General features: G+C 32.6%; 1 protein-coding gene and 1 pseudogene across 3 annotated transcripts; one reads left to right on the top strand and one right to left on the bottom strand.

Moving 5' to 3' along the window:
- The first annotated feature begins 22,112 nt into the window (after positions 1-22,112).
- On the top strand, positions 22,113-25,552 carry LOC120144529 (zinc finger BED domain-containing protein RICESLEEPER 1-like). Of its 3 annotated transcripts, none has more exons than XM_039158567.1 (3): positions 22,113-22,333; positions 23,125-25,254; positions 25,345-25,552. In XM_039158567.1, the coding sequence occupies exons 2-3, from the start codon at positions 24,602-24,604 to the stop codon at positions 25,370-25,372; spliced, it is 681 nt and encodes a 226-aa protein (XP_039014498.1). In that variant the 5' UTR covers positions 22,113-22,333; positions 23,125-24,601; the 3' UTR covers positions 25,373-25,552. The 3 variants fall into 3 exon arrangements, with proteins under 3 accessions (XP_039014498.1, XP_039014499.1, XP_039014497.1); XM_039158568.1 differs by having other exon boundaries at positions 22,114-22,333; positions 23,125-25,097; positions 25,189-25,373; XM_039158566.1 differs by lacking the exon at positions 22,113-22,333 and having other exon boundaries at positions 22,980-25,254; positions 25,356-25,552.
- Positions 25,553-25,928: 376 nt separating this feature from the next.
- Positions 25,929-28,056, bottom strand: LOC120144834 (annotated as a pseudogene).
- Between the last annotated feature and the right edge of the window lie 44,033 nt (positions 28,057-72,089).

The raw sequence follows: 72,089 nt of genomic DNA, 5'->3' as shown, positions 1-72,089 counted from the left end.
TCGGATGACTGCGTCTCTGGCTTTCACCCTTTGTTTTGCTTGCTCCCAACGGAATCGCCACTGCAAACCCCCGTCGAAGGGAACTATCTGAAGCTCACTCGCTTGCTTTTTGAAGCTATTGTTTTAGCATATTTCTCATGTTGTTTCTCCAGATCAGCCATTTGGATTCTCAGGAGTTATCCTTGACTTTATCTTGGTACCCATTTCTCAAGTCTTCAAGCTCAAAATAGATACTTTTCTGCTCCCTTTCCAGTTTGTCTGCTCTATCTTTCTGAGAATCAGCATCTAGTTTCCATTGATAACGTTCAGCTTCAAGTTCCTTAACTCTTTGTTTCAGCTCATTATTCACAGCTTCAAACTCTGCCTTGACTATCTCAAGTTCATAAGGGACAGGCCTGAGATGTTTCTCCATGGTCCGGGTATCTTCACAGTCTGGCATCGGGATGCTATCATTCTTTCTCAATCTTCGCCACTCTATATAATCCGGAGTAAGCATATCTCTGGCAGCCACGACATCCATCTGGGATACTTTATTCCATGACTCGGATGCCTCTTTGATCCTCTTCTTATAACTATCACCGTGATACACAAACTCTGATGTAGATAATTCGTATGTTGCTGGGATAAACTGACGTGCCCCATACTGTCTAAGTGCCAATAACGGAGCATACCCAATTACACCCCAAAGTCCAAGTAAGGTCATAGTGTCAGAATCCCCAAATCGGAAAAGAACGTCATTGAGGAACAACTAGGGGCTCTCCAAGTAATATCCAGGTCCTGAAGATGAGTGAAGACCTTCATCCATTCTTTCTTCGAAGTGCCTTCATGCCATTTCATAGTGATGAACTCTCCCGATGGTGAATAGGTAGTGCTGAATCGGCGGTAGGCAACCCTGTTAGTCTTCCAGAAGTGGCTGTGAATCCAGACTTGAAGGAGCTGAACACATCCAATGAACCTTCCTCCACCAGTTCTTCTGCAATGATTAAGAGACCGAAAGGTCTCGGCTAAGATGGTCGGCGCTGGGTTGACTCGCCTTGGAAGTTGTTCAAATAGTTTTACTACGGCTGCGTCGATACACCCCAAGGTCTTCGGAAAGATAATCAAACCATACAAACCCATTGCAAAAAGATCTATAGTCTTCCATTCATCGGGGTGGTTCTTCATTAGTTGCTTTATATGGATCCACTCGATTCCTTCCCCGTTACCTTTGTGTCGAAGTCAATCAGTCACCCATTTTTCATCAACCCCTGCAATCTTAGCTAGTCCGTTCTTGAAAGGTTGACTCTTGATGTGTTTGATATATGCCCTCTCTAGTCTGATGTTTTCGCAGTTCTTGGACATCATTTTGTTTCAGGCTGATAGATGCGTAACTAACAAGCTTTGACACATAATTTCCTTGAAGACTGTCTCCCTTCTCTTTCTGAGTCTTCTCGGACCATAGTCATGCCTCAGCGTTTTTAATCTCTTGTATTACAACACCTTTGTCCATTAATTCGAATTTATTTTGTGTTTAACAAACGTTTTTTAAGGATCAATAACCTCTTGTTATGATGCAAATGCTAGAAAACAAACACAAAGGCAAAAGGATTAGTAAAATAAAATGATGAAAGAAAAAAAACACAAAAAAGAAAATGGTTAGGGTAAATATATCTTAGGTTTTGGAATATGGTTTCGGGGTAGGCTCTAATTCTCCATGGTTTCCCAGTTTAGGTTCTAAAAACGGTACCCGAGTTCTCCTTGCTGCCCCCTTGGGCTTGCCAGACCCTTAGTCCTAAACCCATCACAGGCTTGTGTGGACTAAGTTAAACTCGAGAGGACACATTACCTTATGCCCGCACGGTGAATAAATTCACACGAAGGCGTCGCTTTCACCCCCACTTAAGATAGGGTTTAGAGCTCGAGTATAGATCCTTAAATGAAAAAGATTTGAAGGCTGAAATCACGAGAAAACGATTAGTACAACTATTTACCCGAAAATATAATCAAAAGTAAATAAAAAAGGATCGAAATGTTACCTTAAAATTTAAACTTACCCTTTTCGTTTAAAAGACAACTGAAATTACCTTAGCCTGACTCACTTACCTGTCCCCAGTGGAGTCGCCAAGCTGTCGCAACCGTCTTTCGATTGGGCCCCGAAATTGGGCTTTGACTTGAAAAATGTGGATTGGAGTCGCCACCGATCATTTATTTAAAACAAATAGGTTGATCGAATACCCTATTTCTTACCTGATCTGTGTCTTTCCAAAGATGTGTCGGGTTCGGGAGTCGGTTACGGTCAAGGAAGGATTAGCACCCTTGAACCGTCCTTTCGGTACTACGTAATTTCCAGTTGTCTTTGATTAAGAAAATTGCAAGTTAAATTAAAAGGTAAAATTTGATCCAAATTACTTACCCTTAATGAGTTTACGGAAATACCCTTAAAAATAAGATTTTAAAAGAAAATAATAATAATAAAGAAAGTAACAAAACTAAAGAGTAAACCAAGGAAATAATGAAACCAATAATAATAAACTAAAATAATTGGATGAAAAAAATAAAATTGAATAAAATAAATAAATGAAGATAAAATATATATACAAAAAGAATAAAAAAGGTAAAGTGTTTTTTTTAAAAAAAGAAAAATAATAATAAGAGCAAAGAAACTAAAAATATAATGAAAATAAATAAAGTATAAATAAAATAATAAAAATATATATATAAAAAATAAAAATGTATGTATAATATAATAAATACTAAATAGTAATAATAAAATAATAAATGAAAAATAATACATATAATATTAACTAAAAAGTAATCATAGAAATATAAAATAAAATAAATAAGAATATATATATACGTTAGAAAAAAATAGTAAAAAAACATAGTAAATAAGTAAACATAGATAAAAATAAATATATATATATAATAATAATAATAATAGGAAAATAATATAATATAACGCAAAAAATGAAAAACAAAATAATAAAAATAATAAATAAATAAAATATAATAATAATATATACATATAAATAATAAGGATTAAATTAAAATAAAAAAGAATTAGGGGTCAAAAAGCCAATCGAAGAAAAAAATGATAAAACACGCGGATCCACATGACCCGTTTATAAAAATCCGAATAGTTTTTCAAAAACACAAGCCTCGGGGACTAGATCTACAAAAATAGATCTCGAAAACGCCCCCGTTCATCGGCCAAAAACACTTCTCTCAGTTTTCTTTCGAAATCAAAACACAACAAGGGTAAGGAAAAATAACATGTGAATGTATGAACTTTACCTTTCAAAATATAAATGCTTCGAAAAATGGCTACGAGTTGCTTGTAATTTTTTGCTTGGTATTTCGTATATCCTCCTCCGAATGTGTTACAATAGTGAGTTACAATGACTATTTATAATGCTTGTGGATCCTATCTTTAGGAGTTTAAATAATAGTAGAACTCTATCCTATTTTTAGGAGTTTGAATCCTAGCAAAATTCTATCTTATTTTTAGGAGTTTGAATCCTAGTAGGACGAAAAGGTGTGTTGACACATCCACTATTAAAGATGGTAAAAATCATCTTCAACGCCTCTAAAGCTTGAAGAAGAACTTATAATCTTCTCCAAAATGGTATTGTAAAACTATCTTGAAGGTTTAAAAAGGGGTTTAAGCTTCCAAAGCTTTTCCAATTAGTTCTATTTAGCTTTTATGTTGTAAATTTATAACTCTGACTTCGATTCTTAGTTTGTTGCATGAATCTATTCTAAACTTTTTGGTTTAGTTAAAGTGGCCAGTGAGCCCTCTAGAGCTAAAAAATAAGAACGTGATGAACTAAACAAATGAGTTTCCTTTGTGAGTTTTCAGCAAGATAATATACCTTTATTTTAGAAACACTTCTTCAAATTCATAAACACAATGTTTTGCATGTAAAATATATGCATTTTGAGTGTTTTATTTGAGAAGTATAATATGAAGATTTGAGTGATTTTTTACGTTAGAAATATGTAAAAATGATTAAAGCCAATTTAAAGTTTCTCAGGACTAAAAATGTAATTTTTAAGTTCAGATATTGATATTGTACATACATTATCAGTACGGTAAGAACACCCCTTCATAATCTAGACAACTTCTGAAGAGAGTATTGATACTCTCATGATAATATTGTGATTTTTAATAGAATTCTAATATGTTCATTTGGTTTTGATACTCTCCAAGACTATTAATGTAACATTCCTAATTTTGATAATTGAAAATGATTTATAATTGGTTATCAACTTTTTTTTCAAATAGTATAGTAATTGAGTATCCATTATCCAATAGTTACACCTTATTAGTTCTGATTCGATCAATGTCGCCCTAGTGTCTCAAATGATGAAAATCAAATAACAACAGGTAGTCAAAAAGTAATGTTTTAAAACTATGAGGACCAAATTAATATTTAACCAAAGTTAAAATTGAGAAAATATATATGTACATTATTTTGCATACCCAAATATACAAGTTTATGTCGTAAGTTAATGCAACGTGTTTAAATGAAGAATAAGAAAATGGCTTGGTTCCTTAAGGTGGCGTTTGGTTCGCTAGAATGTTTATGAGGAAATTAGAATCTATGAAGGAATTGGAATATGTAGGAATTGAAATTCAATTCTATATTATGTTTGGTTGGCAAGAAATGGAATTGGAATCCAATTCCATATTCTATTTGGTTCGCAGACATGTCAGATGAATTTGATTTCAGTAATGTAAAATGACAGAATTGCCCTTCTTGTTTTTTTTGCTTTATTTTAGTTTATTTTACAACTTACATGTAGTAATATATTATAAAAAATTAAAAAAAATATTAAATTTTCATTTTATTGATTGATTATTCATTTCAATAAATTATAAAAAGCATGCTAATAAACATTATAAGTTAAAATCATCGCAATCAAAATATGTTAATAAGTTACCAAAATATAGAGCAATATTTCGATACATTTCAATCAGAGTAAATTAATTAGTTACCAAAAACTATTTTTATTCAATATATGAATTAGAAACTCGACCCGACATTACTCAAAATAATAAAAAAATTATTTTTATTCAATAAAAACATTGACTTAATTGAAAAAAATTATATATAGAGGGGTATTATTGTAATTATTCCTAAATATATAAGGTAAAATTATATTTTTATTCGGGTCGGTCCGGTTTTTCCATCCTAAACCCGAACCTGACCTGACCCGAATATCACACTTAAAAAAATCCGACCCAACTCGACCCGAATATTACACTTAAAAAACTCGACCCGACCCGAACAAAATAAAGTTTCATCCGACCCGACCCGAATATATGAATTAGAAATCCGACCCGAAATACTAAAAAATTATTTTTATTTAATAAAAACAGTGACTGAATCCGACCCGAATTATATATATTTTCGGGTCGGTAAGGTTTTGTTCACCCTAAACCCGAACCCGACCCGACCCAAATATCTCACTTAAAAAAACCCGACCCGACTCGACCCGAATATCACACTTAAAAAACCCTAAACCCGAAACCCGACCCAATATATGAATTAGAAACCCGACCCGAAATAATAAAAAAATATTTTTATTCAATATATGAATAAGTTACCAAATGATTGATGAGGGTAGTATGGTTAAATTTCAATTCCCTCCAACAAGGGAATTGAATTCCATCCACTTTTGGATGGAATTCACTTTCTCTCATTTGATGGAATTGGATTCCATCAGTAATTCCAATTCCCTTGAAAAACTTGAACCAAACATGGAAAAGTGGTGGAATTGGATTCCAATTCCCACGAATTCTAAGAGATTCCATCGAACCAAACGTCCTTAGAGAAAAGACTCCACCAAAATGGAAAGCTTCTAAAAGAAGCCAAATTTTTAATGTAAATAATAATTAGGGTAAAGTACAAAAATATTTCTCAATAATAAAATATTGTTTTGTTGGATATCCTAATAATTAAAAGTTAAAAATAATATTATGATTATATAGTGTTGTTTTATTAAGTCTTCCGATAATTAAAAGTTATAAAATGATTATTTGACTATTTATATATTCTAAGCTCGTCTTTTTTCATTAAAAAGTACGACCTTCTAAATTGAACGTTAATCTGTTGATTGATATATGATAAAATATGATCATAAAATAATTTGAGTTGTATTTTGTGCATCGACTCTTTGTTTATATTATGTCATCGAGCCAGTGTTTAAAAAATTATTTCGTTGAGCCAGTGTTTGAAAGTTATAATAGTTCTAGTAGATATCATTAAAATATGATTTTATTATATCTCAATTAATATGTTAATGTTCAGCTCAGACGACCGTCAACTTTTTAATAAAAAATGATGAGTTTGAAATATATGAATTGCGAGTGGTTGTTTTATAACTTTTAACGGTTAGAGGATTCAACAAAACATCACCTTGTAAACGAAAGATCGTTCTATAACTTTTAATTATCGAAAAATTCAACAAAACAACATCTTGTGGTTAAGGAAGAAAAAAAGATTTTTTCTAAAATTTACATGTTTTTTCTTTTAAAGGGGTTGAAGGGTGTCATATCAACTCCTAACTGTCACATCAAATTTCTATCACATATTTAACAAATGTTAACGGTAGAGTGATCATTTTATTATAAAATAGAAATGTTAGTTATTGTTTTGTACCTTTCATAATTTTAGGGTTGAAAATGAAAATCTACACAAACTTTAGTTACTGTTGATGTAGTTTACCCTTTTCTAAATATGATTGAACCATAACTTTTTTGAATAATCTAAACTGATTACACGAGGTAGCATTGTTTTAAAGATGACTGAAAAAGAAGAAAGAATATTATTATCATCCATTAAAATTGCAGCGGTTTACATTAAGAATTGCAAAGAAAGCAAATTGAGCTTAGATTTCCATTCATTCCAGACATCCATCCAAATGGCATAGGAAGCAATTGTAGATGTAGAATTAGATTTAGTTTGTGAGGTATTTTGGATCAGTTTTTTGTTTGAGTATCAACTTCAACTCCTGTTAGCAAATATCTGTGATGACCGGACACGAGTGAATTTACCGTATGTATAGCCACATCACATTTTCTGCAGAGTAAAGCTCGATCTTCCTAACAAAAGAAAAACCCTGATGTTTCCTGTCACAAAAACCCTTTATCTTGTTTTTATCAAAATAAGAACACAAAGTGTCCACTTTTTTTATAAAAAAAATCTTTTCTTTATTTGGAAGTACCTGACATATATCACATTGAGGTATCTGATCAGTAAAAGGGGAGACGCTGGTGCTCGCTGACCAACTTGTTGGCGTCGTGGACTTTTTGGTCGCACGCCAAACACAGCGCCGCCTCGTCGGCGCAGCAAAGTACCTTCGCCACCGCCACCTCGCACAGGTTGCACTGTGTCATCATCTCTTTCTCAGACACACAAAATCCAAAGTTCAGATTATAGTTTTCTTGTTTATGGAAAGAGGGGAGTTTTATTCGTAATAGTAGAGACGAACGTTTCTTTTTTTGAATTTGAATTTCTTTTTATTTATTTATATTAAATTTTGGGATTTGGTTGGGTTTTTATACGCAGTGGAGAGGAGACTGGTGATGATATTTTTACGGTACACGTGGATTATTCCTAATTGTGTCTTTGATGGGGGGACAAGACCAGACGGCTTATCTGGCAACTAAGTTAACTTTTTATTGCCCTTGGAAGATCGCCATGCACGCTGTCTAATTCAAACTATCAAAGGTTTGAAAACTCATCTCAGCAATTTAGCCGAGAAAGGATAAAGAAGTTTCACCCAACAAATAATGGAAAAGGTACAGAGGAAAGGTGTGTAGAAATTATGAATTTACCATGAGAGTGAATTACTAACTCAACACTCCATGTGCTCGCATAAATGGGGGCAGACTGCCTTATATTCAATCATCTCCTTCCTTTCTTTTTTTCTTCTTACAACAGCTTTCAATCCCCAAAAGTTTGAATTAGACAGCGTGCATGGCGACCTTCCATTGTGGGACGCGGGGACGGTATGGCGACCTCCTTGATCGCCCTGACGACCTACATTCGAACTGTAGTAAACACCCAATCTCAACAATTAATTGTTGAAACCTCGTGAATTTATTTTTTCCACAATATTATCTCATCAGTTTAGCCCTTTTATTGAAAAGTAAAAAAATACCAATAACTATCGATGCCAAATATCTCAATTAAAGAGGTCCCTTTTGCATGAACCATTTTCTCAGGTTTTCAGTGGAACCAAATTACCATGTCAAACTATTTTTTCCTAATTAAATCACAAAAACCACGCACTCTAAACCTTAAATCACATATTATAAACCTTGAATCACAAAACCACATAACCCTAAACCCTAAAAATCTAAAATTCTAAAATTCTAGATCTTAAAACCCTAAACCCATAAAATCCTAAAACCCTAGACCCTAAATAATGTTAAACCCTAGACCCTAATCCAAAAAGACAAAAACTCTAAACCCTATATAATACCAACCTAAAACTCCAGATCATAAACCTTAAACTATAAATTGTAAAGCTTAAACCCTACATCATACTAATTCTAAATCTAAATCCTTAAAATCGTACCTTGAATCCCTAAACACCATTAAATCATAAACCCTAAACACTATATATCTACTTATTTCAAATTTATTTCAATTGAGTTCTCAAGCTTTCGGATTATGATAATACCATTCAACTTTTTTCCATATTGGTAAACATGTAACATTTTAAAAAAAAATCCAAAAAAATTAAATATATATACTTCTTTAATATTTTAAACTTCGTACTTCTAACATAGTTAATTTTCAGTAATAAATTTTTAAGAGCATTAATAATGATAGATTCTAATTTGAAGTGTCGCATGGTGTGTCCCAATAAACAGTACTTGCTAATAATATTTTAGTAGTGTTGGTAATGGTAGAGACTGATATGGAAAAATTAGTAAAATTAAATTTTAATTTGGACAAATAAAAATTATCAAAGTAAGAAAACAGTATAGTTTAAGGACCACTTCAGATATAAAACTATAAATAAATTATATTGGCATATCCAAGTCAGATTAGACACATGTATGTAACAGATTTGTCCGGTTTAGGGATATTGTCCCGACAACAAAAACCGCTATATTTTATTGTGTGGATGATCACAAGTTTTTTTTTATCCAATGAGATATAATGCGACATATATTCCATAAATTATAAGTCGGATCGCCTACACTAAAATATCTTACCACATTCAAATTCAGTAATCCATCTCAATAACTAAAGAGAATTATTTTCTTTTGAAAATCTGAAATTGAGTAGTTATGTCGATAGAATGTATGTACGTTGATAATAACTAAAAGAATTCAAATATATACTACATTACAATCATCTTACACTATATAAAAAATTTCAAAACTTTGTTATTTTAACTTTTAAGTATAAATATTTAAATGACAAGATGAATTTTAATTAAATATATAATATTACATATAACTTTTAGTTTTATACAACGGTGATAATTTTAATTTTATTTACAAAAATTATTAATAACAACTTAATATTATTCCAAGTTAAAATATCGTACAAAATAATTATATTTACTTATCATAAAATGAAATCAATATAATTATATTTTAAAAATTCATATGATTAAATAAAAACTAAAGTTTCACATATATAATTGTACAAAAATTAAAGTTTAATATATAAAGTTACACCAACATAAATGATTTTGATATTTATCTTATTTTCTAAAATATAAATTTAATGATTATCTAGCCTTCAAAATTGTATAAAAAAAATTAAATATGATAATACTAAAACATGACTAAACACAATCCTGAAAAACATTATATGACATAAAATAAAAAACAATATACTATATAGATTTTTAAAAAATATAGGAGGTTTGTTTACTTTAACCTTCTCAAGATACAGATGATATATTATTTATTAATATAATTTCAGTGTATATATATATATATATATATATATATATATATATGTATATGTATATGTATATGTATAATACTTAAATATTATAAATGTTGTATATATATAATTTTAGCTTACATGGTAATATATAGTATTTTAAATTGTATGAGGTTAGGCATGGGTCGGGTTTCGGCCAACCTGACCCGACCCAAATATTTTACACCATTCACCTGACCCGACCCAACTCGAAAAATATATACCCCCACCCGACCCAATTTTTTGAGATAAAATTTGAACCCGACCCGACCTAAAATAGTAAAAATATTATTTTTATTCAATAAAAACAGTGATTTAATTAAAAAATAATAATATATAGAGGAATATTATTGTAATTATTCCTAAATATATAAGGTAAAATTATATTTTTTTTCGGATCGGATCGGGTCAGATATTTTTACCCTAAACCTGAATCAGACCCGACCTGAACTGAATCGAATTTCTTTTAGAAAACACAACCAGATCATATCGAATTGGATCAGGACCCGTCAGCTTCGGGTCACATGCCAATCCCTAGTTACCGCTTCTTGTATCCACTTTTTTTATTTAAAAAAAAACAATCTTTATATTTTGAGCAGATGAATTGAGAGAAAAATTGTGTGGGTTGGAACTCATGGCCAGGTGTTGTAAAATTCACGTAAAGAGGGTGTTCATTAGGGTTACATATAAGAAGACATTATCCCGTTGGGCAGGCATTTGGTTCAGTTTCTTTTTCTTCGTTTCATTTAAAGCTTTGCCAAATGTTTAATATCCACAAGGCAGAAAAGAATGTGAAAATTAATTCTAACTTCGTCTTTACATTTGCACAGAAACAATTGCAACAACAACAAGAATCATAAGATTGGTGTCCCCGTGAGATATTTAATCTGTGTGATTGTAACATCAAGTGAACGCTATTTTTCGATTTTTTTTTTCTTTTACCACTTATATTTTATCTATTGTTCAACTAATCCAGATCTAATTTTATAAATTTCTATTATGAGAGTAACTTTTTTTAATCCAATTTGCTCCGTTCAAAAATATCAAACTTTAACCGTTCTATTATTAGGGATGAGCAAAACTCGACTCGACTAAAAAAACTAATTTTTTCGACTCGATTCAACTAGAAAAAACTCGAATTAAATTGACTTTGAGTTACAATTTCATAAACTCGACTTAACTCGAAAATATTTCAAGTTCAAATCGAGTTATAAAATAAAACTCGAATAACTCAAATTTTTAGTAATTAGTGAATTGATTTTTAAGTTTAAGTCGACTCCTTCGACTTTGTATAATATATGTATGTCACATATGAAAAAATATGAAGAAATATATTTGTATATGGTTATAGAAAATAATTTAAATTGGAATCAAATAATATTATAAATTTTTACAATTAAATTTAGATAGAAACTCAAAAAATCGACTCGACTCAAAAAAATTTCAACTTAACTCGGAGTTGTAAAATAAGACTATTTAATTCGAATAACTCAAAATTTTTTGACTCAAATAGATTGAACGTTCACCCCTATCCATTGGCGAATGCAAAAAAACTTTTGGGAGGACCGATATAAATATAATAAAAAATTATATAATATTAAAATTAACCTCTAGAATTTTTAATTTTGAGTTAAAAAAATCCGTCTGTTGATGAAAACCGTTAGCTAACAAAACGTTTTAAATTAAGGTTCCTTTTTACCCTAAAATGAAACATTAAAAGCCTAAATACTTAAAAAAAAAGGGTCAAAATGACTATTCAGTCAAACATTAGAAGCCTTTTTGCCCTAAATGAAAGGTTGAGAGCTAATATATTTACAAAAAAAGAATAGATATTAAAATGATCATTTTGATAAATATTAGGGACTAATTTTGATATTATACCTAAAAATTTATCTAACATAATTTGTATATATTTTTTAATTTAAAAATATAATAACTATGTATTTATAGTGAATCTAGATAAATATACCAACTAAACCAATATATATTTTTTTAAAATAATTTATACATGATTTTATTTAAATTATAAATGTTTCATAAAAAAATTATTTTGGGGCACGAGGTGGGCGATGGCCTAGATAAGCCCACCCCTATATACGCCTCTGCCCCTATGTATCACTATTCCATTCTGGTCACAACTAAAAAAATCAATAGGCATGACCCGATAAAATGATATCACATGTAAAATTAATTTAAAAAATAAAAGTTATAAAAAATAAAAAAAACTATAAAATGCCAAAAATATTATAAAAATCACAAAATTATTTTTAAAAAATTCAAATTTTCAATATTATTATTTCCAAATTAATAATTAAAAAATCATAAATTATAAAATATCCATAAAAATATATTTCAAAACATGAAAATATCTTGCCTTTTCATATATTTTTGGTTGGTTGGTACATGAGAGCAGAGGCTGTTAAACTTTTGAAAAAAATTGTGATATATGAATTTATTTTGCACTTAATATGACTATTAAGTATAGGTGTCCAAAAAATTCGAATATTCAATTTTACGCAAAAAATATTATAAATCAAATTTGGGAAAAATTAGTTTTTTTAAACCGGATTGGATATTTTAAAACCGGATAATATAACCGGTTTAGGAAAAAAATGGAAGACCGGTTTTTTTACCGGATTAAAAACCGGTTTTAAAAAAACTAGTTAAAACGGGTTTTTATTCGAAAAAAACCAGTTTGGGTTTAAAAAACTAGCCGTTAGGGGTTTTGTGACTTTTTTTCTAAAAAATTATCATTTTACCACCCTAAATATGTATAAATAGGTTGGGTATGTATTTGGTTGATTACAACTTTCTCAAATCTTATTACACAACACCTAAACATCTCTCAAATCTTAATTTTGTAATTTTTTGTTCATCATGGCTACAAGTAACACGGCTGAATCTTCTGTCGGGTGAAACCTTGAAGTCGTGAGAGTGATCAAACACACTCGAAACAAATATATTTGGGATCACTACGATTTATGTGAGATGTCAAATGGCTCGAGGATGGCGCGTTGTAAACTTTGTCTAAAGTTACTTGCACCGGAAGGAAACACAACGTTGAAGAACCATTTGACAAAATAATGCAAGGCACTTCGCTCAAGATCGGATCCAAGTCAATCGAATCTTACACCGTAAGGTGGTGATTTTGTTTACGACAACAAAAAATTACGAGAAGCGTTTACAAAGTTCGTGATTACATAAGCATTGCCGTTCGACCACTTTGATGATGAAGATTTCACGACAACAATTCAACAACTAATGTAACCACGTTATATTCAAGTAAGTCGTATTACCCTTAGAAGAGATGATATAAAAATGTGGCGTACGGCGAGGGAAAAATGATTTTAGGATTCCAAGAACACCGTTATAGTGTGTCGCTTACATGTGACGTTTGGAGTTCCCCTCATAATACCGAAAATTCTTTTTTAGCCGTTACGGCACATTGGTTAGATCAAGATAATTGACAAATGATGAAAAGAACAATCGCGTTTCAATTATTTGGTGAGCCGCATATCGGTGTTAATTTATTTACACTTTTAAAAAGGGTAATTTGTCTTTATAAATTAGAAAATAAAGTTTTTTCTATATCATTTGATAATGCATGGAATAATACAAACGCGATTCCAAGATTGAAAATATTACTTTCACTGATTTTAGACGGTGCGTTTTTTCATACCCGTTGCGTTGCACACATAATTAATTTATTCGTGCAAGCCGGTTTGGAGGTTATTGAGCCGATTAGATTAGAATTTAAAGCAATGATAAAATCGGTTATTTGTAACAACAACAAAAGACTAAATGATTATAAACTATTTTGTAAGTCGGTTAATAAAAAAGCTTTGGGTCCTAATTTGGATTGTCCAACTCGTTGGAACTCAACTTGGATGATGATGCATACCGCCTTAAGGCAAAGGGAAACATTGCAAACATTTCACGATCGGCTTTTTGAGAGGGGTCATGTCCCAAACATTTATCCAGATTCGAGTTGGGAAACTATAGCCAAAATAACCGATTTACTTGGAGTTTTTAAAAATATAACAACTTTTTTATCCAGTGTTTATTACCCTACTAGCCCGTTGGTTCTTAATCAAATATTTTTGTAGGCTACCCGACTAAATGAATTTGAATTTGAATTTTCACGAAATTAACTTTGCAATGAAGGAAAAACTTTTAAAATATTTTAAGGAGATTCCCCCCATTTTTACTTGTTCCGCTGCTTTAAACCCAACGTTAAATGTTGGCGAGGTTGAAATACTAATTGAACAAATTGAGTTTGCTTTTAATCTAACCGATGATGAACCCAACTTTGTCCAAAACCAACTAAATTATTTTAACAAATGTTTTCGAGACATGTTTGCAATTTATTTAACTAAATACGAATCAAGTAGTGTAATACATGATCAAATGAGAACAAATGCAGAATCATCTAGTAGACGTCCAAGTAACATAAATTTGTTACTTTTTAACACTCTTGTAAATTCCAATCCAAACGATCACGTACTACCACCCCAAGTAGCGAGTTGGGAAATTACATGTCATGCGATTTTTTATCAAAAATGACATTTGAAGAGTTTGAAAGTTTGGATATTTTGGCTTTGTGGAAAGAAAAAGAAGCACAACTTCCGATTCTAGCCGCCATGGCCCGTGATTTACTAACCGTCCAAGCTTCTACGGTAGCTTCGGAATCCGCTTTTTCTGTTAGTGGCAGGGTTATATCGCAACGGAGATCAAGACTAAGTCCCGCGTAGGTGGAAGCATGCATTTGTTTGAAGGATTATTTGGATGGAACGGCTCGAAAGCAACATATCACCACCCTAGAAGATGCAATTGATATCGATTTGGAAGCAAACTTACACATTGAAGAAGTCGAACTTGGAATATCCCCTCCAAACGAAGAAGGCGAAGATGATGAAGAAGAGATGCTCTTACTCTTAAGCCGAGAAAAAAATTATCTTTTACCATTATGGTATTGAAATTGTAATTCTCAATGTTGGTATGGAGTCTACAATGGTTATGCTGTAGTAAAGAATTTAATTTGATTCTTAAAGATTAAGAGCAAAATTGATCGTTTAAAAAGTTTGAGAGTTTATTTAATTTTTGATAAAAATAAAAATTAGTTAAAATTTAAAATATTTAAAACCATTAAAATGATTTAAAAATTTTATTTTTTAGAAAAATTAAAAAAACCATTAAGAATTTTAAAAAAATATTTTTATAAAATTACCGAAATGCTATAAATTATAAATTATTTAAAAGTAAATATTTTAGAATATTATAGTTTTTAAACACTTGCATAAAAAAGTCCTCAATTATCTCTTGTTAAAATTTATTATTATTTATTGAATCTATCTTTAATTGAACATAAAATAATATATTTTATATTTTAATTTTTTAATATTCATTTAACATAATTAGATAATATCATAAAAATACAAGTTTAGAAATTTAGAATCAAGGTTAGTGCGTTTTATAAGCATTTTTATACGATGTGATGTACTGGTGTTCATGGTCGGTTAACTGTACCGTTTAGTTTAAACGGTTGGTTAATCGTTATAATGATTATTTTCTTAGCCATTAACAACACACTGCAGATGTAACTACTCGAACCCAAGATCTTAAGGGAGAACAACACTCCCTTTAATCACTAAAACCACTCAATGAGTTCAACATATTCATATTGCTAAATTAGCAAAGTTAACATGCTTTTAGTTTCATTGGTATCAATCATCATTAAACACATTGTAGACACTCATTTTCGTCCGGAGTTCTTTTAATATATATATATATTAATATAGTATAATTTTTGAAAATATTTTTAAAAAAATATATAATATATAGTTTTTAGAAAATGGTTTTAAATATGTAATATATATATTTTTTAAAATCGATTTTTGAAAAAATATATATATAATTTTGAAAACGATTTTTGAAAATATATATTATATATTTTGGAAAATTTTTGAAAATATATATTTTTGAAAAAACAATTTGAAAACGTTTTGGATAATATATATATTATATAGTTTTGAAAACGTTTTTGAAAATATATATAATATATAATTTTGAAAACATTTTTGAAAATAAATATATAATATATAGTTTTGAAAACATTTTGAAAATTTATATAGTATATAGTTTAAAAAAATATATTTTTTGAAAACATATAATATATATTTTTTGTTAATGGTTTTGAAACATAATATATATATATATACATATATTTATTTATGACGATTTTCAATAGCATTTCATTTCATTTTTCGAAATCATGTTTTAAGTCATGGCCGGGGAGATGGTAGAAATGACCATAAAGACAGACAAGATCGAGGAAGAGGAGGTCAGTAAGAAACCTCCTATGAAGAAGAGGGATGGAGGGATTAACAACGTCAACACCTACAACGCCAACAAATGCGTTACAATCTCCAACCCAAAATCAAATGCAGCTGTACCGTCAGATACTTCTAGACAAGATTCAAGAGAACCTAGGAAGGAAAGAGACAAGTAACGTTTCAACCCTATTCCCATGACCTACAAAGAACTTTATCAACAACGTTTTGATACTCACGTACTGTCGCCATACCCGGTGGAACCCATGAAGCCCCCCATACCCAAGTGGTATGATGATAACGCTCATTGCGAATATCATGGCGGTGTCCCAGGTCACACTATCGAGAACTGCTTCGCATTCAAGAGAATCGTGCAGAAAATGCATAACAAGAATTATATCTACTTCAACAACTCAGGGGCATTCTAATAAGAAAGAAGATCATTTCATTCTATTTGCAGCATTTTGTTTGAATTTGTTTTTCATCTTTTCTCAGTTTTTTTTGTAAGGATATTTTTTTACGTTACTTTAAAGATGGTGAGCATTGAATCAAATTTACAACTTGAAATTCATTGAATATCAACTGAATTAAAAAACTCTGTAAATGATTAAGAGTTACAGATCTTTGACAAAGTGACATGATTAAAAATTGGTAAAATATCGACTCTTGACCTTACCCCAGATGACATACTCGAACATCATATCCTTCTCTTATAGGAACCAATATAGCATTATCCTTTCATAAGGAAATGAACAAGAGGCTTGGTATTAGGTGCATAGGAGCGGACAACATGGGGCATCTCTTGTGAATGACATTATTATACTTTTATTGATGACGTTCAATGATGATTATGATCTTTACAGATGGAATAGTCGAGTAGGTAAATCTAGTTTAGGTCAGTTGTTTGGAGATTGAAATCTAAAGATGAGATTTTCTGACTTTCAACAACACATAGACTATAACATGTTCTTCTTAACAAACTTAAGAAATTGAATCCATATACCCAAATTATAATATTATATGTGTACAATAAAGCTTGAGCTTTCCCTCTAGAGAACTTAGTTAAATGCCCCGACTTTTTGGATAAGATTCAGCTAGCCTGATAAAGGTGATTATAATATCTATACAATAAAGTTTGGATAAGATTCAGCTAGCCTGATAAAGGTGATTATAATATCTATACAATAAAGTTTGAGTTGTCTCTCTAGAGCAATTGGTTAAACGCCCCGGCTTTATGGATAAGATTCAGCTAGCCTGATAAAGACAAATTACAATAAAGCTGAATTCAACTAGCCAGACAATGACAAATTAAATCAAATTTATCTAAATAAGGAGTTTCGGTAAAGATGGACTTAGGGAGTTAAGGAACACCTGTTATAGTCAATTTCACACGAGCACTCAGGAATTTCATTTTTAGACCGATATTTTTGCACTGCCTTTGCTAGAGGAGTCTACGAAGCTTGAACAAATGAAAGATTTCAGAGAATCTAAATAGAAGGTCTAGTAATTGATTATGCTAAGTTGCGTCATTTTGTCTGCATCCGATTAAAATACCAAGCCAAGAAAGAGGGGCATGTTGTAATATTCAACAGGACCGAGAAAAATGACATTTTGGGGGCCAAAACCTTAGAAATAGGAAGCCAACTTGAAGCCAACTCATCAATTTGGATATTTTTCAAAGAGCTACAGCTCTGAAAGCATCAAAGAGCTATTGATTCTTTTGATTTTCTGTGAACTCATGTTTATGACTTGATTCGATTGTGAGCCTGAATTAAGGGGAAATGTTTTACAAAATTCATATATTCTTTTTTTCCTAAAATAAAAGAAAGAAGAAAAACATTTTTAAACATGACATTCTCAAACGTTCAATAAGTTTTTTCAATCTCAATTCTACCTTTATAATTGAGGCCCATAAGTTTTTTTTCAATCTGCATTATACCTTTATAATTGAGGCCCCTAATTTTTTCAAACTCGATTTCTACCTTTATAATTGAGACCTTAATTTTTTTTTCAATTTTATAAAATTCTCAATTTCTCATCCCTTTCTCAATCTCTCTTATTAATTCATTTTGAATTAAATCTAATTATATTTGTCTCTTTTTTTAAATCTTATTTTTTAATTTACCAAATATTCTTCAACTCTTTGTCTTCTCCAATCTCAATCTAACGATAATATAATATATTATTTTTTATTTTTTAATTTATCATTCAAAATCAAGATTCATATCATTTCGTACCCACGTTCGATTTTTTATTATCTTAGTCGTATTTAAGGTGTTTTCAATGAAACTAATGTTTGAAAAAATTTAATCTTTTTTCTATGATATTAAATTAATTTTTAAAGTAATAGAATATACTTTGGTTCTATAAGAGTCTATTTTGAGTTTTCGCTACTCAGGGTCCCAAAAGTATTCGAGACGACTCTGTGAATAATCAAAGTATATGTTAAATTTAGAATATTTCATTTTAAATTCAACATATCAAATTTACTTTGTAAATCATCCATGTTAAATAAAATATAATCATCATAATATAAAAATATTTATACAAAATTAAAACTCCAAATTATAGTACTGTGTAAATCAAAATAATAATATAATTTCATAGATTAAAACGCGAGTAAAACCGTAATATGTGTTGATTCGCCGGTGTAATATAACTTACTATTGACGTAAGAATATATAAAAAGGACAAATTATGTGTTTAGTACTTAAACTATTAATTTTGATTTGTTTTAGTACAGAAACTTTTAATTTTTTTCAAAATATATAATATTTAGTTTTTGTTTCGTTTTAGTACCTTGCCGTTAAGAACTTAATGGGTGATTTGCACGTGACACCTTTTTTATGGGTAAATTGAATCATTCGTCACTCAAGTATCTTCTCACTCCTATTTTGGTCACTAAAATTTATTTATTTTTAATTTAAATACTTAACTTTCAAATTATTCATAATTTAAACACTCTAACTTTCAAATTTATTTTTATTTTTAATTATATACTAATAAAATAATAATGAAAATATCATGTCACAAAATTATTAATAAAATAAATTAGAGTTATTAAAATATGAGCAATTTGAAAGTTGAGTAGTTAAATTGAAAATTTTAAACTTTAGTACCAAAACAGGAGTGAGAAGATAGTTTAGAGATGAATGATGTAATTTACCCATAAAAAATATTACGCCATTAAGTGTTTTACGACGATGCATTAAAACGATACAAAAACTAAACTTTAGGTATGATTTTGAAAAAAAATAAAAAATTAACTACTAAAATAGACCAAAACTGATAATTTAAATATCAAACACATAATTTACCCTGGATAAAAACGAGGTGTAATTATATCCCCTATTCTTTACAAATAAAATAGGCAATATTTGGTTGAGAATTTTATTTAGGGCATGTTTGTTTCCTGTAATTTGTTTTTCAAAAAATATTTTCCTCATTTTCTAGTGCTTGGCTGGTGGAAAACAGATGATCATTGTAATTCATTTTCATGATCAACTAATTTTCCTTTGCATTTTTTTAAAAAATAACTTATGGTCTGATTTTCTGTAAGTCATTTTACGAATTTTTCAATTTAAAACATAAAAACTTAAAACATTATTATTTTATATTTTTAATTTTATTATATTATTTTAATATCATTTTAATAAAAATATTAATTATAAAATTATATTTATTGATAATTTAAATAATATAATATAATATTTTTATTGTTATAATTATATTATTATAATATATAATATTATACTTTTATTTTAATAATATATAATAAATTATTAATAAAATTAATATTATTTATGAATTTCATAAAATTAATATTATTGATTTATTGAATATTTCAAATATACTCCTTAAAATATAATATAATAATTTTATTTTAAATAATTTTATTTTAAGATTTTAACAATATTATTATTTTCATAAGTAATTAATTAATATAATTATTAATATATTATTCTTATTTTAATAAATAATTAATATAATTTATAATAATTTTATTTTAAAAAATATAATAAACTTAATATATTTATTTATAAAATTATAGATATAATATTTTTAATAATAATATTAACATAAATAATATTAAATAAAATGTTCTAATATTTTAAAAAATATTATTATTGTTTTATTGATAAATAATATTATTTATTGTTTTTGATGTTTATACTAAAGATTTTTTTAAAAATTTAGGAATTAGTAGAAAATGAATTAGACAACATCATCCAAACACTATAAAATGATTTCTAGATATTTTTCAGGAAATGTAATTCATTTTCTGAAATCTATTTTCCGTGAAACAAAAATAATTTTAATGTAATCGACAAGGATAATTTGTGGATAAATGTATAGTTTTGTATTTTTAAAAAAAATATTTTAGACATGTGTAGATTTCTATTTATTTAAATATTTAAACCATAAATTATTTAAAAAGTTTACAATCTAGAAAAATAATCAAGATTTATCATAAAAATTACTTAAATTATTCTAAAATAAATTTTATAGAATTGAAAATAGGATGAGTAACAAATGGTCTCCGATTATAAGGTACTACTTTATTAAGTGTCTCGACTATTAAAAGTTATAAAATAGTCATCAAATAATAGAATGTTGCTTTATTAAGTTATTAAAAGCTACAAAATGATCACCTGACTTTTTATTACTGAGATATGATAGTCGATCAGTTTTTTATCATATCACAGTCAATAGGTTAATGTTCAACTCAGAATACCGTCAAATTTTTAACAGAAAAGGACGAGTTTGAAATAATGAATAGTTAGGTGACCATTTTTGTAACTTTTAATAGTTGAGAGACTCAACAAAGTAACAATTGATAGTTGAAGGATCATTTTGTAACTTTTAATAGTTGGGGGCTTAATAACGTAGTAACTTATAATCGATGGTCCATTTGTGTACTTAACCCATAAAAACAACATATTGATAATGTTTGGTTTTAAAATTTAGGGTAAATTACGCATTTAGTATCTAAACTATCAGTTTTGGTCTGTTCGAGTACCAAAAGTTTCGATTTTTTTCAAAATCATATCTAAAGTTTAGTTTTTATTTCGTTTTAGTACATCGCCATTAAAAACTTAAAAGGTATTTTGCACGAGACACCTTTTTTATGGGTAAATTGTATCATTCATCACTCAACTATCTTCTCACTCTTATTTTGGTCACTAAAATTTAATTTTTTTTAATTTAATACTTAACTTTAAAATTACTACTAATTTAGTCACTCTAACTTTCAAGTTTATTTTTTAATTATATATTAATTAAATAATAAAAAAATGTAATGTCAGACAAATTATTAATAAAATCAATTAGAGTGATTAAAATATGAGTAATTTAAAAGTTGAGTAGTTAAATTGAATTTTTTTAACTTTAGTACCAAAATATGATTGAGAAGATAGTTGAGTGATGAATGATGTAATTTACCCATAAAAAATAGTGAGGTACTAAAATGAAATAAAAATTGAACATTAGATATAATTTTAAAATAAATTAAAATTTTAGATATTAAAGCAAACTAAAACTGATAGTTTAGATTCTAAACAAATAATTTACCTTAAATGGGTAATAGAAATCGAGCTAAATGAGGCATAAAAATGTTTAAAATATAAAATCTTTAATTAGTATTTAAAAGCTTGCCTAAATCCTTTGATTTCACCGAATTAAATTCAATACCAGAATAGAACATTGGAAGAGAATTAATTTGCATAACTGAAAGAGAAAAACTCAAAAGGGTCGAACCAAACCCATTTTTTTTCTCTTTACATCAACAACGGATTGGAATCCAAGCCGGTCCATTTCATCCTTTTCCCTCCTCTCGGATTGGTTAATGGTTACCATGAAAATTTGGCTCTTTAGCGATTTTGACCACCCATACTTTTATTTGGATCTTGACCCAAATTTCTTCCATAATCCAAGCTCGGATCCAGTCTCTATTTCTCCCTTCCCCCCTTCTGCTATCAACGAAATCCAAACCCTAATAACTTCTCGGATCCTCCGATCGGACCCGCCTGTGAAGCCAAGCTTTTTTTTCTCTGCTACTAAATCTGGGTATTTTTTCCTGGGTTTAGTATTATTTGTGTGATTTTGGTGCCTTCTTAGCGTTCAGCTTTGTTGGGATTTTTATAGAAATCGTTATCTTGAACTGAGTGTAAATATGGTGACTTATGTACGTTTGTTGTTGTTGTATTATTACTAGTACTTATTTGCTTTATTTTGATAAGACAACTTATTTGGTTTCATAATTCAGTTAATTTAGTTCGCCTTTTTCTTACTACTGTTTTTTTTTCATAGCTGGTAATTTTTTTTAATATTGTTTGATTTTGATTAATAGGCCATATATTTATGTGTGTGTCTATATTATCATGGCTTTAGGTAAATATCATTTTGTTGGGGGGGGGGGAGGGGGGGAAGAGAATTGCCTTTTGGCTTTATCAGAACAAATTTTCTGCCTCACTGTTTTTTTCTCACTGAAAATATTTCAGTATAAAGATTTTGTAAAGTTTTTTTTAATCATTTGATAGCAATTTTAGTATAGAAATGGAGAGGGGAAATGAAATTATAACTCGAAATTTCTCTTTGCTTTCATCAGGCAACTAGAATGCAATTAAATCAACACAAATTAGCATGTTGCAGTGCTTATTCACCAGCTTATTGTTCATATTCTCCTACTGTTTAATAAGAGCCTAATGCATAGTTATGATTACATTCCAGGATCGATGGATAACATTCAACTATCCCGTTGGTGTGTTTTTGATGTTTCACATCCTGAATTTGTAGATGTTTTCTTTATTTCTTAGAAGGCATCCGTTTTAGACATGTGATTTTGGTTCAATGTGCAGAGTTGGACTCATCTTAAACCTTTTTCGATGGAGTTGGCTAATGAAACAGTTACCAAGAGACCGAAGAGGTTGACTTCTGTAGTATGGAATCACTTTGAAAGGGTTCGGAAAGCTGACATATGTTATGCACTGTGTCCATTGTAACAAGAAATTAAGTGGATCGAGCAACAGCGGAACCACCTATCTGAGAAATCACCTAATGCAGTGCTTGAAAAGGTTTAACTATGATGTTTCCCAACAGCTTTCTGCAAAGAAAAGGAAGAAAGATAACACCCTTACCAATGCAAATACCAGTTATGATAAAGGGAAAAGAAAAGAGGATTTTATTAAGCCCGCTATTGTCAAGTATGAACCGGATCAGAGAAAGGAAGAAGTTTTCAATCTTCAAAGCAGTTGGTTCGACCAAGAGAGGAGTCGCCTAGATCTTGCTCGCATGATTATATTACATGGCTACCCCTTAGCCATGGTTGAGCATGTTGGATTCAAGGTATTTGTCAAGAATCTACAGCCAATGTTTGATGTTGCACCAAATAATACCATTGAGGTTTATTGTATGGAAATTTACGGGAAGGAGAGGCAGAAAGTTCATGATATGTTAAGCAAATTGCAAGGCAGAATTAACCTTGCAGTTGAGATGTGATCTTCACCAGAGAACTCTAACCATGCATGCATGATGGCGCATTATGTTGGTGATGATTTGAAACTACAAAAGAAGATTCTTAATTTTGTCACACTCGATTCTTCCCATATTAATGACAAGCTTTCCGAAGTAATTGTCAAGTGTGTGATGGATTGGGACATAGAGTCTAAGTTGTTTGCAATGACATTTGATGATTTTTCTACTACTGATGATACTGTTCTGAGAATAAAAGAGCAAATCTCTGAGAGCAACTTTTTTCTAAGCAATGGTCAATTATTAGATGTGCGGTCAGCTGCACATGTTCTTGATTCACTTGTTCAAGATGCCATGGAAGCTCTCCGAGTGATGATCCAAAATATTCGAGTAAGTGTTCGATATGTTAAAAGTTCACAATAAATTCAAGGGAAGTTCCAGGAGATAGCTCAGGAAACTGGAATTAAATGCCAGAAAAGCTTGGTTCTTGATTTTCCATCCAATGGAATTCAACATATCTAATGCTTGAGACTGCTATAGAGTACAGGAATGCTTTCTGTCAGTTCCCGGATCTGGATCATGACCATGCGTTAAGTGATGACGAGTGGGAACGGGCAAGTTCCATCACTGGCTACTTAAAACTATTTATTGAAATCATTAGCGTCTTCTCCAGCAACAAATGTCCCACTGCAAATATATATTTTCCGGAAATGTCATGTTCACATCCAATTGATTGACTGGTGCAAGAGCCCCGACAATTTTCTTAGTTCATTAGCAGTAAAGATGAAAGCTAAGTTCGATAAATATTGGAACAAGTGCAGTTTGTCTTTGGCAGTAGCAGCTATCTTAGATCCCTGATTCAAGATGAAATTGGAGTATTATTATTCCCAGATTTGTGGCAGCACTACATTGGAACGTATCAAAGAAGTATCTGACGGTCTCAAGGAGCTCTTCAATACATACTTTATCTGCTCAACTTTGATTGATCAAGATTCAGCTTTGCCGCCCAGTAGCTTACCTGGCGGTAGCAATGATGGAAGAGATAGACTAAAGGGCTTTGACAAATTCCTTCACGAGACATCTCAAAGTCTGTCAGATTTGGAAAAATATTTAGATGAGCTAGTCTTTCCTTGTAACTGTGATTTCAATATACTGAATTGGTGGAGAGTTCACACAATGAGGTATCCTATCTTGTCAATGATGGCACGAGATGTTCTTGGAACTCCTATGTCAACCGTCTCACAGGAGTCAGCATTCAATGCTGGAGGTAGGATGCTCGATAGCTCTCGAAGTTCACTGACTCCCGATAAACGACAGGCTTTGATACACACACAAGATTGGTTGCTGATACAATCAGACGGTGCGTACATTATCGTTCTTCTCTTTACACAATCATTTCTAATTCCTTACATATATCTCTTAACAATATGGTATTTTCATAAATGCAATAGGCCCGAGTCCATCTTCAAGCCATTATGCTCTACCCGTTTTTGTCGAAACAAGTTGATTTGTCCCCGGTGAGTCTCGGATAAACTTTCGTTCTTTCCCCCCTTGAATACTATTTCTACGTTTCTAATTTCGGGAGTGCCCTTTTCTTTTCAAGCAAGGTACAACATAGACCTTGGTCTCAAATAAAAAATCCTGGATAAGGTGTTATCTACATGGAATGCGAATTTGCTGAAGGTATTTCAGTGTGGGTTTGCAATTATATGTCTTCATCTCGAAGGTTTTAAATGACATGTAACAACTGAACGCTTAAAGCAATGACTTGATTGATTGTTGATATGGTTATTTGATTTCGGGTTAGAGTTGAAGTAAGAGTAGTAGTAGTAGTTTTTCCAAATGTTGGATTGTGGTTTAGTTTCCTGGCTCTTCATCTTAACAATGAGGGCGCAATTGGCGATAAAGGATAGCGAGGGGCTTATTCTAAGATATTTCAAAGTTGAAATGTTCAGACAAAAATATTGTGATGCTTGTCATTATATTATTATATAATAGATATTTTTGGGACTAAAACAGAAAATGGTACTCCTAAAGAACGTTTCTTTATATAGAGGAATGCCCAAGCAAACTACAACACAACCTAATAATTTTATAGTTTTGTGTAAAATTAAAGACATGCAAGCCTACAGTAACAAAGGATGGAACTGAAAGGATATTCCTGACCATTATATACAGCAAATGCAGAAAGTAGAGGGCAAAACTCGGGATCTCTAGCTGAGAAACTAGGTTAACAGGATCAAGTTCTATTGTTAGGTTCGAAGACATACTTAATCAGAGATTCTTTGATCGGTAACAACCCAGGGAACTCTTTCTTCAACTTGGATGCATCCATTTCATTATTGCTTCGAGGGGCTACTATCACCTTTGCTTGTTCTTCCAATGTGAAATTCACCCACTCAAAGTTGGGGTTTATGTATGTCTTGTACATCTCCAGGATCTCGTTGTGGCTCACGACTCCGGGGTTCGTAAAGTTCCATATGCCTCTCAAGTTCCTCTTTGCCATCTCGATCGAAATCGGTAGAAGTTCGTCTAAGATTGTCATGCTGTTGGGGATGTTGACGACCTTGCTGTAGAGCGATATCTTGGTGATGAAGTTGCGCGGGTTGTTTAGATCGGATGAGATCGGCATTCGAACTCTAAGGGTGCACACATTGTTGTATTCTTTCAACAACTCTTCAACCTAAACAAGATGGGAGGATATTATGAGAATTCAAGACATAAACTAACAGACGAGCTGTATATCAGATGAAGTATATCCGGTGTAGTTACCATAGCCTTTGTTTTGGAATAGAAGGAACCGATAAAATTTGGTTTGTCTTCCTCTTTGAAGCCAATCCCTGAGCCTTGAGGATGTGCAGCATCGTACTGGAATACACATCCGGTAGCGAAATTCATCATTAAAAGTCTGTGTTGTCTGCAGACATCTGCCAAGTTCAAGGTCCCAACCACATTGGTGCGAATTGTCTCGGTTTTGTGAGATTCACACCAATCAACATTGGGTCTACCAGTCACACCAGCAGCATTGAAAACATGGGTTGGCCTTATATTTTGAATATCTGCCACAAGTGATGATCGATCTTCCAGGCGTCCTCGTCCATACTGAAAGGGAATACCTTGTTTCTCACATAACTGACCTAGTAAACCTCCAATCCAGCCGGTCCTGCCGTAGATCAAGAACTTCAAGGCCGGTTTAGGGGAACTTTTGGAGGTGGGAACTATCAATCGGGGAGTCATAGGATCACTCGTAAGTTTTCCGTCTTCGGAATCATAGTGCCTACCACCAGGCATCATCAGCATTCTTGGGTGTGGAAGCAGAGCACCAGACACATCTCCCCACCAATTGGGATTTTTGGTGTACCACTCTATAGTCTTTTTCAAGCCCTCTTCCCATACTGTTCGCTCAGACCATCCCAAGACCTTCAGTTTCTGATCATCAAGAAAATACCTCTGATCATTGAATGGTCTGTTATCAACCAACTTGATGCTCGTCTGGGGATCCATGGAGAAAAGTTTGCATATATCTATGGCTACATCAATCACTCTCCTTTCCTTCTTGGTTCCAATATTATAAACATGGCCAACTTCACCCTTGTGAAGAATGACTTCAAATGCCTCTGCCACATCCTCACAGTACAAGTAACTCCTCACATTTGAACCATCCCCATGAATTGGAAGAGTCTCCCCCCTCATTGCTAAGAGAATGAACTTTGGAATTAATTTTTCAGGGAACTGGTTGGGACCATAAACATTGTTTCCACGGGTTGTAATCACAGGTAATCCATATGATCTACCGTATGCCATTACAAGCATTTCGGCACCGGCTTTTGTAGCAGAGTATGGGTTTGTCGGGAGAAGTTGGGAAGCCTCATGGTTACCTACAACAGCATCCTCATCTGTCTCCCCATAAACCTCATCTGTACTCACATGGATGAACATCCTGATCTGGCCAGTCACTTTGCAGGCTTCAAGTAACACGTGTGCCATAGATATTGTTTTTGGTAAACTCGAAACTGTTTCCAAATGAGTTATCGACATGAGTCTGGGCAGCGAAATGCATTATTGTGTCGATAGACTCGGTGACCAGGAGGTAGTTAACAAGGTCAGCACTGCCGATGTCCCCCTTCACAAACTTAAAGTTTGGAGAGGACTGGGAGGGAAGCAGGTTTTTCAGGTTGGAGCAGTAATCAAGCTTGTCAAGCACAACGATCTTGTAACCGGGGTAGTTCCGAATGAGCCGATTAGCCACATGGGATGCAATAAAACCAGCAGCCCCAGTTATGAGGATGTTCTCGGGTGTATAATTAGTCATTCTCAAAACAATTCTATAAAAAAAATAACAATTAAAAAACAACCTTAAAAACACATCTGCCGACAACATAGTTGATCATGCCATCAAATGCAATAAAATCATATCGATTTGAATTTTAATTTCATTGAATAAATTCGATTAAAAGATTGTTCTATAATTGATCTCTGCATTATTTGTCCCAATTACTTGATCAATGAATCTGATACCAGTAATTAAACAAAGAAACAAATGTCATGTTTCTTTTTATTTCCGTCATCATGTAATAACAGAAAATTAAGAAGCTAACAGGCAACCGAAGCTATGAAATTTGTTCACATTTAACAGCATGTCTAAGAAAATTAAGAAATACCCAGATCATGAAACGGCCTCAATTAAACCAAACTTACAAAGAAACACAATCATTGATCAAATTTGACATAGAAAAAGGGAAGAAACTTGACTTACAAGATGAAGGGAAGAAATCAATCAAAATCCAGATAGAGAAAAGACGCACAAATTCTAGATAGTGAGGGGAAAAAAAGAGTATTGAGGGAGAGGGAAATTGTGGAAACTTCATGTATAAATAGGGGGTGTAAATTATAGAAGGAAGAGACAGTTAAGGGGAGCCATGAAAAATAACATAAATGGATGAAATAATTGACTGGTGTATTGTTTGTTTTGTTGAGTCGTGAGATCAATAGGGTTCGTTGGGAACTAAAATGAATGTCAGGAAGTACGATGTCAGTGAAGGAAATGCATGTCCTACGTTTAGGATTTCTTTTCATCTTTTTATGGTTTGATGTTACGTATTATTATGACCTAAAACTACATGGAATATCACTTAATTATGGATTTAGAAATAAAAAGATTATTTTAAAGAAACCTATAAACACATTGTTTAATTAAAATATTATAATAAATTATTTTATCCTTAAATAATATAAGGAATAATAATGTGGCCGAATATAGTAATAATTTTAATCTTTAAAGTTTATACAATAAGACATAATGTCAAACATTGGCTTTTGTAACACCTTAATCCGATTCGACCTGAAGATTGACCGCCTGAAGTATTACACATGACCACTAAAATGGTTAACTCAAAATTTTTCTTTTAGAAAGACGTCATAATATTCTTAAACTGTACTTATTTAAAATCATCAATTAAAATCATCCATAAAAATGTAAATGTTTAAGTTGTTAATGAGAGCTCCAAACACATATCAAAATAATACACAATAAGGGTTTACAAAATAAAGTTAGAACTAGAATGCATGAAAGTCTATAAATAGTATATATCCTCTAAAATAAACTCAACACATACTCTACTACTGATTGGTCAAGAATGCAGGCTATGCGATAAGCTCCTCGAGATCCTCCTAAGAACCTCTGCACGAAAACAAATTTTGAACGCTGAGCTCACAAACTCATGCCACACTAATAACTAATCTACACTACATGCGTTCATTATATGGTAATGGCTAGCAAGTAAAGGCATGAGCATACATGTCAACACACATGCTGAGGTAGGCATCATGGTATGGTCGAAGGGTTCGTTGTATTTCGGGACATACATCACTCTATTCTACCTAAGGTGAGATCTGAAATTTCTACATTGGAAACGTACACCCGGCCAACCTACTTTTCAAGAGTATAAGGGGTGTCGTAACCGGTTTTCGTCCGGGCACGAATTTTTACTTGAAGGAGAAAATTAATGTGGATAAAATTGATTTTGATTTAAAATAAATATTTTGGGAGTCGCCATTGACCTTTTTGGGTTAGGTAGATCAAATACCTAAAAACAATCTTTTAAAATAGTTTTTAAGAAAACAATATTTAAAAGATAAAACTGATCTGCATATAACCAAAAATTTTAATAAAAATGGGTTCGTGGTCGGTTACATCCAGGGAATGATTAGCACCCCTATAATGCCCAAAATTGGTACTTTATTAATTATAAATTGTCTCTATCATTAGAAATTTAAAAATTCAAAGATATATTTAACTTATAATATTATTTTATTTCAAATTTATGATTTTATGAAAATATATTAATATAAATAAGATATTTATTTATTTAGAAATATCAGAAAAGGGCTTCTAGGTGCTTTAAGACATCTCTTTTCTTTGATATAAAAAAAATAAATAAAACATTTCTTAAAAGTTAATATATGATTTATAAAAATAGGATATTTAGTAAAAATATCAGAAAACAGACTTCTAGGTGTTTTAAGACAGTCCTTTTCTTAATATTGAAAAATAAATATATATTAAAATATGATTATTAAAAGTAATTTATGAAATATAAGATTTTAGATAAATAAACAAATATTATTTATTATATATATATATATTTATTTATATAAATAATAATAATAATAATGAAATAATAATTAAAGCAATAAATAATAATAATAATAATAAAATAATATTGCAAATAATGATTAAAATAAAAGGAATTAAAAATATAGTATTAAAATGTAAAATATTAAAAATTCATAGTCAAAAATGAAAATTTAATGATTAAAATGTAAAATTATAAAACTAGAGTACTAATTCGAAATATATAAAAGATGGGCATTAAAAGTGTAATTTAACCATAATTTATAATACGTGACTAAAACAAAAATATTAAAATTATTGAGGACTAAATATATTATTTATCCTAATTATATATGCAGTTAAGGACTAAAATAAAATTAAATAAATTTAGAAGACTAAATTAAAATAATCAAAAATTGCTTTCAGTGACTAAATTGCAAGGATTACAAACTAGGAGTACTGTGGACGTGGTTTACCCTCTTCCCAAAACACACTGTTTCATCATGAAACGACGTCGTTTTATATCGGGTATAAATACCTTATAACCGGCCCTTAAGGGCCAAAGTTTTTCATTTGTTTCTTTTCTTTCTCTCTCTAACTGAGAGAGAAATTTTTTTTCTCTGTTTTCTCTCTTAAAGCCTCCGGTCGGCCGCCTTATTCCGACACTGACACCCTGCCGGCCACCGTGAACGGTGGCCAGCCGGAAAATTTAAAATACCCTAAAATTTCCCTCTTTTCCATCAGAACCTAGACCTAAACTCCTTTGGTCCTAAAACCCTCTTAAAATCAGTAGATCTACGCGATAACCGAAGGTTTTACCTCAGTTTATACGAGGTTTTCCGGCGGCGTTTGGGTTCTCCGAGGGTAAGCAGCTCATTTTCCTCTTCTTTTTTTTGTTTTTGATTCACTGTTGTGGGGTTTATTTTGCTGTGGTTGGTTTTGTTTTGCTCGCTGAGTTGTTGTCGTTTGTGTTTCTTGTTGTCGTCTCTTGGATTCTTGCTCTCTCTTCTGTTTCTTTTTCTGTCTTTTGGGTTCTCTCTGTCTGTTTCTTTGTGTCTTCCTCTTTGCAGGTTCGGTGGTGGCTTTTATAGCCACCGCATTATCTTCTTCGGATCGGATAATAGGGCAAAGTTCGGTGAGTCACCAAACTATAGTGGTGACTCACTCTAGACTTCAACGTGTGCGGCTGCTCTGAGTCTTCTGGAGTCTTCGTCGGAGGCATGGCACTGGTAGAGCATCGACAGTGGCGTTGGCAGCTGCTGGTTGGGTCACTTGGCAGTGGAGGCGTGGCAGCAGCTTCTGGCTGAGGCGGCGGCGCGAGATGATAACCTAGGGTTATGAAACCCTAGGGTTTCAAGCTGGACCTTCTGGGGACCGTTGGATCAAAGTCAGATCCAACGGTGATGAGGAGTTGGCGGCTGCTGGTGATGATACAAACCCTAGATGGGTTTAGGGTTATTATTGGGCTATCTGGGTTGGGTTTTTCCTGATCGGGCCTCCATGTTTGGGCTCCGGGATTTGTAAAACGGGCCTCAGGTTTGGGCCTGAAATGTAAATAAAATTATTTATTATTTAATAATAATAATATAACATAATAATATAATAATAATAATAATAATAATAATAATAATAATAATAATAATAATAATAATAATAATAATAATAATAATAATAATAATAATAAATAATATAAGCAAATGAGAGAAAAAAACTAGTGTCTTCAGCTGCCCCTCTTTGCTCATTCTAGTGTTAACGAGAATAGAGAAAAGTCAAAAAGACAATAAGTTTTTTCTTATTTGACTTCACTCGGAAATGTTGAACAAGTTTTTCTTTGGGATTAGTTCTTCTTATTATGAACTTTTCCACTGGGATGATAATTTATCTTCTTCTGTGATGTAATCTAGCAAAAAGTTGAACAAATTCTTCTCCTTCTTCAAATGAGTTCTTCTCATTATGAACTTCTTCTGGAAATACTGATATTGATCGATCTCCTTCTATGATAGAATCAAACAAAGGCTGAATAAGTTCTTCTCATTATGAACTTCTTCTTCCTCTTCAAATGAGTTCTTCTCATTATGAACACTTCTGGAAATGTTGATCCATCAAGTGATGGATTTGAGAAAAAGGTTGAACAAGTTCTTCTCATTATGAGCTTCCTCTTCCTTCTTCAGATGAGTTCTTCTCATTATAAACACTTCTGGAAATGTTGATCCATCAAGTGATGGATTTGAGCAAAAGGTTGAACAAGTTCTTCTCATTATGAACTTCCTCTTCATTCTTCAGATGAGTTCTTCTCATTATAAACACTTCTGGAAATGTTGATCCATCAAGTGATGGATTTGAGCAAAAGGTTGAACAAGTTCTTCTCATTATGAGCTTCCTCTTCCTTCTTCAGATGAGTTCTTCTCATTATAAACACTTCTGGAAATGTTGATCCATCAAGTGATGGATTTGAGCAAAAGGTTGAACAAGTTCTTTTCATTATGAACTTCTCCTTCCTTCTTCAGATGAGTTCTTCTCATTATGAACTCGACCTGGCAATGCTGATCCATCGAATGATGAATTCAAGCAAAAAGTTGAACAAGTTCTTCTCATTATGAACTTCTTCTTCCTTCTTCAGATGAGTTCTTCTGGAAATGTTGATCCATTGAATGATGGATTTGAATCTTTGCTAAAATCTTTGAAATTTCTGTCAAAATTCAACATGGATAAAATGACTGAAAATGCACCTATTTTTGCAAATGCCTAAATATGATGCATGAATGTTAAGTTTATTTTTATTTGATTTCAAAGTAGTGAACTCGGTCTTCATTCACTTCATCATTTATTGCCAGGGTTACCTTTGGATATCAGTGTAGCAACCTATGCTATCAAGCTTGTATTTGTGATGAACCATTTGATCAACTTATATCATCGTGTTTTCTTTGCTTCATGAAAGTCTCAGGAGAAATGTTTCATTTATGAAACTCTTGCCGTAGTCAGAACTATGACTTTGATGCCTCATTTTATCTTGGATAAAACAAACTTTCTTTGCTTGGATTTGTGTAAAAATCCAATAAAGCTTTCATCTTTGAAAAGAGAATCTATCATCTTTGAAGAGGGTAGATGTAGATATGCCTGACTCAGCAAGGATTAATTGGGAGAGTAGAGTATGTTATGTTTTAACTCTTGAAACACATCACAATGAGGATTTATCCTAATTCCTTTCACGTCTCCACATCTAATTAGATCTCGAACGAGGCAACTTGAACCATATCATGTCAAGTTGTTCAACAATAACCTGTCATTCAACTTTAGTTGGCTCTACTAGTTTCTTGTTGTTAAAACTTTCAGCTTCCCTTCTGTGGAAATAAATCTTCATCATATCTCACTTCTAACCTTGAGGTTGAAGAAGACAAACTTCATCTTGGACCAATAAATGAAAACCATCTGATCACAATATTGGTTCAACATCAGAATGACTGGTTCGTAAAACATTTGTCAATACATTCACCATCTCATGTGGTTTATGCTCAGATGCTAGTAAAACATTTGACAACACATTCATCCTTCCTGTGGCTTCTGCACAGATGCTATTTGACAACACTTTCATCATTTCATGTGACTTATGCATAGATTTCTGGTCAGGGAGGCTCTTTCGTAGCGCTCATAACTTTCGTATAACGACACAAGACCACTTGAGAACAAAACTCAATAGGAATACAAATAAGATGCTGGTGTGACCAAAAAATTGATCTTGATATTGTCTCAGGCAAGGGTAAGTGTGATATCGATCACGTTTTCTTCCGAAATGAGCATTGTAGAAAGTAGAAACACTTCAACTATAGGATCCATGTACATAAGAAGGTTTATGGAATTCTTGCTGTTGGGGATGAAACACACATGATAAATCAAATAGATGAAAATTCAGTTCACCCTGGCTGGTAATGATAACCCCAGTAACAACGGGAATAAGAATAACATAGGCTGAGCCTCTTTATTTGTTCAATATCATCAAGTAAATAAACACTGATGTGAAAAACAACTTCGTGATCTCAACATAATGATTGAAACTAACTGTCAGGAATCTTAAAGAAATATTTCCAATCATTACCGACACACAAAATACAAAATTCAAAGCCGAGATTTTGAGAAACTGAACCCTGGATCAAATGGCTTGCCTAGGGACCATCCTTATTCATGAAACCGTGATGTAGCTTAACAAAGAACATGTTGTCGTGTGAAACATGATTTAAGAAGATTGAGTATTTGAAACCATTCTTGCTGAGTAGATATTTGTTCAACAATATGATCCTGATGTAACTGTCTGATGAACGAAACAATAATGTATACTGTCACTGTTTTACCATTTTCATTCTTCATTCCTTTCTGTCTTATTGGAAATATTTGCTCATGTCAAATGATCTTTAACATATGACGATGTGGGCCATCAGCGTGGCCCAACATTGGCTAATACAAACGTTCAAAATGTGTCAACATCCAATTGATTGAAATGGGCTTGCAGTAAGCCCCAACATTTATTGACGTAAACATTCAAAATGCGTCAATGTTCCTGATTATGATTGAAATAGGTTTTCAGCATACCCCAACATTTGCTTCTTGTTGATGTGAGCTTTCAAAATGCCCAAATATTCATACTGACGTGGGCCCTCAGAATACCCCACATGAATCATTTCTGTCTGAAATGGGCTTTCGATATGCCCCAACATTTGCTAATATAAACGTTCAAAATACATCAACATTCTTGATTCTGATTTGAAAGGGGCTTTCAGCATGCCCCAGTATTTGCTTCTTGTTAATATGAGCCTTCAAAATGCCCCATATGGATCTGTCTGAAGTAACCTTCAAAATGCCCCAACATTCTATTTCTGGTTGAAATGAGCCTCCAAGAATACCCAAAATACCCCACTATTCTATTTCTGTTTGAAATGGGTTTTCAAGATATCCCGCATGAATCTGTCTGAATTGGACCTTTAGAATGCCCCCAACCTTCTAAACTGTAAGGCTTACTTCCAATGTTTGTTTGATTTCAATATCGTGATCCCCACGAGGTTCAATTTTGACAATGTACTGTTGTGGGTACTTGTAGCTTTATTCATGCCTCATATATGTTTATCTTGAATACTCTCATTCTGGTGTCACTAAACAGCAGTTGTCAAGTAACTTGAGGAAATATCTTCATGTTGTCACAAACTTAAGAAGTGCTCAATCATTCTGACGAAAATGACTGAGATATGTGCCTCTTCTGAATGAGGTGCCCACTTCTTGGATCAGGAAGGATCTAGTCGGATAGAGCGGTATAAATCGTTTGGTAACTCATTCCAGGCTGACACAGTGAACCTTTTTTCAGTGAAAGCTATTTCTAGAATATACTTTTCCATGCAACATGTTGATTCTGATAACTACTCATCTGATTATGAAATGATCTTTCAGGATGATTTCACAGATATTGATAGTTCTTCTGATACTGAGGAAATCCTGAATTCTGATTCTGATGAGGAGAATAAACTGTTATACTTGACGAAAATGGGGTACTCAGAGGCTGAGGCTTCAATAGCCATGGAGATATGTGATCCGAATTCATCAATTACAGAGTTGACAGATTTTATATGTGCTGCTCAAATGGCTAAGGCTGCTAACGCACTTCTTTCAGGAGAAGATAAGATGCCATTATGCAATGATCCCAATTACAAGAAAAGGCAAAACTCGGGTTATGATTTTTTTGAAAAGGAAGAAGCAGAGGAAGCTTGAAAAGAAGCTTCTTAATGAAGACTATCATCAAATTCATCTTTCAAATCCAATGATTAGTTTTGGGGTTCATACCAAACCAGATCAGATAACTCAAAGAACACTTCCAGAAGATGCTATTGGGTCTCCTTATTTCTACTATGAGCAAATTCATCTTTCAAATCCAATGATTGGTTTTGGGATTCATACCAAACCAGATCAGATAACTCAAAGAACACTTCCAGAAGATGCTATTGGGTCTCCTTATTTCTACTATGAGAACGTGGCACTTACTCCAATTGGTGCTTGGACTGAAATGTCATGGTACTTATACGATGTAAATCCAGAATTTGTAGATTTGAAGTATTTTTGTGCTACTGCACGGAAAAGGAGCTATATTCATAATCTTCCAATTGAGAACAGATTTCCTTTTATTCTGCTTCCTCCTTGTGCCATACATGATGCTTTTTCATTAACACAAAATAGTGGCCTTTATGGGCTCCCAGAACAAAGTTGAACTGTTTACAAATATATACAGGAAGTGCCAAATTGAAAAAAAGGATCCATAAGGCTCTTGAAGCTTATGATGAGATACCTTCGAGTGTCCAGAAGCATGTTCTTGATGATTGCCGAAAACGGAATCTGGTATGGGTTGGAAGGAATAAAGTTGTTCCTCTTGAACCTGATGAGGTGGAAATACTTCTAGGTTTCCCTAAAAACCATACACGAGGAGGAGGATCTGCTAAAGACATGTTCCCAGGTGGTATCAATGTTCTGTCTTTTTTCTCTGGAATCAGTGATGCATATGTTGCCTTTTACTGTCTTGGCATATCCTTGAAATGTTCAAGAACTGAATGTGATCGTTTGGAGCAATTGATGAGTAGATTTAACGGACTTGACCTTGTTGTCAATGGCATCCAGTGTAACAACCTTACTGGAAGAAATAAACATCATAGGGATGAACTACAAGATTTTTGTTAGTGCATTTTCTTGCAATGACTGCTACAATGAATGTCTCTTCTGTTGCTCCAAAATAAGCATTGCCATATCCCACTCTTCTCGAACCATGGAAAGGTTTGGTTGATAGTAAAACTGGTTATTTCAACTTTTGAAATCCTGTAACCAATGTTACCCAATATGATAGGCATACAAGTGTAGAATCTATTCCAATGTCTTATTCTGTGCCATAAGTTCTCAATTTCAAATTCAGCAATCTTCTGAAGGACATAATGGATTTAATCCTGACAAAGAAAATGATCAACATGGAAGAAGTAGCAATGATGTTTCTCGACTTGAGCCAGTATCACAGTATAACCAGAGTGCAAGTAGTGACTTGTTCATTCCCATAATACATCTTAATGGGACTTATGACTCTGTGATTGGAGAATATGATAGAGACGTGGATTGATGGCTGGGGAAAATAATTTATCTGGTGATGTTTATCGTCATCAGCATGAGATAAGTGATAACCTTTCTTGATAGATTGCTAACGATTTCATATGAGAGCATCACAAGTTCAATTCTCTAGACTTTCTGGCTTCTTGGACCACTTACTTTCAAGAAAGTGAAATGCTTCATCATTCTGGCCTTGCTTTCTTTTTCTACAATAGAAGTAGAATAAGCAACAATTGCTTCAAGGACCTTCCTCATTTGAGTCTGTCCTGTTTGAAAATGTTTTTCTCCTTTCTTTATCAAAGAATGAAAGAATTTTGTAAAATGTTGCCTATCACAGGTTCACAGTAAAATCAAATCATCAGCATGAATTCAAAGAATATAAAAAGAATCAATAATTCTTTAATGTTTGAGAATTATAGTTCTTTGACAAGTATCAAGATTTGGTTTGGTTTCAGGATGGCTTTCCTATTTTCTATGGTTACATCTATTTAAGATGTCACTCATCTATTGCTCTTTGTGAACTTTTTCACATGCCTCACTTTGAGGATTTGGTATTTTAACCGGATACGTACAAAATGACGCAACTAGGATTGCCAATTACTAGACCTTTTAGAGTCCTTCCATTTAAATTCTCTAGAATTTTCATTTAGACTCATCTAATCAAAGTAGTGTGAAAATATCAGTCTAAAAATGAAATTTCTAAGTGCTTGTGTGAAGTTGACTATAACATGTGTTTCGTAACTCCCTTAGTCCATTTGTTAACACATTTGCCGTTTTGGCTAGCTAAATTCAGCTTTATTGTATATAATAATATAATCACCTTAATCAGGTTAATTAAAACTTATCCATAAAGCCGGGGCGATTAACCAATTGCTCTAGAGGGACAGTTTATTGCATATAATAGTATAAATAGATTAGCTGAATATTATCCATAAAGCCGGGGCAATTAACCATTTGCTCTAGTGGGACAACTCAAGCTTTATTTTATATAATAATATAACATGGGTATCCAAATCCAATTTCTTAAGCTTGTTAAGAAGAACCTGTTATAGTCTAGTTGTTTTGGTGGAATTCAGAAAATCTCTTCGTTAGAATTCAATTCCCAAGCAACTGACTTAAACTAGATTTACCTATTTGTAAAAAAAAATATGTTCATCATCGAACACCATCAATAGAAAAATATTCTAATTGGTTTTGTAATGTAATACATCAACGATGCCCCATGTTGTACGCTCCTATATATAAATACCAAGCCTTTTTGTAATTTCTTTCAATAGGAGTAGGCTATCTCATATTTGTAATATGATAGTGTTTGGGTGTATTTCTTCTGAGGTAAGGTCAATGGTCCTTGTTTTTCTGGTTTTCAATCCTGATATTCTGTCAAAGATTATAACTCTAATCATGAAGAGCTTTTTAATCCAGTTGATATTCAAAGAACCGCAAGATTGCAAAATTGACTCAATGCTCATAACCTTAATAAGAAACACAAATTTATTTATTGTACAAAAGGCAGAGAAAGGAACAAAAACAAGTTTAAACAGGATGCTGAAAATAGAAAAGTACTACAGTGGTAGATAACAACTTCCACTTGTTTATTTAGCCTACCCCATCATTCCAATAATGTTGGGTGTGTAATTGGCCCAAGATTTTCCTCATCCCCCCATTTCTTGATCATCTTTTTTGTCAACTTCTTTGGGTAAGCCTTCAGATACATAACTCTTTACTTTATTCTGAGCAGTCTCCATCATCATCTTTTTCTTCTCTGGCTGGTAATTGAGCTCATTTTTGGATTCAGAACAACTTTTACTAAGGATGACAGCCTTGTCCTGATTGTGAACACATATTGTGGCTGTAATTGGAGTAATATTCACCAGGCTCTTTGTATCCAGACTCTTTTCACTGGTCTTCAGAAAATTTGATACATGCGTTTGAGGTTTCTTCATAGTTTCATCTTTCCCATTCATTCTTAAACCTGTGGGCCAGTTTTGAATTACCTATCCTTTTACTTTTTTATCATTTATAATCAGAGAAGTATTGATAATTGAACGTTTTATCTTTGGCTCAAGTACTTTGTTTTCTTCATTTTCTGCGGCATGTACTTTATTTGTTTTGATACTACCAACTCCATTTTGATGTTTAATTCTCGATTGTTTGACTAAAATAGACTGGTCATCCAATTCTATGATTCCCTGAACCAAAAGGTCTTGAACTCGTTGTTTGAAGCGACCACACTTTTCAATGGAGTGTCCTTGGGCTCCAGCGTGATAATCACAAGAGAGTTTCTCATTATACCAACTCGGGTATGGAAGCAACAAAGGCTTAGCTCGACATGGAGAAATAATCTAGGCTTTGAGTAACTCAAGATATAACTTGTTTCATGAAACTGAAGGAAACTTGGGTAGAATTTCCCCTGACATCACTGTCACATTACAATTGTTTACTCTGCTTTCTTGAAGACCTTGTGACTGTTTGCTTTGTTTAGCTTTCTTCAATGGTACTGAAATTTATTCCATGCTTCTCTTCAACTTGATCTTTGTCTCATTTTCTGGGGTCATACCCGATTTTTGGAGATTTATCGAATTTCCACATTCCCCGACAAAGTCTTGGTCATTTGTTTCCATTGTATCAGCTACATCATTCATAATCCCATTCAAATCTTTCACAACAGGATTCTCTAAGGGTTTCTCTCCATGGATTATAATATTCATCAGGTCCATCAATTTGGTCAGTTGTTCCTTTGAATCATTCTGGAATTTTTCACTTGATCAGTCATCTTTTGTTGTGTCTCGATAAATTGCTCTTGTAGTTTCTCGATTCTACCAACCCTTGCTAAAATCTCATTCATGGCTATTATCCTTCTTTAAGAAGACCAAGTTAACTCCACTTTGATTCTATCATGGAATTGTCCACGAATTATTCCACGTTGTCATGATTAAATGCATGTAGAATAGTTTGAAATAAAATGTAATTATGCAAATATACAAATGCAAAAATGAAAATATAAATATAAACGTAAAAATGAAAAAAATGCTAAATGTAAATGCAAATGTAAATATGTGAATGTAACAATAAAAATGCAAATTGTGCAATACAAAAGCAAACATAAAAGTATAAATGAAAATGTAAAGTTGCAAAAATGCAAATGCATGTATGAAAAGGTGTCACTCAAGAGTGATCATCTTAGAATAGATTTCGTTGAACACAAAAGTTTCATTGCATCAAACAAAATTTTACATATAGAGGACAACTTTCAATCCTAAAAACTTTACATATAGGAGATAACTTTCCTATTTTCTTCTTGAAAGCCAAGTTAGTTTATCAGCTTATGGGCCATATTGCTTGTCTAGATTGCAGCTTTTTCCATGTTATTCTCTTTCATCTTTTGTATCAGTTCTTGGATTTGCTCATTTTCCCTTGTAAGAGAACCTTTCTGTCCAAGAAGTTCTTGGATTAGATCTTCATATATGTTGCAGTTATTTTTCAGTTTGGTAACCCCTGTTATCCACTCTTTTGGGGTATCTCCTATGCCAGCATTTTGAAAAGCTTGACTGATCTTTTGGAAATCTTCATACATGGTTTCCACTTCTGTGCTCAATTTCTTGTTTTGGTCATTCAAGTCCTTCAAATAACATGCTTGAGCTTCATAAAAACCTCCTCTACTCTGAATGCCCTGACTGATACTCTTACCATAGACTGCTTTTGGTATCAATCTGGCAGGATCTTTGTGGAGTACTTTTGGTATTAATATAACAGGATCTCTGTGTGCATTGCTTGCTTCTATCCTCGGAGTTTCCTCAGGATGTCTTTCCTTGGCCGCATCATATTTTGTTTGATCATAAAACTTTTTGTCCATTTACAATTTCTTTCCAATTTGATGATCAGTCTTTCAAGTCAACACCTTTTGGTTATGCCATGATCATGTAATGCAGGCACAAAACAAAAGAAATCAATATAAAAAAGTTAAAACAAAACAAAATGTATGAAAAATAAAAATGAGAAAGGAAATAAATAAATTGGTAAGTACTAATTAATGAAAAGAAAATATTCTACCTATCATGGTATATAATATATCCTAACCTCATGCTTTCTAGTTCCATGCTTTGTTTGGAAAAATTAACTTAACAACATGATTACTAGTTCACAGACATAAATTAAATAAATTAAAAGCTAGAGCTTATTTCTCCTTTGTGTACACCTATGGATAGGGTTTCAGTACTTCTTAGATCAGGTGAAGTGCTAGGGTTTATTATATGCAGGGTTTCAGTTCTAGGAGTAAAGGTACCCGAATTATCCTTGTTAGTGCCCCCTTGGGCTGCTAACCCTCTATCCTAGTCCATCACAGACTAAAGTGGATCGAGTTCAATTCGAGGGGATACACTTCTCTATGCCTGACACGAAGAATAAATTCTCACGAAGACATAGAGCATATGAATCCCGAAAGGTACTTGCTAGGTCTGATACGGAGAATAAATTCTCACGAAGACGTCGCTTTCACTCCCACTTAAAAGGGAAAAATCTCAAGTATAGAGATTATGTTTATGCAATGCAAGTGTTGTATGTGAGGAGAAATGTTCAAACCTCTAACAAATAAATAATAAAATTTAATATTTGAAAATAAAGCATTAATTAAAATAACATATAAATATTATGAAAATAATAATTATATATATAAAAAATTTGAAAAGAAAGAATTAAAAATTAAATACAAATTTTTAATTTTCTAATTGATAGAGACAATTAATAATTGGTTTTAAAGTTTGACCGTCCCCAGCGGAGTCGCTAAGCTGTCGTAACCGGTTTTCGTCCGAGCACGAATTTTAACTTGATGGAGAAAATTAATGTGGATAAAAATGATTTTGATTTGAAATAAATTTTTTGGGAGTCGCCATTGACCTTTTTGGGTTAGGTAGATCAAATACCAAAAAACAATCTTTTAAAATAGTTTTTAAGAAAACAATATTTAAAAGATAAAATTGATCTGCATATAACCAAAAATTTTAATAAAAATGGGTTCGTGGTCGGTTACATTCAAGGAATGATTAGCACCCCTATAATACCCAAAATTGGTACTTTATTAATTATAAATTGTCTCTATCATTAGAAATTTAAAAATTCAAAGATATATTTAACTTATAATATTTTTTTATTTCAAATTTATGATTTTATGAAAATATATTAATATAAATAAGATATTTATTTATTTAGAAATATTAGAAAAGGGCTTCTAGGTGCTTTAAGACAGCCCTTTTCTTTGATATAAAAAAATAAATAAAACATTTCTTAAAAGTTAATATATGATTTATAAAAATAGGATATTTAGTAAAAATATCAGAAAACGAACTTCTAGGTGCTTTAAGACAGTCTTTTTCTTAATATTGAAAAATAAATATATATTAAAATATGATTATTAAAAGTTATTTATGAAATATAGGATTTTAGATAAATAAACAAATATTATTTATTATATATATATATACATTTATTTATATAAATAATAATAATAATAATGAAATAATATTACAAATAATGATTAAAATAAAAGGAATTAAAAATATAGTATTAAAATGTAAAATATTAAAAATTCATAGTCAAAAATGAAAATTTAATGATTAAAATGTAAAATTATAAAACTAGAGTACTAATTCAAAATATATAAAAGATGGGCATTAAAAGTGTAATTTAACCATAATTTATAATACGTGACTAAAACAAAAATATTAAAATTATTGAGGACTAAATATATTATTTATCCTAATTATATATGTAGTTAAGAACTAAAATAAAATTAAATAAATTTAGAAGACTAAATTAAAATAATCAAAAATTGCTTTCAGTGACTAAATTGCAAGGATTACAAACTAGGAGTACTGCAGATGTGGTTTACCCTCTTCCCAAAATGCATTGTTTCATCATGAAACGACGTCGTTTTATATCGGGTATAAATACCCTATAACCGGCCCTTAAGGGCCAAAGTTTCTCATTTGTTTCTTTTCTTTCTCTCTCTAACTGAGAGAGAAATTTTTTTTCTCCGTTTTCTCTCTTAAAGCCTCCGGCCGGCCGCCTTATTCCGGCACCGACACCCTACCGGCCACCGTCCACGGTGGCCGAAAAATTTAAAATACCCTAAAATTTCCCTCTTTTCCATCAGTAGATCTACGCGATAACCGAAGGTTTTACCTCGGTTTATACGAGGTTTTCCGGCGGCGTTTGGGTTATTCGAGGGTAAGCAGCTCCTTTTCCTCTTATTTTTTTGTTTTTGATTCGCTGTTGTGGGGTTTATTTTGCTGTGGTTGGTTTTGTTTTGCTCGCTGAGTTGCTGTCGTTTGTGTTGCTTGTTGTCGTCTCTTGGATTCTTGCTCTCTCATCTGTTTCTTTTTCTATCTTTTGGGTTCTCTCTGTCTGTTGCTCTGTGTCTTCCTCTTTGCAGGTTCGGTGGTGGCTTTTATAGCCACCACAGTATCTTCTTCGGACCAGATAATAGGGCAAAGTTCGGTGAGTCACCAAACTATAGTGGTGACTCACTCTAGACTTCAACGTGTGCGGATGCTCTGAGTCTTCTGGAGTCTTCATTGGAGGCGTGGCACTGGTGGAGCGTCGGCAGTGGCGTTGGCAACTGCTGGTTGGGTCACTTGGCAGTGGAGGCGTGGCAGCAGCTTCTGGCTGAGGCGGCGGCGCGAGATGATAACCTAGGGTTATGAAACCCTAGGGTTTTAAGCTGGACCTTCTGGGGACCGTTGGATCAAAGTCAGATCCAACGGTGATGAGGAGTTGGCGGCTGCTGGTGATGATATAAACCCTAGATGGGTTTAGGGTTACTGTTGGGCCATCTGGGTTGGGTTTGTCCTGATCGGGCCTCCATGTTTGGGCTCCGGGATTTGTAAAACGGGCCTCAGGTTTGGGACTGAAATGTAAATAAAATTATTTATTATTTAATAATAATAATATAATATAAAATAATAATAATAATAAATAATAATATAAGCAAATGAGAGAATAAAACTAGTGTCTTCAAGGGGCATCTGTGCCCGACCAGCAAGTGAAGTGCCTTTGGCACTAGCTGATGTATATTTGGATATTCTAACATACAAGATGATCGCATATTTCTAGAGTATCTCAGGTGTCCATACCATTTAACGAGCGTCATATAATGAATAGTTTTATGATATCTTATTTCATAATATTCTTAAGTTGTTATTGTATTTATATGTTGTTCTTAATTATAGTTTTATTAGAGAAGTTTCAGTGGTCCTAGACCTCATTCCTAAAACTCTTGAATTAAAATGAGTTTCTTTTCCAATTCAGAATGGGGTACCGATACTAAGCCTTTTAGTATCGAACTGACCTTTCAATATTGATACTCATCCGTGGTACCGATACTAAAATTAGCTGTTGGAATTTGAAGAGACCTTGTGGTATCGATACAAAACCTCTCAGTATCGATATTGACCCCTCGGTATCGATACTCACCCTTGGTATCGATACTAAAACCGACTACTGAAATATGAGAAAACCTCACAGTATTGATACTTCTAGTTGGAGTATCAATACCTCTATGTTAGGGACTAGATTCAATGTTTGGAAAATAATAATTAGTATTGATACCTACCGTCAGTATCAATACCTACCGTCAGTATCGATACCAAAACTAACTACTAGAATTTAAAATTAGAAAATGGTATCGATACCCCACCATCGGGTATCGATAGCTAACGAACAATATTGATTCCCTATTCATAAGGTATCGATACCACTAGAAAAAAACCCCTTATTTTTGGCAATCTGAAGAACAATACCGATTCTATCCATCTAGTATCGATAATCAAAATCAAACTCAGCGATACTCTGTTTGAGCAGGAAAATGACACTAGTTAATAAACTTATTAATAAAATATATTCAACCAAAATTGATAAATTCATCAATTCTTTCTACTAAGTCCACCTAAAGTCTATGCTATAAATTTATTAAGAGAAATAAAGCTCATATTGTACATGTACATTATTCGTTATAGGAACAAGTAGATAGAAATGTACACTATAAGTCTTTCCATGGCTTCGTTTGACCACATTGAACTTAGATAACTAAGTTGAGTATCCACCATGAATTCCTCAACCAATAGACTTTAGACTCATCCCCTCAATGAATCAAGAACCAATTTTTGACTTTAACCTTTGGTAAGCGGATCAACTAGGTTCCTCTCTAACTTTAATCATCATTTAAGACAATCCCATTTTCTAACATTTTTTAGTATATAAATAAATCCATATGTGTCTTGAACAATGTGTAAATAAATTATCTTACACATTCTAAATCATAATAGAGCAAAGTTTGTTATGAATTTTAACTATAAAACTATGCTTTAACAAACTCAAATCTTGTTTACACGTATATTCTTTTTGAGAAATTACTAATCATTAAGAATAATATTCATAATCTCAAACGATTATGAAATTTCTTATATATCATTAGTAGTCATTCATGACTTTTTCTCATTCAAAATGAATTTCAATTTTCTTGATATTTACTAGAAATATTTAGGAAATTATAAAGATTATGAAAAAGTTTATTAAGAGTTTTCAGCTTTTCCTAATAACAGAAAAATTATCTCAAGTATATTGCAAGAGATTTCAACACAACTCTTGAGATAGACCATCTATTTTCTTTCCTCTACTTAGCAACAACCAACTTTTAGTAGCACTAGTGTCTATCACTTTCTCATTCATATTATTCAACATATTAGTCTTAAAGAGACACTCATATATTTTATTTACTATGAATAAATTTGATATTACACTCTACCAAATTAATCTCAACTCTTTTAACTTATACACTAAGTTTAAAGAGAGATTAATTTGTTATAGTATTTTATAAACTGGAAATAGTGAGCATAGTAATGAACAATGCATCAGGTAGGTTTCTAAGAAATGGAGGTGGTTCACTAGGCACGTTTAAATACCAAGTCTTCATAGAACCAATCCTAGGCATGCATTTTCATACTCATCGCACTACTTTCCAATAAGTCATTTTTGAATTTTTTCTTTCTTAAAGAATTATGCTCGATACGTTTACTCACAATAGTATCTTATTAAGAATACACATTTTGGGCTCACTCATGCCTTATCCTTCATAATTTTTCACTGTCTTACTCTTTACTAGTGGTTTATCCCATTTCATAATATTTCAACTAAGGTTTAAAGACTAACTAAAAGGCCCGTTTATTATAATTCATGTATTTACTCAAAGCATGAATTATCAGGAAACAAGTTTAAATATTCTGACCTCGCAGGTAGAATCATAATTTCCAAATAGATGTCCATTCTCAACATACATGCAACTTCAATCTTTGTATTATCATCTTTAACCAGAAAGACCCTAAATCTAATATGACAATCACTTCATTTTAATTAAAATTTCTATTGTATCTATTAATTATACACTTATATGAAGATTTTACATTGTTAGTCTAAAAATGATTTACTATTAATAATAACTAATTGATAAAAATAAACTCATATCTTCTTAATCATGTCTCTTCATTTTAACTTAATCAATTTTGCCTTCAACTCAAAATGATATTTGGCATATAAACTTCTAACTGACATGTTACCTTTATAAATTTTCCAAACAAAATTATTAGTGGGACACAAAATATGATATATGACAACATATTTACTAATGGCATTAACAACAATACCTTCAAATAAATTAAATAACAATTAATATAATTGATATCATCACCACTTTAGTCATACTTTTTTTAAAATTTCTATTAATTAAATTATATTCCGTCCAAAAAAAGAGGAGACAAACTGCTACAATTCACAGTACAAAACAACTAGATCAATCCTCATTCAATGCACAATTGCCTATTTACACCATTCAACCTGTTCATTCAACATCTATACAACTTAATCCTAACAACCTCCTTAATTATGTTGACAATCTCATCAGCCGAACGAGGCAACCCTCTAAATTGCCTATAATACGCTCTTCCCAAATGAAGTACACAAAACCATTTCAAGCCAATTTAATGGTATATAGTTGGTAGATATAAAATAGTTTAATTAATTCCATTGAAGGAAAATTAATCAAAACTTGAAATAAACGATTATGATATATAATAAAATCATAATCGTCCATAATCCATAAATTTACAAATTTATTATTAAAACATATGGTTATAACAAACATTAAAATTTGTATGATGAACAGTAAAAACTTATTTGAGAGACATACCAGAATCTCATATTAACTACGGTAACCAACAACCGCGAAGAATAAAAATTTAGAATTTGTAACCATCGAGAGAACTACCATCAAGTTTCAACAACAATTATGACTTTGCTTCAAAATTGTTGGAAAAATTGAATGCTGCAAAACGAGGTATTAACCTTGATTAAAAATATAAAAATAAAATAACCAATCAGAATTATAACATTGTCGTGGTATTAATCATTATCTAGAAGCGAATTCGTCCTGATGTGTGCAATTGCTACAATGGACGATTGGCCCCTTGATGATAGCACGGCACGCTAAATTTTGTATACTTGAAAAATGGACTGGGTGGTACTACTCATTTCTCAACTCAAAAAAAAAAAAAAAACACTAAAGGAAAAGTTTCAAAGAAAATGTCATTTCCTTAGGGATATATCTCAAAAGAGTAAAATTATCCACTATTTATAGGCTAAATAGTTAGGAAAAAAATGTCATTTCTAATGCACAATTTAAATCTATTAAAAATAGAATTAAATATAATTATAAAATGAGTTACATTTTGAGCCTTAACCAGAACTTGAACCTATCAAAAGCCTTGTCTATACAGTGTAGTTGACTCAAAGGTTTGTGATCGAAGGATGTAGGCTTTTTGGAGGCTCCAATAGGCGAAGATGTTTGTTTGGAGATCTTGGTTTAGGGAGAGTTGGTATTTTTTGTAGGTCATTTCTCACAGAGGCTATGATATTTTAGGAAGTCATCTCTGAAGATATAACAAGTTGTCCGTCATTGGTCGAGAGAATACCATAAAGTGGCTTGATCTAAGACTTATGGTAGAAATTATAATAATTCTTTCTTGATTTTGTTAGAGAGTGAAGACATCTCACGCTTTCACTCTTGAGACAAAGGCTACTCGTTTCCCCTTTGAGAAGAGCATGATTGATAGGAATCTCAATGTTTATGCTCGAGTAGAGGGTAAAAGCCTTAGGTATGTACGAGATGCTTGATTTTGACGCTATGTGATGGTAGTGTATCACTTCCATATATTAGAACGTACGCATCTCAACTTTTTTTTGTCAGAGGAGGAAATTTACCATATTTCAGAGATGATCAGACAAAGAGTGGCGGCATCTTTGATGTCGGTAAATGGATAAGTTTATCTTAGTGTTTGTGTTATCGATGGGTAATTACCCTCTTAGAGTGACCCTTATAAAGATCAGTGGTACTTTTCGCATAGTAGAATATCTTTATTGAAGGATAACATTTTGTGAGAGGTATAAGGGAGAGGACATTTGTATCTCGACACTACAAAGGGTAATGGAGGTATCTTATCACTATTTGGAGGCAACTCTAAATTATTTTAGCGAGAGTAATAGGCATCCTCTACACGTCAGGTTTCTAAAGGTGTTCGAAGGTGTGTTAACGCTTTTATTTTGAAAGATATCTACATCTTTGCATATTTATATTAAGATTTCAAATCTGGGCCAAATTATCTCTGTTCCCTCAAATATGCCTCAACGAAGGTTTCTCTATGGGTGTTATTTTCTCAATGCTCAATAAGGATGTAGAGGTATTAATTATGTCATTTAGGCGATTCTTTCGCAAAGAAGTGAATAATTTCAATGCTTAAGACTGAGATGTAGTTAGAGGTATTTGGATACTCCAGTTTACTTATAAACATATATCTCTCGCATTCTATTTAATTGGGGACCTCGACGTTGTGTCTAAGTGGAGGTGTCTCTTTTGTGTACTGTGGTGGATAAAGTTCGACATTTTTTGGAGATAACTCCTAATAATTCTCTCTTGGGAGTTTTTAAGGTAGGATAGCTTAACGCTTATCAGTGGAGAAATGGTGAGAAGGTTCAATTATCCAATGTAATTGGGGACCAATATTTCTCTATGCAAAGTTCTCAATGTTCAAGCGCATATGTTAATCGACGGTGTGGAGAGATAATAGAGTCCCTTGGCTAGGGACAACTCAATACACTCAAAGGGATCTGGTTGATGAGATGAGGAATTTTTGCTATGCTAGAAGCAAATATATCTCTACACCATACATGAATCATCCTCCCATTAGCTAGGCATCTAAATCATCTCAATGGTTTCAAGCCAAGGGCATCTCAACACTTTATTAATGTGGAGGATTTCAAATCTTTCGATCGGTTGATGAGTGATTTACTTTGTTACAATTTTGTTGTTAATTACTCATTGTTATCTCTTTGATAATGTTGATTTGTGGCATTTTGATCCATTTTTTATGCAGGACTTTCATTTCCAAAAATAGCATTAAAGAAACAAAGTTCTTTAGTTTTTATTTTATTTTGGAGTCGAGGTTGGACACATGGACATGACTTAGGACATTGCAATGTCCCATGTGGCATATTCTGACAGTCAAGTCAGTAGCAGCTTCTTGAAGGTAGTCTAGTCAGCATTCTAGAATGACAAACAGATGCTTATATTTAGTTTAAATTTGAATTTAGGAATTATAACTTGTTTATTTTAGGATTTTATTATTTGAATATTTTTAGGATTTTTTCCTTAGCTATTTTCATTTTATTTTTAGAAAGCTATAAATACCCTCTCAAGGTAAAGCTTGAAACATACTTCAATTTAATTTTGTTCGTTGCTTTGTATTCTTATAATGTTTTTTTTCTTTTCCTCTCTTACATTTTACTTTAAAGTTTTTATTTTACTTTATATTTTTTATTTTACTTTCTTTAAAATTGATAAGTATGATTTTTATCATGATTAGCTAATTTTCCAATTAGCCAAAGGCTAAAGTGATAACTCAATTTCGATCATGATAATTGAAAAGCACCTAATATATTCAGATATAATTCTCAAATTTCTGCAAACTTTGATTGGCAATCGGCCTTACCTTTAAAAAGCTCAACACTTTCATTTCAAAAAGTCTATGTTGGTTTGATTGTTGTTCCTATTTAATGTTGGGAGGAAGGATCGACCTGTAGCACATTCGACTTCCTATGAACACACTTAGTGACAGTCCACTAAGTGAAATTAAAATCGGGTTTGATTCTCATTGAGACAATATAACTCGGGTCAAGCTTTTCCAAAACTTAAACTATATTGGTGCTAGCGACGATAGTCGTGGCTAGTCTAAATAAGGACTAAATTCACAAGATTGACTTTGGATTGGTTGTTTACCGGAGACAAAAGTAAGTTACAAGGATTGGTCCTTGTAGACTGTAACTGATATATATCTGGAGTAAAATTCTCTTTGATGATAAATTGGAATTAAGGAAAAGTGAGGCCTTATGTTGTTTTACTTAATTACTTTCTTTTAAAAATTACTTACATTTTTTCCTAGATTTAATTTTTTCCATTATTTTTATTTTTAGATTTATTTGTGTTGTGCTATATCAATCAAACTCTCCATTTTCTTTATCCTTTTAGCCAAAATTAGAATCAAAACCTTACAACGTTAGAATCTCAAAAGTCCCTACAGATCAACCATTTCTTCTCTATACTACATTTTTAGCTTATTTATCTAAGAAAAAGACTTATTTATTTGACAATATTCATCATTTTTCAAATTGGTGTCGTTGCAAGGAACCTTCGGAAAATTACTGATATTATTTTGTTTTTATTTATTACCATGTAGAACCCGAGCGAACTAGTAGATTATGATCCGAAGATAGAAGCACGAGCATGCATAATCCACGTACAAACGTTTTGAGGGAAGAGACAATATCGACAACAACAAGAAGAAAAATGTGAGGAACAATCGAATCTGAATATCAAAGCAGCCTTCAACATTGATAAATATTTTATACCAGAAGAACTAGTTCCGATGGATGAGCGAACAATCCAGGAACTAATTACGACATTTTTCGTTCAACAACCATTATACATTGCAGTGAAACTGTCTTGGGCTGACATGACTCGTCTTTTTCTTGATAGGTTATTCCCTGCAGTGAAGGCGAGAGAGAAGAAGCATCCTAGGAGTACAATAGAAGGATGGAGAGTCGTTATACAAATATTGGGAATGACTTAAGAAGCTCTATGCCAACTACCCAAAATATGGACTTTCGGAATACACACTCCTACAATACTTTTACAAAGGTCTACTCCCTTTGGAAATAAAGATGATTAATGCAGGCAGTGGAGAGTCTCTTTTGAACATGACTCCGAATACGTCCATAAATCTAATTTCTACCATGGTTGTTAACTCTCAATAGCTTGTCTCTTCTAGTGAACTCACTCATTGGGTTCACGTGATAAGTACAATTTCTTTAGAAAATAAAATTGACAAGTTAGTTGATATAGTTCAATATATTGTTGCATGCAAAACATGTATGGATAGACTTAGTAGAATATGCATAATATCGAACCTCCAAGAGACTGTTACCCAATGTTACAGGAAGATGTTGGTGCACAGGTAAATGCAGTGGGCAATTTTTTGGGACCTCCCTAGAGGACTTATAATCCTAACGCAAATACCTATAACCCGGGTGGAGAGACCATCCAAATTTCATGTATACACAAAACTTGAGGCATAATCAAGCTTATCAACTGAGGCCACCTCCACCACAACCGTATCAATCACCGAAACCATCGTTGGAATCTATCGTTAAGCGATTAGCTCTATCTCAGGAGAAGTTCCATAATCACACCGAAGCACATTTGCAGGAGCTAAATAAAAAAACGAGTCAATTGCTCAAACAGTGGGGTACTTGGAGTCGTAAGGAAAGTTACCATATCAAACCGAGGTGAACCTACGAGAAAATGTTAGTGCCATCACCCCTAAAAGTGACATAGTTGTCACACAACTAGTCCCAAAAGATGTAGACACAAGATCTCAGAAGAAAGAAGATGAGTCAAGATCCCAGAGAGGAAAAGAAGAATCTGACGTAGGATCCTAAAGAAAAAATTGACGCAAGATCCCAGAGAAAAAAGAATAATGAATCACGAACTCCTCCCAAACCATCTCTTTATAGAGTCCCACCGCCCCTCCCTTTGAGATTGGTTGAACGTGACAAACAAGCTGAGGAAGAGGATATACTGGAAGTTTTTTGAAAAGTGGAAATCAATATACGCCTCATTGAGGTAATCCGAAAAGTGTCGAGATATGCGAGATTTTTGAAGGACCTTTGCATAACCAAAAGAGGGCTTACCGAAAATGAAAAGGTAAATTTGAGTCAGAACGTTTCAATTGTTTTTCAACGTAGGCTTCCACTAAAGTGCAAGGACCAATGTATGTTTGTTATACCTTGTAAAATCAGTAAGGTGGGGATTAAACATGCAATGTGTGATTTGGATGCTTCCATTAATGTTATGTCAGTTTTAATTTACAACATACTTTTTGCTTAGTCTTTGAAGGAAACGAGATTGACAATACAACTTCCTGATCAATCCGTGATTTATCCCGAATAACTCTTTGAAAATGTTCTAGTTAAGGTAAATGAACTTATTTTTTTTGAAAGATTTCTATGTCATAGACATGGAAAATGATCGAACCAACACTTCTTCTGAAATCCTTCTTAGATGCCCCTTCCTAAGTATGACACATACCAAAATCAACGTGAGAAGTGGATTTCTTACTATGGAATTTGACGATGAGGTTGTTAAGTTTGAAGTTTACAAAGCAATGAAGTATCTAGATAACGTTTCTAGCATTAATTTCATTGATCTTATTGAACCTGCCATTGATGAGTATAAGGAAACTAACTTTGTTGATAATTTTCATAGGGAGTTAGAGAACTACGATGAAGAAATCAAGGAGTTGGAAATTTGTTTTCTATCCATTATGATCTAAGTACTCCATCAAAATCTACACTTTTACCTTTCATTTTACACGCACCACAAATTGAGTTAAAGCAGTTGTCAGATCATTTCAAATATGCGTTTTTGGGAGACTATTCCACTTTATTTGTTATCATCTTGAGTAAACTTTCAAAAGAATAGGAAAAGAACTTGGTGACAATTTTTGGCACTCAAAAAGAGACGATCGAATGGACAATAGCCGACATCAAAGGGCTTAGTCCATCAATGTGTATGGACAAGATTAAAATTGAAGAAGGTGCAAAATAGTCATGAGAGGGCCAACACTGGTTGAACCCACCAATGATGGAAGTGGTGAAGAAAGAAATTCAAAAACTCTTAAATGTCGATGTGATTTACACAATATCGACAGTAATTGGGTAAGTCCAATCCATGTGGTTACCAAGAAAACCAGAGTTACAATTATAAAAAACTCTAAAGAAGAATTAGTCCCTACACGAGTTCAGAATGGATGAAGAGTTTGCATCGACTACAGGAAGTTGAATTCGTTAACCCAAAAATATCACTTCTCTATTCCTTTTATTGATCAGATGATAGAAAGATTGGTCGGTAATTCTCACTACTGTTGTCTTGATGGCTTTTCAGGTTTATTTCATATCCCATTAGCGCTATAAGTACAAGAAAAATGACTTTTACTTGTCCATTCGACACCTTCGCTTATCGACAAATGTCGTTCAACCTTTGTAACATCCCCACTACATTCTATAAATCCATGCTTAGCATATTTTATGATTACGTAGATAAGGGAATTCAGGTCTTCATGGAAGATTTTACAGTATACGATAATTCATTCGATGAGTGTCTCTTGAATTTAAAAAATGTTTTAAGACGATGTCTTGAACATAACCTTGTGCTTAATTATGAAAAACATCACTTCATGGTTGATAAAGGTTTAATTCTTGTTCATATTGTCTATTCTGATGAAATTGTGATTAATAAGGCCAAAACTGATATTATTCACTCACTCCTATACCCCACAACTGTAAGAGAAATTTGCTCTTTTCTTGACATTACAAGGGTCTCATCGGCATGTCCCCGTACTGCCTAGTTTTCGGTAAACTATGCCATTTTCTGGTAGAATTGGAACATAAAGCTTACTGAGTGGATGCAATCAGAGAAGAACGAAAACTTCACATTTAGGAGCTCGAAGAAATTCTTCGCAATGCTTATGGTAGTGTTCGGATATATCAAGATAAAACTAAAGATTTTCATGATCGTCACATTTCATTTAAATATTTTACTGTTGGGAAAAGTTATTCTTTTTAATTCTAAATTGAAAATCTTTGCAGGTAAATTGCAAACAAAATGACTAGGACCTTTTACAGTGACTCAAGTATTTCAACATGGCACAGTTGAAGTTCAAGATAAGTCGAGATTTTGTTTCAAAGTAAATGGTTAACAATTGAAGTCTTACTAATAGAATTATCAAGCATGTGTGCTTGAGGAAATTAGTTTGGAAGAACTTGTAGTTTGAATCACGTTGTCGAGCTTAAAGACATTAAAAAAAGCGCTTAATGGTAGGTAACTCATTTCAATTTAATTTATTTGATTTTTTATTCTTTTAATTTTTATTTTGAGTATTTATTTGTGTTAATTTTTACGTTTAATTTTTTAGGTACCCAATATTTTTAATCGAACCTAAATGAAGTCGGAAGCGGTATTTCTGTTCGAACAAGGCGTAATTCTAACCCTTATAGTAGTGATGATCGGGCGGTAACAAAGATAACCCTCATTCCCTGTGTGCACCATGTTGTTAAATGGTACGCGTTAATGAAACTCCAACCAAGGCAGCGTACATTAGTGAAACCATGACCCAATTTCATTTTCTTTGCTGCCCATTCCCTATTCCTTCCCCCCACATTCCAATTTTAGCCGCCACCCTCACCCAATCACCCTCCATCTTTCTCTCTTGTGGAGCCTACGTGCACCTTACCTCTTTCTTTATTTCAAATTTTAAAACATATTTCTCCTCTAAAACATCACAATCGGCCAAGGTATTTGGATTTTGGTCAAACTTTTATTCTTTCTTTTTATTATAATACCATGTGTGAATCAAATTAAAAACCCTACCATTTTCCTTTGTCTTCTTTTGGATGAATCTTTCCCATATTCTTCCATCCATCAATAGACTCCTTCTCATAAACTGGGTGAACCTTTCTGCCCCGCCGCTTGCCTCCCACTTACTCATCATACCATCACTTCCTCTGTATTCGTCTTCTCCATGCCACCATGGTGAGAACAAGAAATCAAAGCAACCGAGATTCTCAACCGCTCCTCCTCTTCGGAGGATACTATCGATTTACGACCCTGACTTTCTCTCTTGATACATCATTGTCGGTCAATCACTCTTTTTGGCAGCAAGGTTCTGCCAATCCTTAAGGCACACTACATCATCGTCCCTCACCGGTATCTTCTCCATATTTCTACTCCATGCCCACTACTACATCATCCCAATCGATGCCGGATGTTGCTCCATATTCCATGCATTCGGCAGTGTCCGAGCAAGCCAACGAGGTAAATTTTAAACCTATTTTCATTCAACCTTTACTAATGTACCACCTCATCTTTGGCTATACAGGGGACTTCGAAACTACTTTTTTGACGGAGGAACATCTGCCACTGTCCGCTGAACATGCTTCGTCATCATGTCATCATACCAATAAGCCTATTTCGCCCTCATTTGTAGTAAGTTCTAGCGTGAATCCCATGTCAGTCGATGGCGTGCCCAATCACGTTGAGAATCCCTAGTATCACCCCAAGGGTCGCACTTATGATGTCCCAGTCGAAGAGGAGTTTCAAGGTCTCCTTCAATTCGACGATGATGAAGCTGTGCAATTTAGTAGCATTCAGAAAAGTAAGTTTCAGGTTTACAAATACATTCGTCCTCACACTTTAGATACTTTGCATTTATGAGATTTGATTATGCATTACTTCGATGTTATTTGCTTGACATTGTACTTTGAGATTAAATATGGAAAGTTTTATGAGTTAGTTTTCCAATTGTATGCCACATTTACATTTTTTCAACATCGTGTTGATAGCTTTCACTCATTGGATGTTATTTTTTTCACTTGATGGGACAATATTTTCGGATGTCTATTTCTAACTTTAATTTTTCTATGGGATTCATTTCGGATGTCACAGATCAAGGTTATTTTACATCTCTACTTGAGATTTCGTAGGAATTTGATGTCAACATTGCTTATGAGGCTCTCACCAGCTCGGTAGGGCAAACCTAAAATGCCCGAATGAAAAAAGAGTGGCACATCCATGATCCGACGCTTCGATACATTCAGCGATTTCTTTCATACAACTACTCAGGATATAAAGACACTATGTCTTGCTTAAGTAAGGTTGATTATTCTTTTTATGGTGTATGCAAACCGACACTAAGGTAAACTTGGGTTTTTGGTTTGCTCTCACTTTTGAGTGTGTTGTACTCTCCGATCGCCCACTTATTCTCAACCATAACATCACTCATCTTGGATCTCGTCTTTTTCCATTGACTTTTGATGTTAAACAATTTACTTGTGCTTTTTCAATAGATAGTTTAGATATGAGATGTTTGGACACGATGAGACTCCTTGCTAGTACTTCTGATGCATCTTACATTGTTCCTCTCAACACTATAACACCTCATAATAAGCATGTCTTCTTTCGAAGGACTGCATCACCACCAGCACTAACAGAGGACTCGTAGCTGGACGTGTACACCAGATCCATGATGCACGATCGACTCAACTCCAATGATACCAACCTTGCCGAGATTTTGTCATATCTTCTTCTGGGCACCTCTCATTGTGGCCGTGGCCATCTTTAGACATGGGGAGTATCTCTATTCCCTCTTCTACGCTTTAATTTTTCATATTGAGAAAATATGCTTTAAGTGGGGAGTAGAACTTGCATCGATTTTTCTCTTGCTTGTTTTAATGTTTGAAATTGAGTTACCTTGATTGATATGTTGGAATTTTTTTGCCTATCTTGAATCTTGCCTTATTTCTTTGATTTCCTTATAAGCTGGTGATCTCGCTTTTTTTTTTTGGAATTAGGGTGCATAGTTAAATGGCATGACTATTGTTTTTCTATAAATTTTTCTTGATACCCATGCGTTTGTTGATTGATATGTTTCTTGTCTCAATACACATTAGACTTTCATGTGAGGTTTGAGCTTAAACGATCATATTTTCATTCTTGCTCATTTGTTTGATTGAGTGTGCCAGACTAATACTGATATTCTAGAACTTATGAGTAAATGCATATCGAGACTACATGTTTTGAACTTGATGCTTTAATATAATAGGGGCACTTAGGATTTACCCACTTCTCTACCCAAATGCCTTCTCATTTATTTATATCCATTAGAAAGCCAATTTTGTGCCTTTAATCTTTCTTTGCTTCGACTACATTAAAAAACCCAAAACCTTTTATTTTTTTACCCTATTTTGTTACCCTTGTCAAGACAGAGATTGATTTGTTCCACGAACAAAAAAAAAAGAGAGAAGAAGAAACGTTAAAAAAATATGGTTCAAATAATAATCGAATAGAAAAAATAGCAAAAAAAAAAAAGATTCGAAATAAAGAAAGAAAAACAATGGTTGTTTGATTTTTGTTACACTTCTTTGCATTTATTTACTTTGTTTATTTCGTGGTTTGAACTTATATGTTTTGCATCTCTTTTCTAGATGGTTAAACCTAATTTTGGCCTATTTCCTACCTTAACCTGAGCTCCGTTACAACCTTTTTAAAGAACACTTGATCAATGCATCTTGTTCATTTTTAGTAGTGAAGACTTGAATTAATTACAAGCTTATGGCAATGTCTTGATTGGTTCGAGATTGAGTGTTTTTCTTTTACCCAAAACACTTTGAGCTATAATGAGCGAATCCTTGTGACATATTGGGTCTTGTTATATTGAAATTGACGGATTATTGGAATATCATGGTTTTACTTAAACTTGTTCCTAGTTATGCCTTTACTTGATTGTTTCTTGATTCTGATAATTTTTATGATATTGATTCGTTTTGTTATCTTGTATATATTGTGAGATGAAGGATGATAACTTGAGATTTTGATGTATTAATTGAAGAATGCTTGAGGGAAAGAATTAAGTGACGAGGGATTTTATGAGTGATTTACTTTGTTACTATTTTGTCGTTAATTACTCCTTGTTATCTCTTTGACATTGTCGGTTTGGTTATTTTAATGCCATTTTATGCATGACTTTAATTTCTAGAAATAGCATTAAAAAAACAAAGTTTTGTAGTTTTTATTTTATTTTATTTTGGAGTCGAGGCTAGACACATGGACATGACTTAGGGCATGACAATATCCAACGTGGCAAATTATGGCAGTCCAGTCAACAGTAGCTTCCAGAAGGTATTCTTGTCAGCATTCTAGAAGGACGGACGAATGTCATATATTTAGTTTGAATTTGAATTTAGGAGTTATCACTTGTTTTTTTAGGATCTTATTATTTGAATATTTTTAGGATTTTATCTTTAGTTGTTTTCATTTTTTATTTTTAGGGTTTTAGAAAGCCATAAATACCCTTTTAGGGTAAAGCTTGAAATATTCTTCAATTTAGTTTTCTTCTTTTCTTTTTATTCTTATAAAGTTTTTTTCTTTTTTTCTCTTTCATTTTACTTCAAAGTTTCTATTTTACTTTCTTTAAAAATGCTAAGTATGACTCAATTAACTAATTTTCCAATAAGCCAAAGGCTAAAGTGATGACTCAATTCCAATCGCGAGAATTGAAAAATACCTAATATCTTCAGATATATTTCTCAATTTTCTGCAAACTTGGATCGGAAATTGACATTTCCTTTAAAAATCTCAACACTTTCATTTCAAAAAGTCGAGATTGGTTTGATTGTTGTTTCGATTTAAAGTTGGGAGGAATGATCATCTTGTAGCACATTCGACTTCTTGTAAACACATTTAGCAACATTTTGCATAGGGAAATTGAGATCGGGTTCGATTCTCATTTAGATAACATAACTTGAGTCAGGCTTTTCCAAAACTTAAACTATATTGGTGTCAGAGACGATAGTCGTGGTTAGTCCAAATAAGGACTAAATTCCAAATATTGACTTTGGATTGTTGGTTTATCGGAGAGAAAAGTAACTTAAAAGGGTTTGACCTTGTAGACTGTAACTGACATATATCCGGAGTATCCTCTTCGATAATCAATTGGAATTGAGGTAAAGTGAGACATGAGGTTATTTTACTTAATTGAATTTATTCTAAAAATTACTTTCATTATTTTCCCTAGATTTAATTTTTTTTGCCATTATTTTTATTTTTTATATTTATATTTTTTGCTCTTTCAATCAAAACCCCCATTTTCTTTACCCTTTTTGCCAAAATCAGAATCGAATCCTTCTAACGTTAGAATCTCCAAAGTCCATACAGATAGGCCTTTTTCTTCTATATACTACATTTTAGCTTATTTATTTGAGAAAAATTCTTTTTTATTTGACAATATACGACGCTTTTCATCTGTTGTTTCTCCCATCCCTTGGTCAAAGAGAAAATGTCTTGTTACTCTCGGAGTAATTCGGTTGGTAAGTGGAGGCACATTTTCTAGTATGATTATGTGCAAAGGTCCCTCTATAGTATGTTATTTAGCAAAGGACCTCGGCATTATGATTGGATGGATACATTTATATTACGTTGTAGTGTGTAGGTTTCTTCGTGTCAATGTTTTCAGCATTTAGTGTTGAGGTATACATTATATGACAAATGCTTCCTTGTGTAAAGATTTCCATGCTTATAGGGAGGTATAATTAGAGTTCTTTTTATGTTGTTTTCTCAACACTCTTTACATTTAACCATTTCTATGTAATGTTTATGGGGAGAATGATATTTCTCACAAAGGATTAAGGAAAACATATCACCTCAACATTGTCTAGAAACAATAAAGGGATTCTCCTCATATGGCCAGTTACAACCCAAATTTTTTCTCAAGCTCTCAGTTGATAAAGAAACAAATCAACATACTCAAAGGAGTTCAATAGTCAAGTAGAGGTATTTTTACTATAGGGACATCAAGGCCAACTTTTCTCTTACTAGATTAAGTGCATCTTAACACTGTGATGAAGGCATCTCAACACTACTGAAGGCAACTCCAAGTTGTATGAACAAGAGTGTGAGACATCCCCACATAAATCAAGTTTTGGGAGGCATCTCAATGGTTCTGGGGTGAGTGTATCTCTACACTATGTTATAGTATAGACTCTTAAATATTTCGTTCGATTCTGGAACATAATCTCATAATGTGAGGCATCGCAACACTTATTGACTAGGTAAAGAATGCTACTCAGTCTACGATAGCACATAGCGGTTGGTGCAGAAGTATCTCCATGCGTACCATACATAACAAGTAAAACTAAGGCATCTTGTTCGTGGTAAAATTAGGACAAAGATATCTCAATGTCAAAATGGAGGTTCTAAACTCTTTTGGGTAGCTTTTAGGACATAATCCTATTTATCTCAATATTATTCGACCAAGTAGAAAAGGCTATTTAGTTTGCGATAGAGCATAATTGTAACATCCCCAAATCAGGGATAGTGACTAAATTGTAAGAATTCAAAATTTAGTGGTTTAATTTGAATAACTTGAAAAGTTCAAGGATTTATTTTGGAAATTTTGTTTGGGACTTGATATCAAAGTTGGATTATTGGAAGGGTATTATGGTCTTTTCAAATGAAAGATTTTTTTCTATTCTCTTTAAGTGATATAAACACGTGGGAAATAAGAGAAAGAGTATCCAGAGTCTTCTTCAGCTTTCTTCTTCCTCTCCACCGGTGGTTGTGCATAAGGTGAGTATACTTCTTTGTGATTATTCCTTTTATTTTAACGTCGAATTTGATTCTTTGGGTATTAATAAAGCTTATTAAAATTCAATTGTAACTCATGATGTGGAGTGATGAGTTCCAACGGTCATATTGCAATTTTTTTTTGCATAAATAGGACTGATATAATGGTGTTTATATGAGAAGTGAGAAAGAAAAAAATATTGAGAATCAAATCATGTATTTATGGAAACTTTTCATTCTGATTTCTCGAACAGTTTTTTTGGGCCTGACAACTCCAACTTAGATGATTGATATTCAAGCTCATCTTTAGTTGGGAAGCTGGTAAAGGAGGCAATAAAGTCAATAGCTGAGGAAAATAAATAGTGAGGAACCTTGAAGAAAAGAATAAAAAGATGAAAATCAAGAAGAAGAAGAAGTGTGATGACATACCAAACCGACATAGCAAACGACTTATAGAGAGGCATGGAAAAAGTAAAAATAATAGTACAGAATTTGAGAAGAAGAATAAAAAACAGACATATATGAAGACTTACCAATCCAACATTGTAAACAAGCTGCAGATAAGGTGGAAAAAATTAAAATAATATATGAAAAAAATGTTTATTTTTATGTCTTTAGTATATGTATGAATTTGTCTTTAATAATGAAGTAATTATTGTATTAAGTAAAAATTATTTATGAATAGTTTGCAATTATGTATGAAGTAAAGTGAAAGTTGACAATAAGGATGTTTAAAATACATAACCAAACATAAAAAAGTATAACACAAAAAATGAAGTGAAAGATAAATAATTAGAGAAGTACATAAACACAGTAAAAAAAGGTACAATTAAAAACATTAACTAAACACAATTATGAAGGTTTATCATCGAGGTCGATATTCAGGAAGACGTGGACAATGCTTTTTGTTGTGGCCTTCACCTCTACAGTGGTCACAAAGCTTTGGTAGACCTTACTCTCTTTGAAGATCATCTATATCAGTATGAATTCTACTAGATTCAGGTCAATCAGTCAACTTCATATGCAATTCTAGTTTTGACAATCATTCTTTAGAAATAATTGGTGTAGGCCAATAAGTATCATTTGGGAGATACTTAAACTCACAACTATATATGTTATACATAGTGTGCATGTTATAACAGTCATCAGAATAAGAGTATGTGTCAACATTAACATGTATACATGTAGCGACAACATGAGCACATGCGAATCTCAAATCTTGAAATCGACCGTAATCAGAACATCTTCTATTCAGATTAACAATGTATGTGGCATAATTGCCACCATCATATGGTTGAACAAGTTCTTGGACAATTTAATCATAATCAAGTTTGGCAATATTATGAACAAATATTGATCTTCCATCGTTGATCATGGTCTCTATTTGTGCACCTTTATATGTCCAAACTTTACCAAACCTGAAGTAAGTCTTCTTAACAATACTTGCTACTAAAAGATGTCGAGTCTCTTTAAGCACTTAGTTGATACATTCGAGAAGATTGGTTTTTAAATGGTCGTAACATTAACCTTGATCATCATATACTTGTGACCATCTTTCTTTAAGGATTTCAGCTGCAAAGTTATAACCATCTTCTACGTATCTTCTCAAATTTTCTAGTTGTGCACAAAAGTTAGGTTGTAGTAAAACATACCCTGAAAAAAAATGAGATTTAAGAATAATAAATGAATAACATAAATTAAGCATAAATAATTAATGAGAAAAATATATTAGTTACCCACATTGATAATCACTTTTTTGATCCTTTTTTTCTTAAACCTCTTCATAACATTAAAGGTAATATGACGTATACAATATGTCAAATATACGTGAGGAGGAACCACATGCTTCCTGTTCTAGAAATTGTCACTAACTACCTAGGTGAATGGTCTGATATCATGTAAACCCTATCTTGATTAAAAACATGAGAACGCAAATTTGAGAGAAAGAAACTCCAAGTTTCCTTCGACTCATTTTTAACAATGGTGAAGGAAATGGGGAAAATGTTTCTGTCACCATCTTGTGCAACAACTATCATCAAGATGTGTTTGTATACCTCATACAAAAAAAGTCTCATCGACTTGAACTATTTTTTGAAAAATTGAAACCCTTTAATAGATGACTTGAAACAAAAAAAACAAGCCACAAAAAATCTATTTCCAGGGATAACTTCTATGTGACTCGTGGTCGCAGGAAGAGTATATGATCATATAATGGTTCCAAGGATGAAAAATTATATTGCATGCAACCTAGGTGGTAGCTCATTATATGAATGATCGTAATCAACATACAATAATCCCATTTCTTTCTTTTTAGCCATCCAAGACTTGTAAGAAGAAATATAACCAAATGTATTTCGGACAAATGCCACTAACACTGAAATTGGAATCTTTGGTTTTTTTTTGGAATAAAAACTTAACATATGAGCATATGATATATGAATTTAAATGTTTTTGGTCTTGTGTCAACAAGTCCATCTTATATGTGTATTGGTCATTGAACCTTGTGACTTACCACAATATCTTCTGTTGTAAGTATGAAACTCATATCCTTTAGTTACACCTGACATCATGGTTTATACAACTAACATAATATTTTTTTATCAAACTCCACGACATAAAATTAAAGATGGAATTTGATGCATTACTTATTGATTTATAGTTGTGCATCCTTTTTAGTTTCAAACTAGGACCCAAGCGTCAACTCCATTTATCCGGTCGTCGGAAGTACCCCAATGGGAAACACATATCTCTAGCATATCATGGATTTTAGTATTCCTCATATCATCATAATTAATGTCATGCATTGCAAATGGATAAGGATACTGAGGTAAATCATTTTAAGGTATTTGGGGATGAGGGTGTGTTGGTGAATAGACCCAACCCCTTGGAACATTCTACAATCTATAACCCCGTAAAAATGTTACCTCTCATACATCACCCTGAATATCCAAACATTATCCCTATAAAGCAACTTCAGCAACATCAAAATCATCAAGTATTAGGGTGTCATCATCTTCCATAATTGGAAAAACAATTTCATCATCCTCGTTAAAATCAGCAAGGCTTTTACCAAATCACCCAAGAAGGTTATCATGTACACCACTTTCATGTGGTATAGATGTTCATGATTCTTCTATTGCAGGTGTAGCTACTGATGAGGTAAGAACATCTGATGCATTTTTCAGTTCAGCATTAATATTGATTATCTAATTATTTGATGATTGATGTAGTTCAACAATAACAACAATATCGTCATCATCATGAAGATGGATTGCTCCATATGTAAATGGACTTGATGAGATTAGGTGCTGATAACTCAAACATGAAATAGAAGCTACAAGTTTTCTTTTAATTTTGTTATTCATTTGACAATGAGATACATCTAAAGTCGACATAATGTTTACAGGCATGTGTGACTTAAACACAACACCATCACCAGTTTGTAAAATTTCTCTATTGAAATAGACACCTGTGAAGGATTTTTTGCTCATTGTTTGAAAACAGTTTTCGTTGATTCAAAGAAGTTGTAAAAAATATATGTTTTTTAGAGAAATATGCTAATTTAAAATACCCTATCATAATATTTAAAAATGACATAGAATCTTAACTATTCATGTCCTTTTTCTTTTCAGTGATATATAACCTCATATCAGAACTTCTTTAATTATGAATGAAAAATCATATTGGTACAATAATAATTAAAAATGACATAATCTTAACTATTCACTTCCTTTTTCTTTTCAGTGATATATTACCTCATATAAAAGACTAAGGTTTAACTATTTTGTGCCTTGACCTTTCGGGTCTCACTAATCCCAGTTGGAAAAAAGTAATAGGAATATATGCCATTGGTATCATTTCTTCTTCTTTTTCTTGTCCCTACCTATATAGGAAACATGTTTATATATAAAGAAAAATCATATTTGATACAATACTAATTTAAAATTACAAGGAATCTTAACTATTCACATTTTTTTCCAGTTAAATATCACCTTATATAAGAAATTATGCATTATGAATGAAAAAACTTATCCAGTAGAATAATAATTTAAAATAAAAAAATTAACTTGTTTAATTATTGTTTTATAACTCATCATTTTGTCATTACGAGTTTATATTCCTTAAGACTATATATAGTCTGCCTATATGAGAGATACAGAACACCTTAAATAATATTTTCACCCAAAATTTATTGTGAGGGGAAATCTTTCACCGTTTCCTCCAACGAATACATTTGACTTTCCAAATTAGTGACAAAATTTCAAACAAGGGTGGAAATCTTTACTATAGTTCAGGTTTCCCACCTATTTGGTTCCACAATATTCATTAATAGGCTATCTAAACAATGATTTTGCATTTTGGATAATGATTGACACATGTATTACCAATTCGGTGAGTAATGTTGACCTATTTGTCGAGTATCATAAGCAAGCCATAACTGCTTCTACATCAAAGATAAAATCTGAAGGCTCATTTAATAATATAGAAGTTGAACTTCAAAAATTTGAACTATTTATATATAGAAACAAACAAAATAAATAATTGAGGATTGAAGAACTTAACTTAACATTTGACTAGTTAACTGACTATGAAGATTAAGATATGGGGGTAACGACTTAATGCTTCTAATGTAATGTATTAGTTAATATAACATAATGTATGAGTTAATACTTCAAAATATTTTTCAAATCCAATAATATAGTATATTTTGTTTCTTTTGAAATTTTTTTATTTTAACTTTTTTAATTGTTTTAATTAATACTTCTACATGATTTTCTTCAAAAATGTTTATCAAAATTTGAATATTAAATGTTCATTTTTTTTAAAAAATAGTCATTGAAACTCGTTAATTCAACGTGATGAGTTTCTTTGATTTTATTTATTTTCAAAATTCGAATATCGAATGGACATTAACGACTTTTTTAAAAAAAATAGTCATTAGAACTTGTCACTTCGACGTGAAGAGTTCAGTTGGATTTTTTTTGAAAAATCATTTCAATTATTTTGTAAATAATTTATTACAAACTAATAATGAAAATATTTTAAACTAAATACAACTACTAATAATAAAATAATTTACTTATATTTTCTTAATTCTCGAGATCCGAGCAATGGTCGAATAATAATAGTGTGGGGTTCTTCAACTTCTTCTTGCTTGTCTACCTTAACGTCACACCCCAAATTAGGGCTTAAATTTTTCTTAATATTTATTTCGAGGATTAAATTAAAATATTAATTAAATTCATGGACCATAGTGAAATTTTGATTAAATTCGGATCTAAATTCAGAAAGCAACTAAACCTATGGCATAATTTTACCATTTTCCTTTTTAAGGTATATATAACCCCTAAATCTAGAAAGTTTCTTTATTTGGAAACCTCATTCTCTCTCTCTTTAACCTTTCTTCTCTTAGTAAGAAATATTTAATCGATGTTTCATCGTTGATCGTTGTTCCATTTTCGACACCTCTCACACCATCGTGTTCTTTGCATCATCTTGATTCCACAGATGTCCATCTTGTCTGCATTTTCATCGGCGTGTGAGGGGTGAGGAATATCAAGTTTTTGACATTGCAAAATCGAGCTCTCCGCCGTTCACAGCTGTGAACCAAGCTTGGTAAGTGTCTCAAAACTGATTAAAATGCATATAGGAAAATTTTCATAATTTTTTCAACCCCTGAAGGCCCTGCACATGCCCCCACGTGCCACCACTACGCATGAGGAAGGTTCACCGCCTGGTGGGATTCTAGAAACTACCCAACCTGACCCGTCTACCCGATCTGACCAGTTTACCCGACCTGACCAGCCTACCCGATCCGATATGACCTGGTCTAACTCAAACCAAACCGGTCAGCCGTTGATCTTTGACCGAACGTTGACCGTTGACTTTTTCCAAAAACCTCCATATTGCCATTTTTTGATGTCTTGAGTTCGATTTTGCGATCCGTTTTGCCAAATTCTAACCCAAAAGCCCTTAATTGAGCTCGTTAATATGAAAATGCTTAGTATTTTTAACATTTTTCTTATTTATTTGAGATTTGATTATGGAATTGGTTCGAGTATATATTTTTATGAAGTTACTCATGTTTCCCCCAACCGAGGGTCAATTAGATCCAATGCTGTTCGTCTGTCAAACCCGCTCGATCCACGTTCTTTGAGAGTTACTCGTAGGTTTATGTAAATTATTTAAATAGAGGTTATTATTATTCATATTAGGATTCCGATTTAGATTTTTCGATTCATAAGATCTAGCGCTGCAGCTGATCGTGATTGGCAGACTCGGTAGTAGGATTTCTTATCAAACTACTCAGACCGATACATGCATGTTTCCTGATTGTGCTACATTAATGTTTTAAACTATTTATCTGAACTATTTTAGATTGTTGATGATACTGAATATTTTTACAACACGATACCCGATTTTCTGAATATTGTTTATCTAATATCTGATTTGCTATATATTTCTGATATAATCTCTGGTTATTTTATTTTTGTATTTGATTTCTAAGTACATAATATTTTAATGTTTTAATGGATTAAACTACCATTTTCACTAGAATACATACATGTTTATTACTTTCATTGGGGATATTATTGGAGGAAGTATATCAGGCATTAGTCTATGATTGTAAGACCTTACCGTAGGCCCCTCTGCTTTGTGCACAGGGTAAGTCCTTACATCAAGTCCTTATGCTATATGTATAAGGCCCTTACCGGGTGTACACGTTGGTGTATGGTTCTAGGGAACCTACAAATTCTGGTGATCGCATATGGGTAATGTTCGTATTTTTAAAACATGTTTGATGAATTGTTTTTTTTACTGAAGTATTTTATCTATATTTTTTTATACACCGTAAAGAGCAAAATGGGCTATTTAGCACATTCTGTAAATCTTAACATTTTCAGATAGTAGTAGACCATAGACTAGCAGACTTAGCATAAGGAGAACTAACTACTCCTATTTTTGTACCGTTGTATATCTCTATATGACTTTAGTTATACTTTGGTGACACATGTTTTTGCTACCATCTTGGTATATCTGTATTACCAGTATTTTGTTCTGTATATGTTTTATATGGTTTTCTGATTTATGTATATATATGTTTATCATATGAATCTTTCTTATGGCTAATTTCATATTATATTGTTATATGTATTTTAACGTTGTTTTAAATATGAAAATAATTCTAAATATGATATGTAACCGCCTAGATTTGGTCATAACGTCTAGATCGGGTCTAGGGGGTTACACTTATTCATCTTCATTTTCGTTTGCTTCTTGTTGAGTTAATCGATTTGATGAATCGACCAAGAGGGGGTGAATTGGCAATTAAAACGTCGGTGGAAGCTTTTGCAAAAAATTCAAAATATTTGCACAACGATTTAGAGTGTTTCGACTTTCTCAACCAAAGTCTACGTCCACTACCTTAGCTATCCACTCTAAGGATTTTCCACAAATTCACTAATTTGTCTTGCTTTTGAGGATAAAGAGTAACCTTAAAAATCCCTCAAGAATTATACCCCAAATTCTTGAGAACACTCTCTCTCAAAGAGAAAATTACAAATTTGCAAACTTTTCATAAAAACCTCTGTCAAGACATTTCTCTGCCTTACGACGGAGAGTACAAATAGTACACCCCAAATGGTGAAACTAGTATCGAAAAAGTAGTGTTTATCCTCCTTGAATCAGATGAAGCACCAAGTTGTAGAGTCGCCACCAATCCTTTTATTTGGTGAGATTAGTCATATTCTAATAAAATTCCTAAGAATAATATTAAAATAATACAACTCGGGTCTGCTTACCAGAAAACTGAGTTCGGGAGTCGATTATGTATGGGGAAGGATTATCACCCCCAAAACGCCCAAAATTAGTACCGGTATTTATTAATTAGTGTCTTTGCAATAAATTATAAATTTGTTCATTAATTAAATAACTTAATATAAATAATATTTAATATAAATATTATCAGTCCTATAATAATATTTAATATCAAAACTATATACGTTAAATTATAAATTATGTATAATAATAATCCTAAAGTACTAATAATAATTAATCATATAATAATAATTAATATTTAAAACATAAAATATTAAAATTAATTAACTTAATTCGAAATAATGCTAAAGTTGTGTACTAATTATGTAATTTACCCTAAATTACTAATACGTGATCAAAATAAAATTTATTAATATTTAAGGAGTAAATATATAATTTTACCAAAAATACATATATATATGGCTAAAATAAAAATAATTAAAATTGAAAAGCCGAATTAAAAGGAGTAAAAACCTGTTTCGTGACCAAAATGGAAGGATTACAAAAGGCAAAGTACTGCGGACATAATTAACCCACACACAAATTGCACAGAAGCCCCTCTTTCAAAAACGACACCGTATGGGAGAGGGTATAAATGGACCAAATTTGGCCCAAAGAGGGTAAACCCTCTCATTTTTCTCGTTTCCATCTCTCTCTAAACTGAGAGAACTCTCTCGGTTCTCTCTAAATTATTTGCTTGAGGAAGACCGGTCATTGGCCGGCAGCCATACGCCGCTGTCGGCCACTACCCACGATTGCCGGAAAACACCAAACCTACCTAAAATGTAGATCGAGACACCCTCTACCCGAATCTGAGCTTATTCATTGCTAAAAACTAGTCAATCAGACTAGATCTAGGATTTTACCTTCAGTTTCTTTAACTTTTCGACGACGTTCAGACTCTGATGAAGGTGGTAAGTCTCTCATTTCGGCTTTTCATTATGTCAATCGTTGTTTCTTGCTCTGTGTGTTGCTATTTGGTTGCTCCTCTCTTGCTGTGTCTGTGTATTTTTTCTGTTTCCTTATAGGGCGAGGCTATTTATAGCCCTCAGAGATCCTCTGTAATGATGAGGAAATCTGGTGAGTCACCGAACCTACGGTGGTGACTCACCCTAGACAGTGAGTTGTGCAATTCTCGTTCATTCTATGGAATCTTCGGGATAACTCTGGAGAGGCGAAAATCATCGTGGCAGCGTCTGGTTGGAGCAATGGAGGCGGTGGCCTGAATAGGCCCTATGGTGACAATGATACCCTAGGGCTTTTTGTTCCTTCCTTGTGTACCCTTGGATCTGCCTATGGATCGAATGGTGGGAAGAACGACGGCGTTGGAATGGCTGAAGCATCTGGTGGAAACCCTAGCAACATTTGAGCTTCCCTCGTGGGCTTGTTGGAATTGGGTCTAAACTGGTTGTTGGGCCTGAATCAATTGTAACCCAAATCTGGACCTACTCTGAGTTGGGTTGTAACCGGGCTTATAATCGACCTTGTAACTTGGGCATGTGTGCCTTACTTTGTAACCGGGCCTTCGGGCTTTATAAATAATAATATTAATAATATAATATTATATATATAATAATGTATATAAACATCACTGGGACGAAAACTACTGTCGACAGCTGCCCCTCTTTGCTTATTTTTGTTTAAATAAGAATAAAGCAAAGATAAAAAAACAAAAAGTTTTCGTCGAGTGAAATCCTTGCTTTGCTTTAAATTTGTTCCATTACTCTTTGGTAGAGATCAAATTTCAATCTGATATTGCTCATGCTTCACTACTCTTCTATGGAGGCTGAGGATGACTTGCAGATGATTTGCTTCACTACTCTTCTATGATGGCTGAATTTGCATTACTCTTTCATGAAGGTTTCATACTTTGCTGAAAAATCTGTTCCACTACTCTTCCAGGAGAGCGGATTTTGGTTGGATTACTTCACTACTCTTCCGTGAAGGTCTCATACTTTGCTGAAAAATCCGTTCCACTACTCTTCTGTGGAGAGTTAAATTTGGTTGGACTACTTCAGTACTCTTCCGTGAAGGTCTCATACTTTGCTGAAACATCTGTTCCACTACTCTTTCATGGAGAGTGAATTTTGATCTTGCTTATGTTATTGCTTCACTACTCTTCCTTGAGGACCAAAAATGATTGACTTGATAAGAATCTAATTTCACTACTCTTTCGTGAAGATCATATTCAAAGTTGGATTTGCTTCCATTACTCTTCCGTGGAGTTTGATTTGACTTGAAAAGAACCATCTTGCTCAAGAGACTGACAGATGACCCAAAGGATTTACAAATAACCCAAAGGTTTTACTAATAACCCGGAGGCTTTACAATTTCGTGTTACTTGGAAAAGATTAAATGAGAAACGTTGAAAATTGCTTTCTCATTTTTCTAAACAACTTGTTGGTTTGGGCATGCGCCAAAAATAATGCTTCTTCTATGGATTATGTTCATATATTCTTCAGATGTTTGCCTCTCCAAACATAACTCCTGTATTTGTGATTTGGATTCTACCTTATACTCGTAAGGTATTTTGTCCCTACACCTTTTTATGAAAAATGTATTTATGCAAATGCAATAAAATGCATGATATGTATGCAAATAATATTTGCATGAATTGATTTAATAATCATCTGAATCCAAAATGGTGAAATTGATCATTCATTTCCAGGGTTTACTTTAATCATCAGTATAGCATCTTATGCTATCAAGCTTGTATTTATGAAGAATCATCTGATCAACTTGTATCTTCAGAAGAATTATTTCATTCATGAAACTCCTTCCATGCTCATAATTATGACCTTATTACCCCATTTTTCTTTATAAAACTAGTTGTCATTACCTGAACTTGTGTAGAAATACGATAAAGCTTTCATCTTTGAAAAGAGAATCTATCTTCTTTACAAAATGTAGACAAAACTATGCCAAAATCATCAGAGATTTAATCAAGATATCAACCACGTTTGTTTTGA

The sequence above is a fragment of the Hibiscus syriacus genome, unplaced genomic scaffold (genome assembly GCF_006381635.1).
Source record: "Hibiscus syriacus cultivar Baekdansim isolate YM2019G1 unplaced genomic scaffold, ASM638163v2 tig00110890_pilon, whole genome shotgun sequence".
Taxonomy (NCBI): Eukaryota; Viridiplantae; Streptophyta; class Magnoliopsida; order Malvales; family Malvaceae; genus Hibiscus; species Hibiscus syriacus.
The sequence above is the reverse complement of the archived record's forward strand: the minus strand, read 5'-3'. Positions and strand labels throughout refer to the sequence as shown.

What these genes read in the sequence shown, in the direction of transcription:
- LOC120144529 (XM_039158566.1), top strand. Translation starts at nt 24,602, where the DNA reads ATGAAATTGGAGTATTATTATTCCCAGATTTGTGGCAGCACTACATTG. An exon ending in AACAAGTTGATTTGTCCCCG is followed by an intron (nt 25,255 to 25,355) that starts GTGAGTCTCGGA and finishes GGTACAACATAG; the next exon opens with ACCTTGGTCTCAAATAAAAA.